Source organism: Taudactylus pleione, unplaced genomic scaffold (genome assembly GCF_031769625.1).
Source record: "Taudactylus pleione unplaced genomic scaffold, aTauple2 ptg000097l, whole genome shotgun sequence".
Taxonomy (NCBI): Eukaryota; Metazoa; Chordata; class Amphibia; order Anura; family Myobatrachidae; genus Taudactylus; species Taudactylus pleione.
Genome location: NW_028284499.1, coordinates 572,129 through 644,217, shown reverse-complemented (window position 1 = coordinate 644,217; position 72,089 = coordinate 572,129). Strand labels below are relative to the sequence as shown.

Sequence of the window (72,089 nt, the reverse complement as noted above, 5' to 3'; positions counted from 1 at the left end):
TATCCTTGTCATGTGGCCACATTGTCTAGTCTGTTAGTTGCCTGCTGGAGCCTGGCTTAAAAGTGTGACTTTCAGCTGTTAGTAGATCCTGTTCTATATAACTACACAGACAGTTCTGTGTCCTGTGTCTTCCATTCAGCCTGATCTTCCTTGCTTTACAGTTTGGAAATTATTTGAACTAGCTGATCTCAGATATTTTACGAACTTTGCCTGTTCTCTGCCGACAATATGGGGAATACCGGTCAGACGGCGGCCGCAGCAAAACTGGAGCATTGTGTGCGCTCTTCTACCCCACAGCCACCTACAGGAGGTAATGCTCCTGACCCACCATTGCCTGCTTCATCTGCCTCTACCCACCCGCCAGCCACTGAGGTCATGCTGCAACAGGTATTGGAAGCTGTTACAGGCTGTGAAACCAAACTATCTGATAAGATAGGGAAAGTGCACTCTGATTTGTCCCTGTTAAGGCAGGATCTCCAAAAACTTAGAGAACAAGTGGGAGAGGTTGAAACTAGGATATCCACACTGGAGGACTCGTAAGCACCTTTGAAGACTCAGGTGGATTCTCTGGTTGCCCAGATGTCTACAATGCAGAATAAAATATTGGATATGGAGGGCCTTCTTAGACGCAATAACATACGCTGTGTGGGCCTGCCAGAGAAGGAAGAAGGCTCTAACCCTGAGTCATTCTTAGAGACATAGCTCATAGACACCATTGGTCATGACTCCTTTAATCTTCAATTTGCAGTAGAGCAAGCGCATCATATTCCTATTAGGGCTTTACCGCCTGGAGCTCCACCACTTACTTTTATTGCCAAATTCCTTCACTATTAGGATAAGGATGCAGTACTCCGCCTGGTTCGTACTAAAGGACAATTGGAAAGGACTGGAGTCCGGATATCTGCGTTTTCAGATTTCGCTGTGAATGTGCAGAAGGACAGGGCTCAGTTCTTACCGATTAAACGCCGTCTGAGGGAATTGAATCTGGCCTATGGCCTATGCTATGCTTTTCCCTTCCAGGCTACGGGTCGAGGTGGACGGGGCTACGAAATTCTTTGCTACACCACGTGAGGCTGCAACCTGGCTGGACTTGCGTGCACCTGGACACAGACAAATGGCTGCGGACTGATTGTTACATGGGTCTAATGCCTTGTCTTAATACACCTGACACGTAACTATACTACATGCTGAAATTTCTGTTCAAATGTTACTGGTTGGGGAGTTTTTTTCTCTGGTACAATGGCACACAGGTTATATACCAATGTGATAGAGTATGATTATACTGATTATGGTCTATTGATTTAACTGTTTGCAGTAAATCTTTTGATATTGTATATTACTGGTATTCTGATATTTGGTTAATGCAACAAGTATTATGTTACAGTGGGTTCAGTTGTAGTGTGTTGTAGTTGCTCAGCTACTTATAGCCGGAGTACACCCCTGCTTGAGTGGCTATTACTATTCATTGTCTCTCCTATTCAGTAGGGTTTAGTTAGTTAGTTAAGGCCTGTTAGGCCTATAGCTTCTAGTTGAAGTTCGGGTTATCAGGTATGCCAAAAGTTCGGGTGGCATACAGGGAGGATGGGGACTGGGTTATTTTTATGTATTTTTTTGTGTTTAGTTTCTAAATTTTATTTTCTATTTTATTTGAAAGACAGCAGAATACAGTACCAAAGTGTATATAAATGTTACTTTTCTAAGTTTTTCACCTCATGTTTTTTTAAAGAAGTAGGCTCTGGATATAAAATACTGCAGATGATATTAATTATCAAGAGTTATGACTAATTTTTTTTTACTTGGAATGTCAGAGGGTTGAATGACAAGATCAAGTGCTCTTTAGTACTTAACCACCTGACACACCATGACCCTGATGTTGTGTGTCTTACAGAGACACATTTGATGGGGGCAAATTACTTTCCCTTAGGAGGCCATGGGTGGGTTGGGCATATCATGTCTCTTCCACAACGGCTTCCAGAGGGTTGTATGTACCGATTAAAAAAATGGTCTCTTTTGTTTTAATTGCTGTATCTACTGATCCGGGGGGACTCTATGTATTCTTAGAGTGTAAGATAAATGCAACTCCCTTATTTACTTTAGCTGTCTATGTTCCTCCTCCTTTCTCTTATGAGGTACTACAAAAGTCTGCAGAATTTATAGAGCACTCTCCTACCACTCCAGTTATTTGCTTAGGGGACTTTAAAAACGTGCTAGATGCAACTCTTGATAGATGGCGGGAAACGGCTGGATCACAGTTGCAGGGCGGTGGCGGGTTTTCTTGAACTTTGTAGCAGACCTGGGCTGGATTGATGTGTGGAGAACTAAGCATCCTAATGCTCATCAATATTCTTGTTTTTCGTATACTTCCCACTCTATTTCAAGAATTGATCTAGCCCTGGTCTCTCATAACCTGACTCCCAAGATTTCTAATATATAGTATATGAAAACAGAGGTTTATCGGATCAGTCTCCACTTAGCATGGTAGTTTATATTGTGTACCCTCGAGGACAATCCTTTTTGGAAGTTAAATCCATGCTAGTTACAACAGATGGGGCAGGTTTAGAATTGGAGGCACTTTGGTCCAGCTATTTTTCTGATAAGAGCTCAGCTTCAGTTGCTATTATATGGGATACTTTTAAAGCTTTTTTAAGAGGTACATTAATAAAGAGAGTGGCTGACCTTAAGTTGTTCTATAGACGAAAGGAAGAGGAACTTGAGAGCACATGCAAAAATAATGAATTAGTTTATATTTGGAGGATAGGCTTGAAACCTCTAGGCTTCTCTGGCTGACCTCCCAGGCTGCTTGGACTGCACATTTACAAGATAATGCTAATCATAGACTGTTATATGCCTCACATTCACAATATACTTACAGGATGGGGAGCTACTTGGTAAATGCGGACTGCCCATCTAATATAGTAGCTAAATTAAGCAATGATATTGGTTCAGTGGTATCTACTACCCCTGATATAGCTGAAGTGTTCCTGTCTTATTTTCAGTCTGTATATTCCTCGAAGTTGTCCTGTGGCCACTATGAACTAGTGTCATATGTTGAAACTGTGGGCCTTCCTTCTCTGTCAGTGGAGGATGTAGAATTTTTGGATACTCCCCTCACAGCAGAAGAGATAGATCTGGCAATTAAATCCTTTCCGGGTGGAAAGGCTCCAGGTCTAGATGGTATTCCCATAGAACTTTATAAAAAGCATGATTCACTCTTTATCCCTCAGCTATTGGGATTATACAATAAACTATTTGAAGAAAGTTTATTCCCTGCTTCTATGTCAGAAGTTTTGATAATAGTCCTGCTAAAACCCAGGAAGGATACTAAATTGCCAGACTCTTATCATCCTATTCCCACAGATGCCAAAATTCTTGCAAACATATCCCTCAGTTTGAATAAGGTGGTAACCACTATTGTCCACCCAGACCAGACTGGATTTATGCCCGGGCAGTCTACTGCAGTGAGTATCAAGCAACTGCTCATTCATATTCAGGCCTCCCATGGGGATGAGTCCTCCTCGGTTATTGTATCCCTTGTTATTGTGGCCCTTTCTGTGGGAAGTTATGAAGTGTTTTGGAATAGGCCCTGTCTTCTTAAAATGGGTTCAATTATTATATAATGCTCAGAGTGCTAGAATATCCATTAATGGTTATATATCCCCCTCATTTGATTTGGCCAGGAGCACAAGGCAGGGTTGTCCCGTCTCTTGCTCTATCTGCATTAGCCCCTGGCTTGTATACTACGTGCACACCCGTGAGTTGGGGGACTTAGATTAGGGGGCAGAGAGGATAAAGTGGCATATGCTGTTGACCTTCGTCTCTGTCAGATTATTCTGTATCTATGCCCACTGTGCTTCAGTAATGTCCAAGTTTGCTACCTTGTCAGGCCTGTCAAAGATTTGGGAGAAATCACATATCCTTCCTCTTCGAGGTTCCTGTCCAGATTACCCATTGGCATCTCTCCCCCTCTGCTGGGTAGATAAATTCAAATATTTAGGGATTTGGATAAGTAACTCCTAAATGGATTACATTTCTTTGAATGTTCAGCCACAACTAGTAATTCTGAAGGCCAAAACCCGCTAACGTAGCAAATTGTCTCTTACTCTTACCGGTAGAGTAAATCTGGTCGAGATGATAATTCAACCAAAACTTCTTTATATTTTTCACCATTCACCTATTTATTTTCCAATTACGTTATTCCGCAAAGTGGAGGGACTGGTCTCTTCTCTGGTAGAGGGGGCCTGCCAGACTTATAACAGATGGGGATTTAACACTACCTCATGTTCGTATCTATTATTATGCTGCTCAATTATCCTATTTGAGGTGTTGGCTACAGGCTAATTTGGTGGATGCTCTATATACGCTATTGGTGGCACAGGCCTTATCAGGACACACACCTTTGCAGGTCGAGAATACCGCCAAGGTCCCCAGTTGATCACTCAGGCTGTTAAAATATGGAGTTCTGGTCACAAGCTTCTAGGGTTTGAGAACATTGACCCTGACACTCCATCATGGAATGCCAAATCATTGTCAGAACTATCTTCTGGAGTGCAGATGTATAACCACACTGGGACATATTTGTGAGAGTTATGTATTGAAATAATTTTCGCAGTTATGTAATGTGTACTTACTTCCCCATACGATATTTTACAGTTATTTACAGCTTAGGCACGCGTTTACAGCTCAATTTTTAGAGACGCCACCTAACATACAGGATTCCACTTAAATTACTTTTATCCTCTATTACTTCAAAAAGAACTCATCTATATATTCATATATAATGGCGGCTTATCACTCTTCTAATCTTCCTCACCTTAAAACACAACTGGAAGAAGATGTGGGTCCAATGTGTGACAACTATTGGTCATTAGCCTTGGGAAGTCCATGGGAATCCATTAGGTTCCAACAGATCCAACTGTTTATAATTCATAGTACTTCTCACCCCTGAACCTCTCCTAAAATTTTGGGGTCAAACTGATGCTAAATGTCCCAAGTGTGGGCATGCTCCGGGTACCTTTTGGCAACTTTTATAAACATGTCCACAGGTTAGGAGTTTTTGGGATCAGGTGATTTGTGTGGTAGCTTCAACCAGTATTTCTCAGTCAGTTCTCTCTTCGGTAGCATGTATATTAAGTACGCTGGACGAAGAAACCATTGATCGATCCACTAAACAATATTGTCTCAATTTGTGTCCCTTGGCCAAAGTTTGCATAGCACGGACATGGATGGCTATCACAGGTCCTGTATCTCAAGAATGAGTTTCACTAGTTAAGGCCACAGTGTCCCATGAACGATAATTATATATTGCTCCCAAGGCTGAATCTAAATTTAACCGTATTTGGCAGAGATGGCTAGAGTCCAGGTATGCTACAGTGTCAGATGACAGGCCTGACGTTCACACAATATGATTACCAATGTGTAAAGATGAATAGGCTACAGCAATATCTGGGGAGTTTAATCTTATTTCTAGTGATTTTATATTTACCTTTTTTGGAGGTATTTTAGGGTTATATTTTGTGCTTTAGCACTTCTGTGTTTACAAATTTTCTATATATGATTGTATGTTTATGAGTAATGTTATATTGTTTTGCTGGTATAAAAATTATGTGCTGGTATTTCTGCTCAACTGTAATCTGCTCAAATTGTTAATTTAATGATTACTTTAACTATATACAGTATATATAAATTTATATTTTTCCTTTTTTTGTATTATGATTTTTTTTTGTGGTAGGTTTGTGTTTGAATAAAAATAAAATAATCCAAAATTTAAAAAAAGAATTGGAAGGGAGACGTTCTATTTGTATGTAATTAATAGAGACACAGATATAAGGAAATATAAAATTCTATCATGAGTGATAAACGCTTATCTGCTGCTATACAATCAAGAATTTGATCTTATTCCATACTTGCTGTTACCCACTTTTCTACTTCTTTACAACAATGTTATAATATGTTGAATGGAAAAATCTCTAAAGAGGATCCAGTGACATTTTGCAACTGTAAAGAAAAAAAATCTGACCAAAAATAAGAAGTAAGCAAAATGGAAACAAAAATGTTATGTTAATTCCATGACATTCACAAATCGTTAAAAACATTGTATTCAGAATTACATTAAATATTTGTATGAAGCCGACGCGTACTACTGACACCTCCGGAGGGATGTCATAACTTTGGGCTGTGGTTAGTGTCCCAATGACAAACACTTTGTTTATGTGCAATTAGGGACAAACTTTTAATGGACTCCTACTATGGCCCGTATTCAATTACAAGCAAAAACCCATTTACTACATAATTTTCGCCTATTGTAATTATCCCCATATTCAATTACAAAGACTTTTCGCTGGTGCGAAAAAGTGTTTGTAATAAAACGAGGATGTATTCTCCAGCCTTTAACTGGTGAAGAAAAAAAAAAGGTGCAGAATTGGAGTTTAGGGGTGCAGGCTTAAAAAAAAAAAAAAAAAATAGCCTGCACCCCTGGGAATACCCCCTAAAAAATAATGTCAAAAAATAAAAAAAAAATCAATTCATCCCAAAAAAATCAACTTGAATTTTGTGGTTAAAAAAAAAAAAAAAAAAAATTGGGAACCAAATCCTAAAGTAGAGAAATAGATTCCAGAGGGGTTCCAAAGTGTGCGGCGGGTGTTTTCTTCATTAGGGGTAATAGCAGCAGGTACATATTTGAAGAATTTTTAAAAATGATTTTAGGGACTTAAAAATATGCTTGCACCCATTTTCATTTACCCCAAATTTAATGGGCAGTCCCCCCCCCCCCCCCCCCCAAAAAAAATCCTAAATGCTATTCTTCGTCACCTGCCGCGGCTATTTAAAAACCTAACTTCCCTTCAGCAGGTAAAAACGAGGGTACCCATAGTGATCCCTCAGGTCTGGACATCTTTAGGGAGTGGGGTTTTTGTCGCTTCAAGTTGCGCTGGGTCCAGTTTTCGCGTACATAGGAATTGAATACGGAGATAAATCGGCCACGCGCACGATACTTTTCCACCTGGAAAACAGCCGAAGGAGGCAAAAAGTCCAGGAGACGAAGTCTGGCCTTTTCGTCTGAGATTGAATACGGGCCTATGTATTAGTTTTCTCATATTATTAGTAAAGAATAATTGTATTCAAATAATCCTAACATAGAACTTTATGCAATTTCTATGATGGTACTACTAAGGCTGCTTACTTGAGCTCATCATTTGCTAAACTTCCATTATTCTGCTAACTTTCACCCAGAATCTCTTTGATGCCTCCCAGAGCTATCCTGCACATATAATTAAGATTTGATCATCTTCTCACTATATACTAGCTTAGGGGTGTGGCCTAATGGTAATGTGTTGGATATAGAGGTGGTATATGTCGTCATTAAGGCTGTGGTCAAGTCTAGAAAGGTCACAAAAAATTAAAAGAGGAGGTGCAATATAAATGACATAAAATGTTATCTAACATATCTACTGTATTGTGCTAGACAAAAAGCAAAGAAAATTTGGATGGTTACATTCCCATTAAATTGCAACTATTAAGAATGGATTTCAAGGCTTTCCTTTGAGAGGTTGGTTGCCCTGTCCAATTGCATTATTTAATAATATCATCCTGGAGGACCGGAAGCAGTGGGGTGCACCTGCAGAAGAACCCATGAGGGAGTGGATTCAAAGCACACAATTAGCTGAAATCCACTCAAGAGGTGCCTCATTTAGTCTGCCAAGCCTCCCAGGCAATTGCTCAAGAATTATAATCGAGCGCTATTGACGCAATTACAAGAAAACCAACTGTACAGGATCCCCTGGTCACAATGTCACACAGTCCCAGCCTCTTCCTAGGAAAAAACAGCCCTATGTTGAAAGCATCGACACCATTTCTGGCGAGTGTTGCGGTAATAAATTATTAGAATTTCACAAATCAACATTTTTCAGTGGCACTGCCCATGAAGGAGTTCCGGATGAAGAGGCAGCGGCCAAGGACCTGCTCTGAGAAGCAGTTTTAGGTCTGAGAACTCTGAGAATTTAAGGTTACCAGAATGATTCTGACCTTCTCCTGCTTGAGAACTTGAGGCAGAAGGGGAAAAGGTGGTAACAGATAAACAAACTGGAACAACGACGGAGCTGTCAGCACATCTACCGCCAACGCCTCCAGATCCTGGGTGTGGCAGCAATAGTGAGGGAGCTGATGGTTTTGTCTGGACGCCTGTTACAAGTCGAGTTCACGACTTGTCTCCCTCTGGTAGGTTACCTTCTCATGATGATGTTGTTCTGGTTCCCTCATTTGCTAGGCGATCTGCACAACTCAGGAGGTCACGTGTTACCCACAGCATGACATGATTATTTTTTCCTATTTATGCACGCTGGCCTTTTGCCGCTTCACCGACTATAGCGTTCCTGTAAGTTCTCTCGGCTCAGCTGCATGGTCAGCAGTCTATCACCTCGTGGTAGTGTATCCTGGTACTCCAGCGGAATTACCTTGCTACCGGCTCTCAGCCTCTCCAACAGCTCCCTAGCCGCAACCGCAGCTTCCGTGCAGCCACTAGCTCTCAACCTCTCCAAACGGCTCCCTAGCCGCACCAGCAGCTTCCGTGCTGCCACTGGTTCAGCAGCCTCTCCATCGGCACCCTAGCCGTACTAGCAGCTTTCGTGCTGCCACCGGCTCAACAGCCTTTCCAACGGCTCTCTAGCCACACTAGCACCTTTCGTGCTGCCACTGTCTCTCAAAGGCGCAGCACACAAACTAGTACACAAACTTGTGTACCGGCTCTCAATGTCGCAATACAGTAATTGTTACACCAACTAGTACACAAACTTGTGTACTGGCTCTCAAAATTCACCCCATCGGCTCTCAGTCACATCATTTGGGTACCAACCTCTGCCACAGCATCGGCACCCAAGCTGCACTATCAGCTCTCAAAGCCACATAACTGGTTTACCAATTTCTACCACCATCAGCTCTTGCCGCACCATTGGCACACAAGACACACCGTCGGCTCCCAAGCCGTACCCGTTTCTGTCCTGTTGTCCCACTCACCACTGGATTCCATTGTACCTTCGTGTGAACCACTACTACCCAGGAGTAGTAAGACAAGGCGGCCACCTATGTACCGGGGAACGTGTCTAATTCTAAGGGAACAACGGGCGGTTGTTAGTGGCAGTAGACCTCGCTAGCCGGGTTCAAGGGGGTTCACACGGAGCAGGCTTTGGCATTCATAACATTATAGTCGGCCCAAAATTAGAGAGTAATCATGGAACAGGCACAGAATCCTGCTCAGGAGCTTGCTGCACAAATCCTCACTCAGAAAGTCCAAGAACTCTCCCTGTGTGTCGAAGAGAGCCGGGCTCCTGCTACTTCAGCGCCTCTCAAGGAGCCTAAGATGAACTTGCCGAAACGGTTATCTGAGTATCATCGACAGTTCAACTTTCGCAAGAGCTGTAAGCTATACTTCAGGCTTCGTACCGTCTCCTCAGGGACAGAATCGCAGCGAGCTGGACTGGTAATTTCCCTTCTTCAGGGGGGATCCACAAACTTGGGCCTTTGGGTTACCCTCAACCCATGCAGCGCTGCAGTCAGTCAATGCCTTTTTTACTGCCAAGGGCTTATTGTACGACGACCCTAATAAGCCTTCTTTGGCTGAATCCAAATCCCTCAAACAGGATCAGAAAGCGGCGGAAGATTACTCCTCTGAGCTCCGCAGATGGGCTACTGACTCTGGCTGGAATGACCCGGCCCTACGCAGCCAATATCAGCTTGGACTCTGAGGCAATCAAGGACATCCTCGTCCAACAACCTCGCGCCGAGTCCTAGGATGACCTCATGCAGAAGGCTATCAGAATTGACCAACATCTCCAGGAACGAAGATGGGAACAAAATCTTTCCAAGTCACCCCGCAATCCCATTTGGACTAAATCCTCTGACCCAGAAGAACCAATGCCAATTGGTGCATCTCGATTGTCACCCAAAGAGAGACGCAGGAGAAGTTCCCTTGGTCTCTGCATGTATTGCGGAGACATGGGTCATACCGTGAACAACTGTCCGCTCAGACCGGTAAAAGGCAAGGCCTAAATGTTCAGGAGGAATTGCATTTAGGCCTGGCTCCTATTTCCTCCAAGAACCCACTATTGGCTCCAGAGGCCATCCCACTTCACTACAGAGATTTTGCTGATATCTTCTCTAAGCAGCTGGTGGATGTCCTTCCTCCGCATCGATCTTACAACCGTGCCATCAAGTTAATTCCAGGTGCCAAATTACCTAAAGGCCGGTTGTATTCTCTTTCTGTGCCAGAAGACAAGGTGATGAGGGATTACATCAAGGACACGTTGGCGAAGGGATTCATCCGCCCCTCAAACACCGGTTGGAGCTGCCTTTTCTTTGTAGAGAAGGATGGGTCCCTCTGTCCCTGTATTGACTATAGAGGCCATAACATCACAGTTAAGGATTCCTACACGCTACCTTATCTCTGTGCTTTTTGATCAGCTACGTCAGGCCAACATATTTGCCAAGATTGAACTCCGGGGAGCATACAACCTGATACTCTGGCGGTTTTCCAGGATCTCATCAACTACACCCTTCGAGAATTCCTGGGAAAGTTTGTCATATCTGGACGACAATTAATTTTTTTTCTCAGGCACTGGACAAACATCAGCACGTACATCTAGTTCTACAGAAGCTACGAGAGAACCACCTCTTCGCCAAGCTGGAGAAATGGGATTTCGATGTCACCCAGATTTCTTTCCTAGGCTACGTCATTTCTTCTCAAGGGTTTGCCGCGGATCCTAGTAAAGTCGAAGCTATACTAAAATGGGTCCAGCCAATTTCCCTCAAAGCGGTCCAGCGTTTCCTCGGCTTCTCTAATTATTACCGCAGATTTATTCAACCTCAACTTTGTGGGAACTCTAAGGAGCTAAAAGAAGTTTCAGAATAAGGCCTTCTTGGTAACTGGACTGACGAGGAAGAGGACGGTAGAAAAGTGGATTTGCCTCCTGTGGCCTGAGAGATCCACTTATCCAACTCAAGTCCAAAAAGAATATTCCCGGTGAAAGGTAATGCTTCCACCGCCCTCTTAGATTCGGCATCAGCTTGCCATGAACGAAAGCCAGAGAGCTCTACAAGCCGCTATTGCCGAGACTGAAATCCGGGACTCAAGTAAATCTATATCCCTGGAAGCGTCACCAAGACAGATGGCTGGCTCTCTAATATGTTCCGCTAAAATAAGTTCTGATCTTGATGTTCCGGAATGCAAACCTCTTGCCAACTCTTCAACCCATTGTTTAATAGCCGTATTGACCCAGGATCCTACCAAGGCCGGACGAAGGAGAACCCACGCTACGGTGTAAATGGATTTTAAAGTTGTTTCCAACTTACGGTCAGCAGGCTTCTTTAAATGACTCCAGGAACTGGGAGGGTAGTCTTCTTGGAGAGAAGGGACACAGAGGAGGCCACTGGACTGGAGGAGATTCCCATCGAGTCCTATTATCTGTAGGAAAAGGTTAGGATGAAAGACGACTCTTATACATCAGGAATTTCTAGTCCGGATATTTCCACACCACTGCCAACTGATCATTAAGTTCCTGTGAGATAGGAAATGTGATAGCAGATCTCTGCTGTTTAGCGAAGAGATATATGTCGGAGGCAGAGACTCCTCATCTGACAATGTAAGTACCTGGCATACAGCCAAAATGAGAGCGTCTAGCTCCTGAGGGCTAACACCTGTGGATCCTCCTCCGGAAGCATCTCTTCCTCTCAATCCTGGAGGAGAACACTCTCCTCTACTGGAACCCTCGGTCGTCCTCAAACTCATCCGACTGCAGTATCGCCAATACGGCTCTCTTCCTGACTGGAGGTTGTGGCAGCGAGGCCTGGACATGTGAACCAGAACCCACCACCTGAACTAAACTTTCCATAGAACGCGCTAAGGCCTGAGCCCATGCCGGCTCAGCAATTTCTCGAGAAGCCTCCTTTTCTTTGCGGGACTCTGCTAATTCCGCAGATAGATTCACCATGACCCCAGCTAGCGTGGACCAAGGAGGGGAGGGTCCCCTGTGGTGTGGGTTCCCCAGGGTCGCATGACTCTCATAAAAGAGCCCCTTCTGAACGAGCCTGTGTGAATTTAGAATTACACTTTTTACAGGCGTACAACTTCTGAGATGCCTTAGAGGCAGCCCCTCTGCCCGTCATACTTACAGTGACAGATAGCAGTATTCCCTTACACTCGGACACACAGTGAAAGAGACGGGGATTATATATATATTGGTCTCTGAGGAAAATCCAGATTAAAATGAGATTGAAATGTTACCCATAAACTGACCTAGGTGTTTCCATTATTTCGAGTCTCTGCACCCATCTATACCCCACAGTCTTGACTCCTGTGTCCCCTGTGGATGAAGGAGAAAAATACTGTTAAGAAAAAAAACCCAACACTATGATAAAATATTTAATTGAAGTAAACGCTTCCCAAAACCCTCTTTAACCAATTTACTGTACTTGGCCTACACTTACAAAACAAGCATGCAGCGAATCTAACCGGCAACACTTGAGTGATAATCACAATGTATTTGGTTGTTTAAATCCTGCATCCAGTAGAAAGTGGAACTTCACAAAGAGTTCCTGTGGTTATATTAGGAGAGAGGGTGATTCTCTAGTGCTGGAATGTAAGACCACAATAAACTCTATATTACTTGATTTATGGATTTACATTCCAGTATCAGAGATTATCCCACTTTCCTACACTTACATGCCCCTTCCCTCACCATTCTGCCTCTCCAGACTCAAGAATGCGCAAGTCAGGGATACACAAAATGCATAAAAAGGGAAGTGGGGTTACCCATTTTTCATGTGCATGAGTGGTCTAAAAAAGTACATTTTACACTCTACAAAAGGGCCTTGCATCCAACTCTAAATGACCCCCCAGAGTGCATACTGAGTACAGCAGGTCAATTTGGTATAATGGTCAAAGCTTAATATGGAAAAATTGCATACTGGCATCACAAGACTGATCTGGTATTTAGTTGTTTTCTAAGTTACATGCATTAACTATTTATGTTACAGACAGCGCTTCATTTTTTCTACAATACTTTATCTGGAGAATTATTGGTAAGAACGGTAACTCCTATCCAGAGTTTGAAAGCGGCAGTCTTAAATTTTATTACAGCAGTGCTTTTATTCAGCGCCAGACAACCTTTTTTTTCTCTCTTGCTGTTTCTACCAGTTAAAAAAAAAAAAAAAAGTAGATTTTACTTGTGGCAAAATCTTTTAATAAAATAGATTTTGCTTGATGTGATCTTTGCTTTATGAATAGAGGCCCTCAGAAGGTGAGGAGTCTGAGATCTAGCAAGGTCAGTGAGACTAGAGTGCTTAATAAGATGTAATACAGTAGAAGACAAAAGATGATAGTTATTCTATATACAGTACAGAGCATGGGTATAGGTCTACAAATGAATGTTGCTAAAAATTAGGAAATCTATGAAAAAATCCTGAAAATGGATGGATGCATCTGAGATGTGAAACATTCTATTTGTATGTGATTAAGAGATACACAAACGGCAATACAAGTGATAAAAGCTTATATCTGCTGCCATACAATCAAGAATACGGTCTTATTCCATACTTGCAGTTAGCCACTTTTCTACTCATTTACAACAAAGTTATAATAAGTTGAATGGCAAATCTCTAAATAGGATCCAGTGATAAAATGCAGTTATGAGTGAATAAAAAAATAATCACAATTGGAGAATGGAGGTTTTTACAAACATCTGGGGTGTTCTGACATCACTGTCCCTGTGCATGAATCAACTAATTCACAAGGTGCCAGCCTCTAAACTTTAAAGCAAGCCTGCTCGTCCGTCCCTGCATGCTTGGTAGCTAGAGAAGTCACACATTCCTAACATGGCAGCTCGCTATAAAGAACAGGGTCGCCATATTTAATTAGGCATAGGACACACCAGTAACCATGTATAGTAGTCAACACAATAATACACAACCTTTGATATGTATTAAAAGTAAGCTGAATGAGCCTTTAGATTTATCATTTTCATTTCGGTCAAACACCCAGCAGTGATCCTGTTCCATATAGGTGGAAATAATAAAATTAAAACTGATTCAGTTAGGAACAAGTTCATCGCTCAGGGTTACATAGAACAGCAGCCTCTTCCTTTCCCCACATGTACTGCCATATATACAATCTAAAAAGAGTATTGTAATCAAGGTTAGCGATTTTACTTACAGTGCTACTTACATTTTTGTACACAAAAAAAAAACATTTCTCCGAAACATTCCAGTTGCTAAACAGATGGATTGTAGCAGTGACCTGGAAATTACCAACAATTCCTCAATGTTGCTCAGTAAACTTAATGACACACTGAAACTAATCTGCCTAAACTACATTATATATGAAATAAACTTAATCGCTTCAGGAAATTTAACAAAAAAAAATAAAATATTCCCTTTCTATACAGATTAATTCCCTCTTTTACAGCAAGTACACTGCTTGCAGCAAGACTGATCTGGTCATTGTGGATGCATACTGACTCACCAGAATAGTCTCTTGGCACAATTGCAAAGACGCTAAAGCACAAGGAAGGATTGGAGTGCAGAAGAAATTAAGTTTATAAAACTCAGTACATTTGCTAGCACATTGAATATACAAAAATGGAAATACTTCAAATCAAATTTGTGGTGATCACTTATCTTTCAAATGACGTTTAATCCAGTAAAACAAGTTAACAAATCAAATGTTCATTACAAGGCTCCTGACTGCCTGAGTCCTTTCAAGTGCTGTTTTATAAATTAGATGACCCATCACCTATAGACACACAAAGAGGAAGACATTTTGTGGCGTAACCAATGATCATGAGAATGCAACCTATCTATGCATTAGTGACTTCGCTGAGGCAGGAGACACAAACTGAAAGGATAGGCTGTATTCTGGTTTGCGCTATAAATGGCCATCTTCAATGTATTTGGGTGGCAGGTGTAATTTAAAACAGTTGTTACCCATTGACAAATTGAGGACAGTTGTCTATACAGTAGAAATCAAAGCAACCATCCTAAAGCTGGACTATGTCTCCTAATTATTACAATTATATACTTTCCGTTGTGTGCAAAACAACTGTTTGCATGGGTTTTATCATGGAGCCCAAGACCCATTCTATTTTTGAATAATTATAAACATGGCGATGCTCAAAGAGACTGTAGTAAATAAGAAGGTCATTTCACAACTCTCTATAGGCTCATGTTGGTTGGACATGTAACACATGCTCTAAGGATGGTCTGTGTGGTCTAATAAAAGATTAATATCCATTTTTATTAGGATATAAAATTTACTGATATAATTATTTCAGTTCGTCATAAAATACCACGTGTCATATCTAAAACTTTACGACAACTTAAGAAAACAAAAAAAAAAGAAAAATAACGTGAACATTATTCGACATTGGGAATTAATCTACTATCCACAACAGGACAATCCTTTGGAACCCGTATGCTGGAATGGGACAAGAAGAGGATATAGCTGTAGCCAAAGCCACGTCATCTCAAAAAGGTATGGTAGCAAAAAAAAAAGGGGGGGGGGGGGGGTCTACCTTTCAGAAGTTTATTTTAAAATAAAATAGAAAAACCAGGCAAACAAAAAAGAAATAAGGGTCACCAATGTTCATGTATTAAAGTAAATAGAGATGGAGCCACCCTGTAATGGCCAATTCAAATGACCAGAGACTGCAGGTTTTGTTTTTCTTTTAGGTTTGTGTGTCTGCACATCATGGAAAATATGCAACCGCTTATTTCAATGTTCTTAAAGAAAAAAAAATATATATATATATTAAACCCATGAGCAAACTGATATATCACTTTGCACAAGTGTAGCACAAATAGTAGTAACTTGAGCATGGTGCAGAGTCCAACTCCTTCTAGCAGTCCATTTGCTCTTTTCGACTAGTTTGGTCTCCAAATCTTCTTGGCGCATTTGTCAGGCCCCTCACTCCTGAGCTATGCTTCTTAGTACATATTTAACTGTGTAGGCGAAGGCGGCAAAGCCCACTATGACAAAGACATTGGCCAATGCCCCTCCCAGGAGTCCATGGTTACGATTTGGCTGTTGTAGACCCGGGTGATTTGCTGCTGCTAAAGGGACATGACCATTTAAAAGTGCAGCTCCATTCTGACCAATGTGAGCTTCTGAATCTGGTACCACATCTGGGAGAGGAAGAGATTGTGGCCTGCTGGTTAGTTCCTCTTGCGCCCGTTGTTTCTGCTTCATTTCCTGTTCAAATGAATTGCAATAATAAGCAAAGGGCACAAAAAAATAAAAAAGGAAATTAAAAGCTTAAAATATATACACACACATATATGTATGTTCCACATTAAGAAGGAAGGGGATTGCCCAAGTTTATAAAAAATCTTTTTTATATATATATATATATATATATATATATATATATATACATACATATATACATACATACATATACATACACATATATATATACATACACACACACATATATATACACACACACACACATATATATATATACATACACACACACACATATGCATGCATATATATATTATGCACTAGTAAGCTTCCCATACACACAACTTTTTAATAAGATTAGACCAACTAAACAATTATGAAGTTGCCCTAATGCAGTGACAGATTTATCATCGGATATTCTATATCATGCAATCATTTGTCACAAATCTTTTCTCCCCATAAATTAATCAGATTAGCATTTGACCCTAACACAGATTTAAATAAAGTACTGGACAACAGCAACTTGCAAAAAAGCAAGCTCCACACTCTGAAAAAAAAAAAATGCGTGGGGATACTTTCTAATTTCTAACCAGCACTAACGCTTTCGGCCCAGTATTCCAATGTTGGTTACCACAAAATCAGCGGGAAAACCCAATGTGGCTCCTCGTCCTAAATTTAGGCTAACTAGCACTATGCTTTACCATTTGGCACCAGGGCTGTCTTCCCCAGGGGAGTCCATGGGGAAGTCAGAAGGGGGATCTGCACTTTTACTGTGTGCCCAAGCCACCCTGTGGAATCCACTGGCTGGTAGAACTATAGAGGACCGACTCATCATCGTTCCAACCAGACCTAGGGCCAGTTAGCACCAGTGCTAGTTTCCCCAGGGCAGTCGGGAGCATACAAAAAACAGCGTGGGTCCCCCTTCCCCATGGACTCCCCTGGGGAAGCTGTCCCTGGAGCCAAATGGATTTTGGCTTTTAAAGGCCTCCACACACTGGACGATTTGCAAATGATCCGATGTGGTTTGCAATCTCCCTTGAACTCTCCCCGGCAGCTGAAGGGAATGATGTGCAGCGAAAGCTGCACGATGTTTCCCTTATCCATCGTTCACGATAGATTGTGTGCGATATGACAGATGCATGTAGCACGGACCAGGGAGATCTGTGCTACATGCAAGGAAAGAAACGGCGTGCCACCCCCTCAAAGAGCAGCCAGCCCTGGGCTTTTAGCGACCCAGTGCTGGTTGTGCAAAATACATGGGACAAACGACATAGGTGTCCCCTGTATTTAAGCATAACCAGCCCTGGTTGCCAAAATACGAGTGACAAATGACGTAGGGGACCCTCGTATTTTGTGCAACCAGCACTGGGCTCTGATCCAGTCCTGGTTTTGGAAATACAAGGGGAAAAAAAAAAAAAAAAATGGAGTAGGGTCCCCCTGTATTACCCAGAACCAGCACCGGACTTTTTCTAGCGGGGGTCTAATGCCACAGCCAGGGGAGCCCTTTCACCGGGTCCCCCAGCCGAAGCATTAACCCTGACCACTAGTAAGCCCAGGCGGGGATTCCCTGGGGAGCTGGGGACCCCTCCAATAAAGGGGTCCCCCTCTGCAGGGCACCCCGGCACCCCTGGGCGGTGGGTGATGGGTTGATTTTGTAGTGTAGTGCATTTGAAAGTGTTGAAAATATTGTCTTTTGCTGTGGAACTGCAGGTCCCAGCAAGCCTCCCCCGCATGCTGGTACTTGGAGAAACACAAGGTTACTTTCATGGTTCTCACCACTGAAGTCAATGGTGGGAACCGATCATTGGTTGAGAGGCGGAAGGCTCGACTTTTTTAGCCAATGAGCGCTCAGTGGTGGGGTTTCCATAGTGAAATCCCGCCGCTAAGCTCTCATTCGGGAAGTACCGTCCTTACAGGACAGTACGGTGTTCTTCAATTTTTTTTATTTTGCCAAGCCCGGGGATTGCCTACTTTGGAACGAAGAGGACCGGAACTTCGCATACGAGAAGGGGAGTATGGATCATTTATTTTTTTTACAGGTACTCTATAGATTATCTACATGGACCGGTGGCTACAGGGATACATAGGCGAGTATGTGTACATGTGTGCGCGTGCATGTATGTTTAATAAACGTATACTTTCTACGGTGTGTGTCCTGTGTTTATTTTAATATTGCTTTTGCTGTGGAACTACAGGTACCAGCGGGCCCGTAATGTCCCGCATGCCGATACTTGTGGTTCTCCAAATACCAGCATTTTCAAATACACTACATCATCAACCCGGCACCCACCACCCAGGGGTGGTGGGGATTGCCACGGGCTATCAACCTAGGTCTGGGGTGCCCTGGAGAGGTGGACCCCTTTACTGGGGTGGTCCCATGCTCCCCAGGGATCCCTGGTCTGGGCTGACTAGCGGTCACGGTTAATGCTTTGACTGGGGGACCCGGTGAAAGGGCTCCCCTGGCTGTGGCAAACAACCACTATGCAGCTCCCAATGAGGTTTCCGGAGACACTCAAAAATAAACAAATAAATAACAAACAATTAGGAGTGCAAGGATAAAGTATTACAGATTCATGTAATAAGGTATAATTTCAAGAACATACAAGTTAACCTAATAGATTGTTTAATACCACAAAAAAAGGGCCAAAAAATTATTAACCCTTATAAACTATGGAAAAGGGAAATATATATTCTCATATAGTGCAAATATAAAGTCCACCAAAGTCTTAAAAGATCCAGTGTGATTAGCAAATCCGCTTAGGTCTGGGACATGGATAAATAAATGCAGTTGATAGCCCAAATGCAGATGTAAAAGCCAACCTTACTACCGTGAGTGCACCTCACTACCGCTGTGGGTCTTGATCACCAGTGCTAATCCCGGAGTAGAGGCAGTGGGAGGGCAGAACCTCGGTGGATTACGCTCCCCTAGAGGTGTTGAAATCATCCACCTGATGATGTCGTGGAGCGGAGACAGCGGGAGCAACAAGTCATTGGCCGGTAAGTAGAGGGAATGCACGGCTTGTGCTGAAGATCAAATATAGCATCTTTATATCCACAGAGTACCAATTATTGTAGCACGTACCACCGGATAGCTTTAGCAGTAGTGGACCAGCCTGCAAATAAATCCTTAACGCGTCGTTTGTCCACTGTATTTTGGCAACCAGGGCAGGTTCTGATTAGCCCGATGCTGGTTGTGCTAAATACATGGGACCCCTACCTCGTTGGTCCCCTGTATTTTGCACAACCAGCACTGGGTCACTAAAAGCCCAACCTGGTTACTCTTTGGAGGTGGGGGGAGACTCAATTTTTTTCCTTTTAAAAAAAAAAAAAACACAAAAACCACAGCAGCACAGATGGGTCTCAGGGATCCCATCCGTGCTTCTGTGTCAATGACACAGATGCATGAGGCACGGATCTCCCTGGTCCATGCTACATGCATCTGTATCGTGCATGACATCGTTCTGTGTGCGCACACACGGAACGATTTATTTAAAATCCTGCAAGATCAGTCGAAATCTTGCTGCATGTTCACTTGTAAACAAAATATATGTTAGTTGCTCAAATCAGCTTAATGACATACCACAGGTGCTTGTAAAGGGCGGGGTTAACACTGAACACAGAAAAAAGGGATTTGCCCTCCAGCACACTGTAGCAAAATCAAAAATACTTAAATCCTACATGATAATAGAGATTCAGGAGGTATTAGTTATATACCTTTGCAAATATATGAATAAGCGCCAGGCCAATCGTCAAGGCTCCTCTATACTGGCGTCCCTAACATTAAGGGGTTCACGTCCGAGAAGCAAGGCACCCCAAAAAATTCCAGCCAAGGACCATCAACAGGGTATCACACGAAAAGGGGAAAAAAAGGTGATAGTGAAGTGTAAAGGATAGTAAAAATAAATCACATGTATAAGCTCTCAGCTTATACATATGCTGTTATCAAGCAGTACATTCATTGTAATTATATCACCCAGAGTGGGTGCTACTATTTTGTAGCAATAATTATTTTGGGGTGAGCGTTTGGGCGTGGGGCCCCCGGAGTGGCTCTGGCTGGGCCTTTTTCAGGACATCACCACTTAATTCACATAGATATTTTTTCATCACCTTTCCATTTGTTTGTATTTATTTATGTAATTTTAATTCTCTCTTATTATATTAACACTTATTGATTATCTTGACACATCTATACTTTACACTTCACTATCACCTTTCTTCCATTTTTCGTGTGATGCCCTGGGAGTGGTCCTTGGCTGGGTTCTTTTGGGCTGCTCTGCGCCTTGGACGTGAACCCCTTAATGTTAGGGATGCCGGTATAGAGGAGCCTTGACGCTGGCCCGGCGCTTAATCATATATTTGCAAATGTATGCAACCAATACCTCTTAATTTCTATTATGTAGGATTCGAGTATTTTTGCTAATATTGCTGCAGTGTGCTGGAGGGAATCTTTTTTCTGTGCATGTTCACTTGATCTACGATGATACACGGCGTCGAGGACACGCATCGGCATCGCGATCATGGGCACATACTGCACTTTTTACACGATTGGAATGACCAATCGATTAAAAATGCCCAAATCGTGTAAAAAAAAAAAAAATATATATATAAAAAAATAAAAAAAATCGCACAGTGTATGGGGGCCTTTAGAACTATGGTGGGAGGACCTCACACTGCAGGTCTCCAGGCTATGTTTCCTGGCTGGTAAAGTCTAGTGCTGGTTATCCTGAAATCAGGTGGGACCCCACTTTGTATTTTCCTTTGACGATAGGGTAACCTGCAATAGGCTGAAAGAGTTACTGCTGGTTAAGAATTTGGGGTGATCCACATGCATTTTCCTCCCAATTATAAACTCCTATACTTCTGGTACGCACACATTTTACATATGCCCACCTACATGATGGTGACAGTTTTATCAGGTGAATAATGGTTTACAAATATTTTTCTGTACCTATGCACCTGAACAATTTGAACGAATCTGCTGGATCAAGAAGATCTGACAAATCAAACATGTTGGTGAAAGCAATCCAAAAACTTGAATGACCTTTTTGTGGGGGGCTTGGCCAATTGTTTGTGCACATACACTGACCGATAACGATTATTGGATAGTGTATAACAGCTGTAAATGGACAAAAAAAAAAAAAGCAAAATCGCAAGACAACTTGCTGTCATTCTACCAATTCACATTATCTGGATGGATCATTACAGTAAATGATCCTGGTTTTATTGCTAAAAGAATTGTAACAAATCGGAAAAAACAAGTAAAAAGAAAAAAAAAGAAAAAGAAAAAAAGAATTTCCTCCGCTTGCAGTTTTGCAATTTATTAAACATGTTTAAATGGGAAGGGGGCCACACACACACACACACACACACACACAATATATGCAGCCCTAGTACAAGGAAATGGGGAGCTTATGGAGAGATTATGAGGTAGGCAATCTACTTATTGCTGAGTGTAACACCACAACAGGGATCAGTCACAGTCTAACACACAGATGCAATAAGCTGGTTCACATGAAGTATCAGCAGCATTGCTAAATGAACCTAGGCCCTCATTCAGAGGCGGTCGCAAGAAGCGATCGTTCTCTCTGAATGAGGGCGGGCGCTTCTTTTTTTTTTTTTTTGTGCGGCCTCCTGGTCGCAAGCTAAGCTGAGGGTAACCACCCACAGCTTAGCTAGTGACCAGGGCGATGGTCGAGACCATCGCGACCATCGGGGCTTGCAACGAGACCCTAAGGTTGGGTCTCATCAACCGCAAGCCCCAGGGTGCTTCCTGCTCTGATAGAGCAGGAAGCTCCCCACTGACATCACTGATGTCAATGCGGCTGTCCACAAACGGTTTGTTCAGCCCTCCCCGGTCCACCTACCAAACGGGGCGAGCATCGGAGCGAGAGTGTTTGTTTCTCGCTCCGGGTCTTGCGCATTCGCTGCGCGTGCACAGGGCTAACCATCGACCCGGTTGCGAACGCATCGGGGCTTGCGACTGGGTCTGAATGAGACCCCTAGTGTGGCTGCTCTACCTAAATATATGCGAGTTGCCGTGAGATCGATGTTTTCAATATACTAAAACACAGAGTAAACATATACTAGTTGAGGTGGTTGAATGTCCTGTTTGCTAAATTAATTATGATTTCAAGAGATGTGCAAAGCTTAGAGAAAAGAACGGCTATATAGGAAATTATGATGTACAGTATTTTTTTGATTATTATTATACATATTCCTTACCTCTCCTACTTCTGGAAACAGCTCACAGAAAACTTTATCCTTTAAGTTAAATGCTAAGCTTTGTGCTGCAAGTTGCCGTTTCTGTAAAGGGGAAAAAAAAAACAAAAACAAAAAAAAACACCACAACTTAATGTTGTGACCAAAAAAACAGATCAAGTATTTTAAATTCATTTATGTACAGTAGTACATCATAACTTGAAAATGTTATAAGATTTTTATAAGATAAATGCAAAAAGTGTGAATTATTTTACTAGCTCATTTTACTGTAGTTTTGTATGATTGTTGTGCAGTTTAGAGCTCTGTTCTCTCTCCCCAAATATGACAAAAACCAATGACCGGCGGACATTGATTATCGGTGATTCGACGGGGAATCAGTGAAAATATTCATGTTAAAAATCCCCAATTTGCTGATCATGATCATATTTTGGTCAGAATCGGAAAATCATGGAATTTCACCGATACACAGACTCTGGTGTCTGGGGATCAGGAAAGTAACCTAATTCATCGCAGATGTATGCGGGCTAGAGTGCTTCTGTGCCCAATTTAGGAGTTTAGGTCTTATAGCAGTCATATATTTATGGTAACCTGTACATTACAGAGATAGTGGTGCACTGAAAAAAAAAATAATCTACCTTTGTTTATAATGTATTATTTTTTGGTGTCTTGTTTGAAGCTACAGGTATGTCAAACATATTCTGGCCTTTACAGACAAAATTAAAAGGGTACAAAGATATGTTTTCCCAGTTTTGCTAGTTCCATTAAATGTCAGAAGATGGGTGGCAATACAGCCTTTAAGTGTAAAGATAAAGAATATAGATACTGAATTAACGCAGATTTCTCTTTGCACCCTCTGAAATCTGCGTTATGTGCACCCTCTGGGATTACTGTGTACAATATTTGAATAGCTCCGGGTTCTAAACCCAGGAGCCAAAAACCTGCGGTAAGTCCCACAGCTAGTTGAATTTACCTGACAACTGTGCACAGGACTTATGTCTTAGGGGTTTCTGAAAATTGTCAATGCACACCAAGTGCCACTGTGGTAAACAACCATTGATTGTTATTTTTAGAATGTTATGCTTAGTGTATACTTCCTTTAATTACATGCATTATAACAAGAAACACTTCCATCATTAAAAAATAATCAGTCACACAGTATGGAGTAGTCAGTTTATAGAGTGCATACAAATGACAGCATTTTGGGAAGCCATCAACCAAGCAAGCTCTCTTACTAAGCCCGATACCTTTGCGTTCTGTCAGAGCCTTGACATAGGCTGAATGAGTGTGGTTGGCATGACTGACCGCTTTAACATAGAAATACCTAAACAAATGATTCTATGGAGTGTTTATTAAGCTAGGTACACAGTGGAGCGATGTGTAACCGGATGATATGGCGGCCGACATGTTGTATCCGCGGTACACATCAGAACAATGTAACGAAGGACGGAACGATCCCTCATTCCGTCATTACCTTGTACGACGCTGCATGCGATATCGGCCAAGTTGGCCTTGCTCTACGGCCGACCGGAAGATATCGCTAACAACCGTAGGAGTGCGCAAATAGGCCACACACACACTGAACGATCCGGCAGGTATGCCGTTCCGATCGGAAATGACATATTGGGCAGATATTGCTCTCCAGTGTGTGCCCAGCTTAAGTTTGCTGACATACAATGCCCATGTGGGGTATCAGCAAGAATTCCTGAGAAGGATGAGGAGTAATACAAGGAGTTAGAGCTGGACAAATCCCAGGGCATGATCACATCACACAATATCTCACCCACTAATCTGGATGGAATACTCATCCAGATGGAGGGTCTTTAGCTGTTGGTTTGATGCATCAGTAAGGATGAAATACTCAAAGATTTCCTGTGCACATGCTTCCTTTTTGACTGTGCATATCTTAGACAATGTTTGCTTCAAATCATGTGTCTTTCCCTGTGCCCTCCTGCCTACTAGTAACACAGGCAAGCACTTCAGTCATCCGTTTAAATGGGGAACCTACCGTGAAGTCTGAGGTTTCTATACTGCCCAATGTGGGCCCTTTCTCCACCATGAAGCTGAGCAGACCTGTGAGGATTGTGGATACTGACCATGCTGGATTCCATGTGTCTGGGTGGAAGTCTGTGATTGAAAGGCAGAGGCTATAAGGAGGGAAGAGAAAACATTTTTAAATGAACCCTTTCAAGGTTTCTTACTGAAACTTGATCAATTAAACAGTTTTGCTCGCATGCCAATAATCTAGCACTGTAAATAAACGTAGGACCCCCCCCCCAAAAACAAAAAGAAACAAAAACTAAACTATTATTCTAATCGTATAACCCCAGAGACCTATGAGCCAGTGATAAGAGCTGTAAGAGGTGGTCTTACCGTGTGTTACATTTAAACCGCCCGTTAGGAGTAATCATATAAATACTAGGTGGTTTAAATGGGAATTCTCTGGGAAATATTAGTTTTCCATGGTAGTAGCCACCTGAATGAAATAGACAAAAAATGTAAACAATATTAGACAATGTTTGCGCTATATAGGAAAGTAAAACTAGATTTAGGGACTGACTTTAAAAAGAATCACAAAAGGTTTCAAAGCTGCACCACCTACTAGGAAAATATTCTCCCCAACGAGCCCCCTCCCTTTAGCTGTAGGGGTGATGGGCGAGCGTTACTGTAACAAAAGGACTACATTTGGAACCTATTTTCAGAGCAATAGTGCAGCTGGAACATATGTACACATCATTCAGAAACTGAGGAGATGAGGGACTGCGTGGAGAAAATAGGTTTCTGATAGCGTTCGTCAAGATCGCAACTGAGCCTCTGTGTGTACACTCAGTATGACACATGCATAGTATGTACTTGGGGATTTTCACACACAATAGCAAAAGAAACCAAAATAAGAACGCTCAACTCTGATCAGCATTGTGTGCAGCTCAGAATTAGGCCCTGGTGACATTTATTTATTATCATTCAATGCAAATAATAGAGCTGAAGCCATTACATATGCCTTAAGGTGACAAATATCACTATTTAAAATACTTTGGATTTTAGGTCTGTTTATTTATTTTCTTTATAAGAGGTAGTTACACGACTGCAAGTTTGACTTAAGGTGCATACACAAGGATTTTTTTGAACGATTATCGATAATGATATCATTTAAAAAATTTCTTAGTTAAAACGATGAATGATTATCGTTCATGCGCGTTCACATTTGTAGTTCAGTCAGACTGACCAACAACAATATTCAGTAAGGGAATATGCAAAAATCGTTTATAGTTTACTAAAATCGTTCATTTACTAAATGTAATGAACGATTTTACTAAAATTGTTCATTTACTAAATCGTTGTGGGTGTATGCAGCTTTAGAAGTAATGTCTGTGCTCACTTTAAATTAAGACAATATAAAAAAATAAAATAAAAATCGCACAACAAACCCCACCCTCACAAACAAAGTGTCTTCAGCTTACCTTCATAAGGGGTCATCTCGGGCCCTCGGACTACGTAGTGCCTAAGCAACAGATAAAGAAAAAATACACAGCTCACAATTTTTATTCCATCACAAAACGGCAACAGATGAATGCAAGATGAGTCATTTTAACATGTTAAAACACGATCAATTTAAACCAAATATTTTAAGACCTTTACTCCTAAAAAGTGATATTGAGGGTTAAAGTCCTTATGGATCAATTGTGCCTAATACAACAATATGTAGGGTTATATGGATTGGAGAGCTGTCCCACTAGTATCTGTGCTACTATAAAGTTCTATCTATATAACCAACCCCTGTAAGAGATGAATAAGTAACCGCACAATAATACATACACCACAGTTTCTCAACCTTTGTACCAGTGTATAGAATAGCAAGTGTCTACGGAGTACCTCTAAGCAGTCACACAGATACACTTCACAGTCAGTGCATTATATAATCTCAGTAATAAGAATCCATTTAATCAAGACAGATGACGCTCTGTCATTAGGTACCAGCATGCATTGTAATGTAGGACTAATAAGTGTTACAAGTTATAAACATTTAAATCTGACAATTCAATGCGATGTACAAGAAGGCGCTAAATGAAAGAGCTGGGGGTAGGGGGTGCAGATGAAGGATCAGAAGGCAACCTGTTGCACATAACTGCCCTAAAGTATGTAATCACTAAGGGGCCCATTTATCATTAACTATTTGCAGTATATTTCATAAAAACACCAGTTTTCGGGGGATAGCCGTAAGTATTAAGTATCCCCCAGATGTATTATGAAGGGACTGCAGCAGGCATCAGAGATATCTGCTGTGGTTCCTCCATTTCCAACAACAGCTGCATCCCCCATAGGTATTTCTAGGGATGTGATGTGGTCAGAGTTACCATGGTGTTATGCTGCTGTAGCTTATGGACTACACATTGCAAAACCAGCCGGGAGAGGGTTCCGGAGGAGCACACCCTGGCAATGGCACCGCGCTTGTAATGGTCTGTACACCACGCATGTGCAGGAGTGCCGGCAGAGGACTCAGTCACTTCACTCCCGGCACATTGCAGGGACGGCTCCCTGTTCCTGCGGGTGCCCTTTAATACATCCGGGCAGTATGATCGCATATTGCAATGCGATCGTATCGCACCCATATCGTATCGAGTATACGATTATTGATAAATGCCCCCCTAACAGTTGTAAGTGTAGACCGGACGTCTCTATATGGCTGGGAGGCTGCAACCACATGGGAATCTTATTAGTTTTAAGCAAATCGCTATGTTTTAATGTAAGACATGTGCGGACTGTAATGGCCTGCAAAGATGTAACAAGTACAGTTTACTGGTGGTTTTCTGTATCTAACAGAGAAAGAAACCACCAGAAACTACCATTCATATAATTCCCTGGCTTAATACTTGTTTCCTCAAACAAAAACCACATAACCCACCTGTGATTTCCTCTGAAAAACCACATAACCACCTGTGACTTACTCAGAAACCTAATGAGTTAATAGCCAGACAGCCAATGAGTGGCTTTGTCACATCTCCACAATAAGGAACAGCTAAGCCTCCCAAGTAAAAAAGGTGGAAAAACCCAGTTTACATCTTTATTATTATTTATTTATAGTTACTTATATAGTGGAAGCGTATTCTGTTGCGCTTAAAATAGGGAACAAAATAGTAATAAAACAAGACTGGATAATAACAGACAGACATACAGGTAAGAAGGCCCTGCTCACAAGCTTACATAGACATTTATACACAGGGATAAGTGCTACATATTACATATCGGCCCAGGTTCTTGGTGGGCTGTATAATGCATTCAGACAGGAATGTTGGCCTAGGGTCAGGAGGATGTGAAAGCGAAGAAAGAAAGTGTGTAACGTTATGTGTGGACTGTATAAAGGGGAAGGAATTAAGTAGGATAGTTCATGGAGGTTTTGTGGGTGGTTCTGGAATTTGATAGGCTTATCTGAAGAGGTGAGTCTTCAGGGAACATCTATAAAGAAGAAAAACAGCGCTACTACATTATTAATAATCAGAGACGGAATAGTTGTAGTATCTAAAAAAAAACCAACATTTTAAACAAGATTTTAATGCAATTTGTGTAAGTTAGACATAGCAGCAATGAACAACACAATAACAAGTGAAATGGTAGTCAGTTAAAATAATTAGAAATGAGTATGTCCCACTATCCTCTGGTACCAGGTTGTGTCCAATCCACAAGGCAATATAAAAGAAGGTAGTCCCTGGTAGTCCTCCCAAATAGGTTTAGACGGATATAAAGTTACTTAGCAAGCATGAAGATCCAGCAGTGCATAATAACCACAGCCAATTGCAGGGGTTCCTTAATTAGCGGACGTGATTCATGCAGGTGTAAAAGTCCCTTGGCTTTGAATTGTGGCAAGTACTGTTGTTCTTGATATCCTTAAGAAGTTGGCAAACCCCAGGCACTGTTTAATTGTTTGCAAAATCCAGGGGCTTGGTCCAGGTTTAATCCAGAAAGTAGAGGGAAGTCATATGATGTGAGAGGACCAGTGGGGGGGGGTTCTTCAGCTAACGTGTTTCGCTGTAGGTCCAACAGTTTTTTTCTAAGGGAACACTTAAAGGTTTGGAGACTAGAGGAAAATCTTGTCTTATAAATTTTATTGTGAAGGGGAAGGCATGCCACAGAGTGGGTACAGCCGAAAAAAAGTCTTGTAACCATTCATGGGTGCAGGTAATGCCTGTGGATGAGACACACAGATCTTGTGCTGATCAGAGAGGTGCACCTGAGAAATAAACTAGTACACATAGGGGCATATTCAATTGGGCGCAAGGTAAAAACCTTGTGTCCAATTTTGGATTACCACGGGTATGCATGCTCCCGCGGTATCCAATTAAAAAAAAAAAAATAGTTGCTGGGTTTTCAGAGCTAAAAACCCAGCGGCGAGTGAAAAGACAAAAAGTATACTTACATGTCTGGGAGTCTCTGTGGCTCCCAGTGGCCTCCCCTCCATCTTGTCACTGGGGAGGTGTCTGCTGGGAGGCTCAAGTCAATAAATACAAATTTAAGAAGCGTTGCTTACTGGATAATTTATCACACCATCAATATAATAAAACAGTTAATTTATTAAAAACAAACAAAACACACACGGCCATATAATAAAAAAAAACATAAGACATAAATCACTGACTATCCACTTATTGCTCAATAGGTTAAATGCTGCACACCCCACAGTTGTTAATAATTTGATCTCCAAACTAGCAGTTAGTAGTTTATGTGTTAGTAGTGCAGTCTTTATGTTAGTAAGTGGATAATCAGTGAATGTTTAATATATTTTTTTATTATATGCCATGTGTGTTTGAATCACTAAACTAATGAACTGTTTTACTATATTGATGGTGTGATAAATTATCCAGTAAGCAGTGCTTCTTAAATTTGTATTTATTGATGTTTAGCAATTGCCTCTCATTGTTGAAGCAGCAGCTTAAACTGAATGCGTTGCCAATAGGTTAGGCACCAAATTAATCTGTTTTATAATTTTGGGAGGAGCAACGCACAAGCACTGGCATACTCACTCTGCTGAAGGAGACTGGTTCCGACACTGGAGGAAGAAGACACTGTTTCGGAAGGTTAATTAAGGACTAATTAAGTTAATTGGAAACTTCCAGTTGCTTAATTTGTCTTCAGGGGGGGTGCCGCTCGGGGTACCAGAGCAAGTCCTGCTGATTTTTCCTACAATTAACGATTTTAGGAAAAAAAAATTAGACTTGCTCTGGAGGTGGTCAAAAAATAAAATTTAAAAAACAAAAACAAAAATAAAAACTTCCCGGCGCTCAAAATAGCACATACCCTGCACCTAATAGCAAAAGTCCCGCACCTGCAGGTAAAAACCCCGCAGGTGCGGTAATTTTTGCTATTCGCACATCTAATTGAATATGCCCCATAGCAACACAATACTAAACTGCTCATACGAAGTGAGTCAAAGACTCTTATTTCAAAAGTAGAACAATGTGTTAACTTAAAATTTTTAGCTTAATTGAACAAAATGCCCCCCAAATCTTTCCGTATGCTAACAGAGGCTTATGGGGCAGATTGTCATTAACACTTGTGTTTTCGTGGCACAAAAGATTTAATGACGGCCGTGAAAATGTTGAACGTCCTGAAAAAAAATAAAAATAAAAATCTTGTTCGTTAATAGCCACACCTTGTAACTGGAAAAGCCACAGTGAATCATCTCTCCGTGCATACATCACCAGCCTGACCAATAGTTCAGTCCATACGTTTCATGCAGTCTGAAGAAACCAGCTCAGTTTATGGAAGCTCTTTACCAGAAAGCTCTATGGGATCTATATTAGTACCCATCCTTCCCGAAACTTCCCCTTCAGGTTCCCCTATCCACAAGAACAAAGAAAATCTAGAAACAATATCCCGGGATGACTATAAAACTCAAAAATGTCTAGAGTATCTGTTTTTGGATGAGAATACTTGTGTGTATAAATATGTATATGCTACCTGCTAAGAAAAACAACCACCACCACACACACCTCTGACAATAAGGTAACAAGTTGGTATTCATCATGCTGGTGTGAATGCATGGCCATGTGAGATTTTTATATATATATATATATATATATATATATATATATATTTATTTTTTATTAAAAATATGAGATATGGTAAGAACTTACCCTTGTTATCTCTATTTCTACGAAGTCCATAGGGTTCCACAGGATACCTTGGGGTATAGGTGTGACGTCAGTCACCGGGCACCATAGAGTTAAGCTTTCAGCCTCCCAGGATGCACTAGGGTCCCCCTCCTATACCCCGCCCCCGAGCCAAGGCACCTCAGTTAGTTACCAAGCCATAGGCCGGAGGAGGAGAAGGAAGAGAGAAAAAAAAAAAGATCTGGACACACAAGAATCACATTCTCACCAGAGGGAGACTGAAAAACCGGTGACCAGAGCAAAGCCCATCTGCAGCACAGGTGCGACAGGGCGGGAGTCCTGTGGAACCCTATGGACTTCGTAGAAAGAGAGATAACAAGGGTAAGTTCTTACCATATCTCATATTTTCTACTTCAGGATCCATAGGGTATCCACAGGATACCTTGGGGATGTCCCAAAGCAGTATCCTTTAAGGGTGGGGACGCTCCTGTGCAGAAAGGAGAATCCACCGCCCGAAGGAAGCATCCTGAGAGGCGAAGGTGTCAAACCTGTAATACCTCACGAAGGTATGGACAGAGGACCACGTAGCAGCCTTGCAGATCTGGACTGCAGAGGCACCACGTCGAGCTGCCCACGAAGGACCCACAGACCTAGTGGAATGAGCCGGCAGGCCTTCATGAAGATAAGCTTCAGAAATAGCCATACGGATCCAGGCTGCCAAAGTTTGCTTTGAAGCAGGCCAACCCTTTTTATGGAAGCCATAGAGGACAAACAAGGCGTCCGACTTCCTAAACGAAGAAGTGCGGTCAACATAAGTCCTTAAGGCCCGCACAACATCCAAAGTGGCCTCACCCACTGAAAGACAAAGGTGAGTTAAAGGCCGGAACAACGATTTCCTCGTTAACATGAAACAGGGAAACAACTTTGGGAAGAAACTCGGGCCGAGTGCGGAGCACTGCCCTGTTCCCATGAAAAACCAAGAAAGGGGATCTACAAGAAAGAGCCCCTAAATCAGAAACATGTCTGGCCGAAGCAATAGCCAGAAGGAAAACAGTCTTAGCTATCAGCCATTTAAGATCCACTGAGCCCAGTGGTTCAAACGGCGGTCCTTGGAAAGCCCTCAGGACCACAGCCAAATCCCAAGGCGCCACAGGTGGAACAAAGGGCGGATGAATGCGGAGAACACCTTGCATAAAGGTGCGCACATCTGGGATTGTAGCAATCCTACGGTGAAACCAGACAGACAGGGCCGAAACCTGTACCTTCAAAGAAGCAAGGCGAAGCCCATGATCTAGTCCCGCTTGCAGGAAGGCGAGAATCCGAGACAGACGAAACTCCCGCGGTGCATAACCTCTCGGTCGACACCACTGGAAGAACATATGCCACACACGATGGTATAACCTCGCGGAAGACGGTTTCCGAGCTCGCAACATGGTACGCACTACAGAGCTGGAAAACCCCCGGGACCTCAGCATGGCCGTCTCAACAGCCACGCCGTCAAGGACAGCAGAGTCAGGTCCGGAGACCGGAGGGAACAGGTATGCGAACCGGAACGTCCACCGGACGGACAGAGCATCCACCAGAGACGCCCCTTCGTCTCTTGTGCGAGACCCGTACACCGGCAGCTTGTTGTTGTGCCGGGACGCCATGAGGTCGATCTCTGGAAGACCCCATCTGTCCACCAGCAGTTGAAAAACGTCCGGGTGCAGGGACCATTCCCCCGGATGAACGTCCTGGCGACTTAGAAAGTCCGCCTCCCAATTTAGCACTCCCGGGATGAAGAGCGCTGGTATGGCCGGAAGATTGCGCTCCGCCCATACCAGGATCCGAGAGACCTCCACGAGAGCCGCCCGACTTCGGGTTCCTCCTTGCGTGTTTCTCCTTGCCTGTTTATGTAGGCCACGGTGGTAGCGTTGTCCGACTGGACCTGTACCGGGCGACCCTGGAGAATCCGATGTGCCTGCTGGAGAGCATTGAAGACCGCACGGAGTTCCAAGATATTGATTGGAAGCTCCGCTTCTGTCGGCGTCCACCTGCCCTGGAACAAGTGTGGACCCGAAACTGCTCCCCAGCCCCGAAGACTGGCGTCCGTTGGCAACAGGACCCAATTTGGAACCCAGAACGGACGTCCCCCGCTGAGATGGGTCGTCTGTTACGACCAGGCGAACCTCCGGGGTGAGCACAATTGTCTGGTAGTTCAGAGACTGTGGCAGCCCGTTCCACTTGGACAGAATCAGGTGCTGCAGAGGTCTGGAGTGAAACTGGGCATATTCCACCATGTCGAACACCGACACCATGGAGCCCAGTAACCTCATTGCCGAGTGTAGAGACACCCGGCGACTGAGCAGACAACTGCGCACCCTCGACTGTAAAGCAGAGATCTTTTCCTCCGTCACAAAGATCCTTTGCTGTCCCGAGTCCAATAAGGCTCCGAGGTGCAGAATCCTCCGAGACGGGATTAGAGTGGACTTCTGCCAGTTGATTATCCAGCCGTGCCGTTGCAGTAGCACAATGGTCAGGCCCAAGTGGCGTAGAAGGAGCTCTGGAGATCCTGCCATCAATAAAAGGTCGTCCAAGTACGGCAACATGCCGACTCCCTGCAGCCGCAGAGAAGCCGCCATGACCGCCATCACCTTGGTGAACACACGTGGTGCTGTCGCCAGGCCAAAAGGTAATGCCCGAAACTGGAAGTGGTCGCTGCGGATTGCAAACCTGAGGAACTGTTGATGGCGCAAAAGAATAGGGACATGCAGGTAAGCGTCCTGTATGTCCAATGACACCATGTAGTCCCCAGGTTCCAGCGCCAGAATGATGGACCGTAGGGTCTCCATCCGAAACTTCGGTACCCGCAAAGACCTGTTGAGAGCATTGAGGTTGAGAATCGGACGATACGACCCATTGGGTTTCTGTACCAAAAAAAGATTTGAATAGAAACCCTGGCCCCTCTGGGAGAATGGAACAGGCACTATAACTCCAGCCTGGAGCATAGTGTGCAATACCTTCCGCAGCTCCGTAGCCTTGTTCCGGTCTGATGGTAGACCCGTGGTGAAGAATCGAGCCGGGGGTCTGTGCCGGAAGGAGAGGGCGTACCCGTGGGAGACCACCTCGAGAACCCAAGTGTCTGTCGTAGTGACCGACCAACATTGGGCGAACTGCAGCAGGCGGCCTCCCCCCCTGGGATCCCCCAAAGGGAGGCCCGGACCGTCAGGCCGCAGGCTTGTCATCTGGCTTGGGGGCCGGACGTCTGGTACTCCATGCCCGCTTCCGGGGCTTGGCTGATTTCTTAGGGCCAGCCCGTCGAGGAAAAGACTGTGGTTTGGGCCTGCCCTGGGCCCTAGATGACCGAAAGGACGATGGTCCAGAACCAGAAGGGGCAGCGGCCGACGGGAGACAAGCCGATTGGCTGCCGCCAGCGTGGCCACAATCTTATCCAGATCCGGACCGAAGAGAACTTCTCCGGTAAATGGCAACGCCTCCAGACCCCTTTTGGAATCTGCGTCTGCCTTCCAGGATCGCAGCCACAAGGTGCGACGAGCAGCCACCGCTGCTGAAGAAATTCTAGACACCAGAGTACTAATGTCTAAGGCCGCCTCGTTGATATAAGTGGCCGAATCACGGAGATTACCAATCAACTCCGCCTGTTCGGCCGGACAGTCGGAATCAAAAGATGCCTCTAATGAATCCGCCCAGCGCTCCATCGCTCTGGCAACCCAGCAAATGGCCATAGCCGGTCGTGCTGCCCCCCCCGCAAGGGAATAAGCGGACTTCAGGCAGATCTCCACCTTGCGGTCCTTAAGGGAGGACATGGATGGCATCGGCAATGTGGCACTACGGACAAGACGGGTCACGTGAGAATCCACCTGTGGAGGGGATTCCCACTTTGCAAAATAATTATCCGCGAGCGGGTAAGCCACCGCCAGGCGCCTCTGCGGCTGGTATCTTTTGCCAGGCTATTTCCACGCCTCCTCTAAATGGTCCACTAACTGACCTGAAAGAGGAAAGACTGTGGCATCGCCTTTCACATCTTTAAAAAAGGCGTACTTGATTTAGCCGCTTGGGGAACTTCGTCCTCAATCACAAAGGCTGTGCGGACTGCCCGAATAAGTCCAGGAATATATACCTTGGACTTAGCGTCAGCGTCCTTAGTATGGAGAGGTTCCTGATCGTAAGGATCCAGAATCTCCCCATCATCAGACGTCCCCTCGTCATCCTCATAAGGAGCCGACAGAGACGCCACCGGCCGTTTATGTGGCCGGATCACAGACTCCCCTTGCAACACATCCGACAAGTGCTGTACAGAACTCGTCAGGGAGCTAACCCACGCCGGCTCCTGAGAAACCGGGAGCGGGGAAATAGGGAGACTGTGGGGTACCACCAATTGTCGTGGGAAACCCTGCATGGGTGACGACACCACTGACTGCTGGGACAAACCCATCGGAGTAAACGCGGGTTGCGGCGCTAACTGGCCCACTAAGGTTGTAAGCGCCTGAGCGAAACAAGCCCAGGGCGGCTCCTGTACCGGTGCTGTAACCGTAAGAGGCCGCGCCATGGACAAACACTGCCGGTAGAGGCCCTCCGCTAACGGTACTTTACACGTAGTACACTGTAGCCGGAGAGGAAAATCACTTTCAGACATGATGGCACCAAGTATGTGACCCCTCTCACCAATTATATATCAAATAGGCGAGAGACCACCCTGCAGCACCGCCCCGCAAGGGCTTAGCAGAAAGAACAGGGATAGTAATAAAGCTGACAGTTTAGAAGAAAAGTTACAGGCAGCAGCGCTAGCACAGTCACATACAATGCAAAGAAATATCAATTCCTGCACTAACAGCGCTGATCAATCAACTACGCAGACACAGGGCCTGGTAGGACACAGCGCAGCATACACAGACCTGACCCAAATCGGAGGAGAGGTATGCGGGGGGACCCAGACCGCGATGCTTCCGTCCAGGCTTCCAGCGTTCACCATGCGTTCAGAGGAAGATGGCCGCCGAGGAGCAGAGAGGAGGCTGGCCTGGGGGAGGAGCGCTGCCGCAGGACCAGTCGGCAGCGTGCAGAGAGGGCTGTGTGCAGCGGGGGAGGCGCCGGCTGTGAGACAGGGAAGGCGCGCTCCCCTGGCATGCATTTAACCCCTGGGACGCCGCAGCGCTACCGCTCAAGCGGTCCGCTGTCCCAGGGGGTAGTGGAAGCGTAGGTTGGTCGCCTGGCTCCACGCTGCAGCCAGTCCCCAGGGAGCCCCCTGCCTGGGGACTCAGGACCATGTGATCAGCGGGGACCCACCGCGGGACCCCGCTGCATACCTTTGTCCCCCTTGAATCCGGCCATGGTCCGGAACATCTGGGGTCACCGCTAGCTGTGACCCCAGATGCTCACCAGCATCCCCGGATCGGTACCGGCGGGGGTGTAGGGAAGACAGCATGGACGTCAGGACTGACTGTCCATGCTGTACATCCAGATGTGCAGCCACAGCTGCATAGAAGAAAGCTTCAGGGGCTCTTCTAGCCCCCACTCCGACAGGTGCACCCGACTCCGGCAAGGCACCAAACTAAACTGAGGTGCCTTGGCTCGGGGGCGGGGTATAGGAGGGGGACCCTAGTGCATCCTGGGAGGCTGAAAGCTTAACTCTATGGTGCCCGATGACTGACGTCACACCTATACCCCAAGGTATCCTGTGGATACCCTATGGACCCTGAAGTACATAGAGAATTCGCACTCATATGTGCTTGCTGAACACCTCATTCCAAAACCATGCACATTAAGGGCCATATTCAATTGCCGGCGAAAAGCCGTTATCAGCAATGCTTTTTCGCAGATTACATCATTTTCACCAATCTGGACTTATCCCCATATTCAATTCTTCCGACTTTTCGCCGGTGCGGAAAGTCAATGGTTTGAACCCTGCGAAAAAGTATCACCTATGAATAGGTGTTGGAAAAAAGTTCAGAATTGGGGTTTTTGGGTACATACTTCCAGAAACCACCCATCACCCCATGTACGGTGCCCCCAAAGGTAAACTGTAAATTTTTGTTAAAAAAAAAAGTTTCCCAGGACACCCCCCAAAAAATACTTTCGTTTTGAGAGAGAAAAAAAAAAAAGTTGGGGGACAAACTTCTAAAAAGCCCCTACAGCAGGGCTATTTGGGAATACCCATAGTGGACCCCCATGTCACAGCATCTTTAGGGGGGTGTCAGGCTGATTTCCCCAAAAATGACAGCACTTTTCACTCACTTCGTTTTTGCCGATTTGGAATTGATACTCTTTCGCAACCAAAACTTCTGATGTTTGCGAAAAGTCAGGCAACAGACTTTTCACATCTAATTGAATATGGCCCTAATATGGAGCTGGAGCCCTCCTACACTGCCCTAAAGCTGGGGACACACAGACGATGTCAGCACAATATGTCGTTTCCGGACAAATCGGAACAACATATCGGCCTCGTCGCTCAGTGTGTATGGCCGTGGTCGCATGCTGTATCGTCCCATTGGCCAGCGCTGCACGTCCAACAAAAGGATATCGCATGCCGCTACAACATGTTGGCCTATTGCAGGTAATGAAGGACGCCCTTCGTTTATTACCTCGTTCTAATATGTACCCAAGGTAAAACATGTCGGCCTGTCATATCGTACCTGTACACATCGCTCCGTGTGTACCCGTCTGTACACCCTCCATTCTTCTGGGAGGGCTTTCCACTAGATTTTGGAACATGTCAGCAGGTATTTGCACCCATTCAGCCACAGGAGCATTAGTGAGGTCAGGACTCTTCCCAGGCCAGTCAAGTTTTTCCACACCAAACTCTAATCATTTTTCACTGAACCGCACTTTGTGCATGGGGGCATTGTTATGCTGAAACAGGAAAGGGCGCAGTGGGTAGGCCCATAACCATGGCCATGATTATGCCAAAACCTCTTATTTGCAAAATTCTGTTGCTATATGTATTATTAATATATAATGAATAATGTTGGAGTTGTGCATCTGTAATTCCTTATTGTATGTTTGCCACTATAAATAAGCACATTTTCAAAACAACTCAAAAGTAGAACAAATATTACATTTTTTTCTTTTTTACAGGCAATGTTGTAGGATTAAAGGCGTGAACCTTCGGGAGCAAAACAAAACAGACAGGACCAACAGTGACAAATCTGCATGGACACAATAGATACAACAGTCACAATAATGAACACAGACAAATGTGGTTTGTGTTTAGTAAACAACCCTCTATAAACCCACATGCCCTGTGGGACTGTTTACTCCTCATACGAGTTTGTGTACATGTCACTTTTCTCTGACCTTGATGCAGTTTTAGTTTTTTCGTTTCTCATTAATGTACTGTAAAACATAACTGACATTACACTGCTGCGCCAATGCAACATTTATATCCAAACGGATGTTAATGTCAATATCGGAGCACAGATTTATACATTACACAATCATCCCAGTACTTCTCGGAATGAGCCTCAGCTCTGTGGAACTCTCACACACTGCCTGGGTCAGCCAGCAATTATGGGGAAGTGAGACATCACGTGACTGACAGATCTGTGTGACACAGAGCACAGGAACAATTCCAGGTTCCAGAAACTGTAGACTTAGCAAGTAGTGGAGCAGTCATTACAGGACACCCCAAATCACACACACAAATCTGTAAACACATTACTGCACAAATGATCCTGTGTCAACATTATTTGGTCTTTATACACGTTCCAACTTATTGTTTAACAAATGACTAGGGATGCAGAGATAAAGGTCATCTGTCCAGGAAAGACTAGAAAAGAGATCGAAGCCACAACATAATGGGAAAAAAAAATACACAAACTCACAAAGTGTAGATAGCAACAGCCTCCTAACATAATCCGGGTACTTCATCCGGAACATCAGCTGCCTGATATATACTGTAAAGCAGGCATGTCAAACTCAAAATACCAACCAAGCCGAATATTCAAGGTCTAAGGGCTCGATTCTATTTAGCGCAATGTAAATAGCTCCGGGAGTGAGCTCCCGGAGCTACTCAATACACCGCACTGGCAAGTACGACTAATGATTTCTTCTCTCATCCCTCCGGGGATGAGAGAAGAAATCCGACAAAAGTCCCGGCGCGAGGCTGTTTTCTGCCCTTAGCGCCGGGGAAACAGCCTCGCGCCGGGAAGTTAGGTCGGGGAATGCCCGTTATTGCGCCTAAACACCCTGTTTAAGGTGCGATAACGAGCCTTCCCCCGACCTAACAGCGCGATGAATTGAATAGCTCCGGGAGCTATCTCCCGGCGCTATTTACATCGCGCTGAATTGAATCGTGCCCTAAGAGTATGTGGGCCACAAGAAAAAAAAAAAAAAAAAAGTCTTATATGCAATTTTGAAAGGGTTATTAATAAAAACCAATGCAGTGCTCCCGGTAGTAGTGCCCCTTATGCAATACCACTGTAGTTGTGCCCCTTATGCAATGCTCCCTGTATTAGAACCCCTTATGCAGTGCCCCCTACGCAGTGCCCCAAGTAGTGCCACTTAAGCAGTGCCCCCTGTATTAGAGCCCCTTACGCAGTGCCCCAGTAATGCCCCTTATGCTGTGTCCCTTCCCAGTATAGAACAGGCTCCCACTCCCCTGTGCAGTACTTACCTCTCTCTTACTTACCTCTCTTCACACTGGCCACCGCTCCCGTAAAGACGCTGCTGCTGACTGGATCTAAGTAGACGTCACCCGCGAACTGCATCACTGGGATCACTGGCCTCTGAAGTGATCAGAGGCTTCTTTGGTCTCTGAACTCTTCAGAGACCAGCGTTCCAAATTTTAAATAGAGTAAACACAAATATTGTGGCCCCGTTACCCCTGCCGCGATCTGAGCTCAGATAGCGGCAGGCGTGACTGGGCCGCATAATATATGTATTTGGGCTCACACTCTTGGGCCGCATAAAATGTTTCTTTGGGCTGCATACGGCCCGTAGGGGCGAGTTTGACATGCCTGCTGTAAAGTATCACTCACAGTGGCACAATGGTTAGCATTGCTGCATCAGAGCACTGGAGTTTTCAGACTGATTCCCACCAAGACCTTATGGGGTTGATTCAATTCAGTGTGAATTGAATAGTGCCAGGAGGGAGCTCCCGGATCTATTCGATTCACTGCGAGGTTTACTCAGACGGGAAGTAGTTAAGTCGGAGAATGCCGGTTCAAGCAACTTAACCTGGGGGTTTAGACGCGAGAACCGCGACTAAAGTGCAAGCCGCGTGGCTGTTAGCGCCGCGCTAAGCCGGAAATCAGCCTTGTGGCTGGCACTTTAGACATATTTCACCTCGCACCCATAGGACAGTGCGAGGAGAAATCATTAGTCCGACTAAACAGCACAGTGAATTGAACAGCTCTGCGAGCTCCCTCCCGGCGCTATTCAATTCACGCTGTTTTGAATCACCCACAACGTGTGAAGTTTGTATGTTTTATCCATGTGGTGTCCATAAACATATTGGTCATTCAAAAGGCTTACGTCAAAAAAATGGGCCCTAGTGTGTCCGAAATTATCAAGTTAGACTGTGAGCACCAATGGGGTAAGAAACTGATGTGAACTGTTACTTAGAATAGCGACTGAGAATGTCCAAAATGGCTTCCTCATGCTCTACTATAACAAAAACGCTTTCAGTACTACATGCAACTAAAGGTGCTATATAAAATTATCAGTTTGACATAAACAAGGGAGGGAGTATGGAGAAGGTCATGCTTCATACAATTTAGAACAGTTTTAAAAAGGACAAGCCAAGTCCATTATTTTAACAACCCATTTTAATATAACCTGGCCAAATAGGTTACAAAAACAGCATCTCAACATATTCTCCTTACATTCGCTACAGCATAAAACCAAGTATTACAATCAATCCAGTACTCTATGTTAAAGAGAGCTGGAGAGACTGCTTCATCCAGTGCTGCAGTGCGAGCATGCTTCCAGCTTCAGGTAAGGGGTGAACTTCAGATAAGTCAAGGAATGCTATATGTAAACATGGGCAATTTCTATTAAGGTTTGAGTGAACAAATTTAACATACACCTTTTACACAACACCCTGCTACCATACTTACTCTTTCGTAATTATAAAGGGATAGACAAAATCTATTATTATTATTAACTTGGGGTGTCCCTGGCATCTTGGAGATACATTTTTTTCCATCACTAAAGTACACAATGTAAAGTAAATAATGAGTTTCTTATCTTAGGGTATGATTCAGATTTACCTGGGTACTCACTGAGACGATGTTGATACGATATCATGTTCACTCTAGCTTCGGCGGCAGGCAGGGTGCCGGAGCTAGAGAGGGCACTTCCATGCGTGCGCCAGTAAAGGGGGCGTGTCTATAAGACGCGTCCCCTTTTTGTCACTCCTGGGGGCGTGCCCGGCACTTACGGACATGCCGGTCAGCTCCCAAGCGCTGCCGACAGGGAGAATAGATGTCGGGCGCATGCGCCCAGCGTCTATTCTCCAGCGGTGACCGGGTCACCGCACATTTCCCCACCCGCAGGACACAGCAACCCACGGGTGAAGACGGCACCCGCAGTCTATGAGGGCAGGGAGCTTTTTGCCCTCCAGAAGGAGGACAGGGCGCAGCGCCCTGCTAAAACAGCCTAGCGAGAAACGCTGGATATGTTTCCAGCTGCATCGGAACGACATAGCCACATCGCTCAGTGTGTACGGCCAATATGTGCACTCCCGCGGTCACGAGATGCTGCACTTCCAACAGGACAATATCGCATGCAGCCCCGTTGCAAGTAATAAGAGACAGATTGTTCCGTCGTTCATTACGTCATTCTGATGTGTACCCAGGATCCGATGTCGGCCCGTCAGGCAGACATGTCGGCTGGGTACACATCGCTCAGTGTGTACCCAAGCTTATGACAGACCAAGTAACTCTACACCTGGACAAACCATGTTGCAATGCAAGGGGTGCAAATACATACATTATTTTGCATGTGGGGTAAATAATGGCTGCTTTTGCATGTAACCCACAAATGCTGGACAGCTTTATTACTACACACCAATTTCAGTTTGGACACACCCCTCCCAAATTTAAATCTCTCTGCACATTTTAGATCTGCCCATCTGCAGTGCAGCATGGTGTTACCAAGATGCACAGTTACTTGCTCTTTCTTACTCTATTCCCAAATCTGATTCAGGCTCTTAGATCCAATTAACATGGATCACGATTCAGAGCTGCACGCAGCAGCTGTGCAATAATATGCTAATGCCACAGGAGGTGTCTTATGTAAATAGACGCCTCCTGTCAAATTCTGTGATCGCTGCTGCGTCCGTAGCCTCGGATTACTGTGCGTGGAACATTTGTCATCTAAGTAACCTTCAGGTTACTCAGGATGGCCTGTATTTTTACATAGCTGAAGGCAGTGAAGCTGGGTACAAAGAAGCAGCCACTAGCTTCAGCAGGTATAGAAAACTGTGCTGACGCCCCGTTTTCTGGGACACCACCCCCCCTCCGCCACAAAGTGGCTACAGCCTGTTAATCAGGCAGCGGCATCTGGTCACACAAATTTGCCATAGACAGACCTCAAGGCAATGGATGTCCTTATGAAATCACAGGACAAAAAAGCAGCCCACAAATTCATTTAATGACTGTGCACCATTAAGCATCCTCCAATCCACCATTTTCTGTTAGTAGGCACTCTGCAAGTGGTTAACTGTTAGGGGAGAATTCAATTGTTTTTTTCGCACCCGATCTCCCGTCTAAAGTGACAGGAGATCGAGAGGTGATATTCAATTGTTTTGGGCTCCCCTGAATTTTCGAGCAGGTAGCGCTCAAATAGACCAGGTTTAGGCAGGTAAAGCGGTCTAAAATTAGTGTGCTCAAACATCAGTTTGGGTACCCAAAACCAGGACTTTTTGCAGATTTCTGCTCGCCACCTCAGGAAGCAGCAAGCAGAAACCATGCTATTGCGCCCATCAGTAGAAACAATTGCGTCTCTCATCCCCATGCATTACTTGCTCCCATTCACGGTTACAGGACTTTCTTCGGGCTGCACCAACTCTATGGAATGCCTTACCACACACAATAAGATTTACCTCTAGTCTTCAATCCTTCAAGCGTTCCCTGAAAACTCATCTCTCAAGCTTATCAGATTCCAGAACCGACCACATAACCTTCATAGCTTCCATGTCTTATTACATCCCCTCTCACAGTCTACACATAACCTCACACATTGTCTTTCTTTCACATCATCCTGACATTTGGCCGACATTCCTGTGTGACTGGATCATTCAGCCTACCAAGAAACTCTGCATTCTGGCTGGACCAAATTGCAATATATAGCACCTATACTTGTGTATCAATGCTCATTTCCCTATAGATTATAAGCTTGCAAGCAGGGCCCTCTTACCTCTATGTCTGTCTGTTACTACCCTGTTTTGTTTTATAAAGGTTTCCAATTGTAAAGCGCAACGAAATATGCTGCGCTATATAAGAAACGTAGTAAATAAAAGCTGCCATCGGGTGCGCAATACTGCTGCGGACGGTAAAAACAATTAAATTCTCACCAAAATGTATTTATATGAATACGTTTTTGTTTCTTAAAGGATTTTCTAACATCAGGTAACTTTAATTTATTGGTTTGTAAATCCCTTTTCGAAAATTTTGTTAAATATAGATTTGCTGTTCATTTAGCTTCCATTTGTGCTTTTAAGCCATGTGCGATTATGGTCATTGCCATAGGTAACACCAGAGCAGTTTTGTTGCATCTCTGGTAACACATATAAAACATAGGTGCCTGACTGCATAAATTTACTGCTAAACAGACACCACAGGAGTCAGAAAGACAAGATAATGTTTATAGTAAAATCTGCAAGATAATAAAATAGTATAATATGATGGTATAAAAACTCTTTCATTTCTAATGTGTGTGTTAACATATCCTAAGTAGGGCTACAATGCTATTTATGCTACCCTTGGAAAGGTGATTTGTAAATCATTGGATAAATTATGGATACCACCTTAATGCCACACCCTTATGTAAACAGTACAGCGTGGTACCCAGCAGACCAAATGGATGCAATCATTTTCCATAAACTCAAAACAGAAAATTAAACTATCCACTACAATAGGGCAAACATTGGAATATTTTATTATGGCAGAAAACCCAGGAAAACTAATCAGTAAATGCACAGACCATACCTGATTTTGGAATTAACAATTATTATATGACAATGATGGATTTTAGCAATGCAGTATATAATACTACAAACGTAGTATTGTCAATATTTTACAAACATATCCTGGGATGCTGCAGGTAACTGTAACTGGGGACGTGGTTACTCACCATTCCAAAATGTTTGATGGAAGGGGTTCAGCGCAGATATAAGGCACTGGGTCTTTCTTGATCCGCAGGTAGTCTTGCTTTAACCTTTGTGTTGCAGTTGTTGGTGCTCTCTTATTACTGTTGCTGCTCATCTATAGAAGAACAACAGTAGTTTAATATAACCAATACTGCAAATGGTAGATACTATAAAACATTTACATTACACAAAGTTAAGTTGCTAACATGGGTAATTTTTAAACAACTATACAAGAAAAAAAAAAAGTGCAAAAGACATACAGTACAAAACATTAGATCATATAATACAAACTATATAAATCTTGCTGCATATACAAAAGAACTGAGCTGGCTGTACCCAAACGTTCAGTGTCGCTGCTGACAATGAGGAAATGATATAAGTGAGGGAAGGAAAAGAACGAGTAAGAGGTGCTGCTCGTGAGAGCCCACAATCTAAAGAGTTATTTACTATAGCGCAGGTTCACCTTTTTATTTTGAGGTTTCTTAATTGTGGGGCTCTCGCACCCTTTATGGACTGTATCGCTTGTATATTGTTTGCCCATTAGATTGACATTCAACACTAATGTTTTTGGAAACTTCAGTGCCTAAATTCTCTTTGTTGGATTTCAGTATGGGCCATTCTCACAAACACACTGTGCAATGCAATTAGATAAAAGTCATAACCAAAATTAATGAATCCAGCTGTGAATGAATGGACCAAATCTTTTAAAATATGAAAGTTAGTAATGAATACAATTAAGCATCAGCTAGTAAGCAATATCCTATTTGTAACGCTCCGACAGACAGCACGGTCCATGTGAGGGAAAACATTCTATAACACATAAGGAGATTATAAAGTAATGTCACCTTTAGTGATAACAAGAAACATATAAAGTGTGCGGGACATGTTATCTGTAACCTGCGGCTTTCCAGCTGCTGGGACACTGTACGATCCAGCTCTCACCTTATTACAGGCAGGTCACGCTGTGACTTGTAGTGTCACACCATGGGAGGATCCTGAGTCTGTAGTAAGTGACAGAAATACATAATAAAGCACCTAGATATCAGTCAGATGGGGATGCTCATATAACCCCTATTTTCTTGGGGTAAATGTAATGGTAGTCCTAAAAATATAATTCACATATACTGATCTTCCCCCTTGGTAACTGATAATACAGAACAAATAAAAACCCCTCTACCATCCTGAGGGACAGTTACCCCCATAGTAGCCCCCCCTTCCAGGATCTGGCGAGACGTGGGCCTAGCGGGCCGTTGTCCCCACTTCCTCTCATCCGCTGCCCCCTCCACACAAGTATTTACATTCGCCATCTTCGTAATCATCCCTCGCGGCACATAACGCCCTACCCAGGCGTCCCCTCACCTCTCAGCCCGGGTCAGCTCGTCTCTGTCTTCCCTTTCTCCTCCTCGCTGTCCTGTCTTTTTTTTCCTCCCCCGCTTCCAATATGGCCACTCCGGGCTCTGATACTTCCGCTTCCGGTTTCCTGCTGGTTATGGTTTCAGCTGCGAAGCTCTGGTTTCCATGGAGACAATCGACGTGTACAACTTCGTTGCCCTCAGTTTGGTAATGACGTGACCAGAGCCCATGCAGCAGCAGCAGTGTCTCCTCCCGCAGCGGTCGGCGCAGCGCAGTAACATCTTGCTGTCCTCCTCGCAGAGCTGAGTCTCAGGGAGAACACACTACACTACCTGTATAAATCAAATCATGAAGTGTATTAAACGTCAGTGTGTTGACTTTATACAATGATTATTCCTCAATGTCTGGAAGAGTAAACTAGAGAGCAGACATTGGGGCTGATGCTGAGACAGACGGTTCTCTATGCAAATAGCGAGTTTCAGCACATACTGTAGGGCATACGCAGAAGTGAATTTACACCAATTTGCAACATGCCTACCCTCCCAAAATAGCAGGGATGCTCCCGAAAATTGGGTGGCGCTCCTGGCCACCCGGAAAGGTGGAACTGCGGCAAAATCTCCCGGGAGCTGGGGTCACCCAGTCATAGCCGCCCACTTCACCGATGACGCAATTCACGTTAATCATGTCATCGTAGCTTCTCCCTAGGGATGGACATCGGAAGCCCATCATCAAATGATGGCAGTGTTTCTGTAAGAGGGGCAAGGGGTGGGCTGGTGTGTGCGCCTGCTGCCGTGCAGGTGTGGCGAAGCACTTACCTCTCGCACCCCATGGCTCTCACCTTCAGGCCGCCTTGGTTACTCCGACCGACGGTCCTAGGTCTCTCCGGTTCGGCACAGCCAGGGACAGTCTAACCTGTGGTCTCGGCCTAGCACCGCACGGTGGTGGTACAGTGGGTACACAATCACCTAACACAGATGCAGTGGTCTCGGCCTAGCGCCGCACAGTGGTGGTACAGTGGGTACACAATCACCTAACATAAAGATGAGCAAAAAGGGGCCTCACTGAGGGCTTACCTGATCCGCTGAACCGCGTCCTAGATCCTCTCCGGTGGCGATCCTGCAGCGCTGGTAACTCCCGCACGACTCTCCCTCCCGGGCCGCACGCCGGGGTTTAAATATCCCGCGGCACGTCATCCTCGGATTGATGACGCGGTGGGTCCTCATTGGCCCTCCGTGTCGCTTGGTGGTGGCGCGCCACACCACGTGGGCGTGCCCGGTGACGCGGGGTCCGGTTCTGGTCAGCGTCCTTGTGGGAGGCGGGGCACTCTGCCCTGGACCTCCCACACACTCCCCCTCTTTTCCTTTTGTGGTCCCCACAAAGACCGAGTCGCATTACCACTCGAAGTTGGGGTCCGCGAACCGTGGTGGCGGCACTCCCAGGGTTGATCTTGTGGACCTCCGGGCTGGAGCATCGGGGGCCGTGTCACCTGGGGGTGTGTTGTCTGGGCTGGGGCGGGCCTACCTGTGCTTCTAGTAGGGGATTTCGGCCTCTGATGGCCCCTCTGCGGCGGCTGAGGCGTCAGGGGCACTGGGAGGGGGTGGGGGAACCCACCATGTGAATGGGGTAACCCTCGGGGCCCCCAGTACGGCTGGCGGGATGGGTATTTCTCCTGCGGCCCCTGGATGTGTGGGTCCTCAGCCTCCCATCGTCGCAACAGGTTTCGGTGCAGGATGCGGGTGTGACCGCTGCCGTCCTCGGCCCGTACCTCGTAGACCGCGTTATCGGGGGAGACTTGTCGCTGCACAATGTAGGGCAGCACTTCCCACCTCGGACTTAGCTTGCTCCTAGGGCGTTTGTCGTGGACCAGGACTCGCTGCCCAACCGGGAAGAGGTCCTCCATGGCCCCTCACGGTTGGGGGTGCCTGGCGGACGCGATGTTCCATTCTGCCATTTCTCCTGCGGTCCTCAGCCGTCGTCTTTGTTCTTCAATGCACCTGCTATGGGTCCACTCATCTTCTCCCGTGGGTAAAGATAGGTCGAGGTCCTGCAGTTCCCTTCCGGGTCGACCGAACAGCAGGAGGTAGGGTGAAGTGCCCGTGGTCCGGTGTACTCTGTTGTTGTACACCCACACCAACTCCTGAACGAATTCCGGCCAGCGGCGTTGTTTCTCGGCCTCCAGGGTCCGCAACATCTGCAGCAGAGTCCGATTGAATCGTTCACAGGCCCCGTTCCCCTGGGGATGGTAGGGCGTGGTACTGGACTTTTGCATGCCATAGGTCTGGCAGAGTCGTTCCATCACGCGGCCCTGAAGCACGCCCCCTGGTCCGAATGGATGCGTACGGGACAGCCATACCGTCGGATGAAGTGTTCCACGATGGCCTTGGTGGCTGTCTCCACTGTTTGGTCCCTGGTGGGCACCACTGCTGTAAACTTGGTGAAGTGATCCGTCATCACCAGGGCGTACTGATACCCACTCGTCGATTTCCCGATCAGCACGTAGTCCACCATCAACAGCTCCAGGGGTCGCTTTGTGTGGATGGTTTGCACTGGGGCTCTCTGTTCGGTGGGCTTGGTGACCCCGCACACTGGGCATGGCCGACACACGTCCTCCACCAACCCTTGCAGCCCTGGGAAGAAATACTGGCGGCGGATCCACTGCAGCGTCTTGGCCACCCCAAGGTGGGCCCCCTCCTCGTGCGACTCCACCACTAACCCTCGGGTTAGGCCTTCCGGGAGTACCACCTGCCATACTTCACGAAGCTCTTGCTCCAGGTAGGTGCGCCAGCACAGCACTCCCTCGTGGACAGTCAGCCGATCCCACTGGTGCAGCACCCTCTGGCCTATTCCCCCGAGCTGGCCCCTCTCGCTGGCGGAGGCCAATGGCTTTGTTTCTTCCCGGCGCGAATGGCTCTCAGATCGGGGTCTTGCATCTGTTGCAGGACCCACTCGGGGGTAGTCCTTCGTAGATGGAGGCCGCAGCTGGTGGTTTCTAGGGGTTGGGGAGGTGGCCTCACCCTGGCCAGGTCGGGGATTTCCAGCCCCTCCTTGTCTTCATCAGATGGGCCTCTAGGTGTTTCGACGGGGAAGTGGGACAGGGCATCGGCGTTGGCGTTGTCCTTCCCCGGGCGGTATCTGATTTTGTATTGAAATTTTGCCAGCCGGGCGACCCAGCGCTGCTCCAGGGCCCCCAACTTGGCTGTACCCAAGTGTGCCAGGGGGTTGTTATCCGTGACGACCTCAAACTCGGCCGCTGTCAGGTACTCTGCAAACTTCTCAGTCACGGCCCATACCAAGGCCAGCAACTCGAGCTTGAAAGAGCTGTAGTTTTCAGGGTTCCTTTCAGAGTCCCGCAGCCCCCGGCTCCCATAGGCGATCACCCGTTCTTGCCCATCCTGGACGGGAGAGAACCGCCCCAGCCCCTTGTGACTGCCATCGGTGTAGATTAAGAAAGGCTTGTCAAAGTCTGCGTAGGCGAGTACTGGCGCCTGGGTGAGGGCCTCCTTCAGCTGGTTGAAGGGATCGTCCGCCGCACGGCCCCATGCCACATTCCTTTTTCTTGCGTCCATCGCCACTCCTCTCAGCAGCTCGTGCAGGGGTCCGGCTATTTTGGCAAAGCCCCGAATGAACCGACGGTAGTAGCCGACTAGCCCCAGGAAGGCCCGTACTTCTGTCACGGTGGTGGTGGGCGTCTTCCATCCCTGAATTGCTGCCAGCTTGCCGGATGTGGGTTCCACCCCGTCTCGGGAGACGATGTGTCCCAAGTACTCCAGGCTGGGTTGGAGGAGGTGGCACTTCCTTGGCTTCATTTAACCTTATCAGCATTTTTCTTTTTATTTATTCCTTATTTTTATGTGTTATTTCTATACAATATTAATTGTTGTTTTTTATCTGTGATGTTTTTCTATTGCGCAATATAATGTGCACGGAATATATATATATGTAATTTTTAATATATATCCTTATTACAATAAATTGATATTTTCAATCAAGCCGTATAGATATCAGCTCTCAATATAATACACTGAGATCTTATAGATCTAATTCACTTTTTTTTTTCATTTGCAATATATACCTTTTTGATATATTCATTGTTTACATTGGCATGTCATTCATGTTATAATATTTAATCCTTAGCGCTGTTCATACAATTTTCCACTTCCTTGGCTTCAGCTTGAGCCCATATTGTTCCAGCCTCTGCAGTACCTGATCCAACCTCCGGAAATGCTCATGCAGTGTCGGGGCGAACACAATATCGTCCAGATAGATCAAGATGGAGTCAAAGTTCAGGTCCCCTAGACAACGTTCCATGAGCCGCTGGAAGGTAGCTGGCGCATTGGACAGTCCAAAGGGCATCCGGCAGAAGTCGAATAGGCCCATGGGTGTGATAAAGGCGGTCTAGGCTTGATCTCCTTCAGCCACTGGCACTTGCCAGTAGCCTCTGGCCAGGTCCAATGTCGAGAAGAAACGAGACTTCCCAAGGGCCGCCAATGACTCCTCGATGCGGGGCAGAGGGTATGCGTCCCGTACAGTGCAGTTGTTCAACCGCCGGTAGTCCACGCAGAAGAGCAGTGCCCCATCCTTCTTTTTAACCAGGACTATAAGAGCTGCCCACTGGCTCTTGCTTTTCTTGATGACGTGGTTATCCAGCACCTGGCGGATCATGGTCTTCACCTCCTGGTACAGCTTTGGTGGGATGGGTCTGTAGCGCTCCCGGATGGGTGGCTGGTCCCCAGTGTTGATCTCATGTTCCAGCTCCCGTGTGTAGCTGAAGTCCTCTTCGCTGCGAGAGAACGCCTTTGGCCTCCTCCACAGTAGTCGCTCGAGCTTCTTGACATCGGCCGGGCTGAACTCGTCCAGAGGGGCGTCCACTTGTTCCAGTATGACTCATCCATTCCAGTCCTCTGTGGGCTCTTCCCGCTCTTCTACCCTCATGGCCAGCTTCCATGGCCGACGCACGTCGGGATCTAGGAGAATGGTTTGTCCTGACTGGACACCGCCCTCGGGCACAGCCTCTACTTGGGCCAGGATGGTCCTGGGTGAAATCCTGGCAGGGGAGTCCCCCAGGTTACAGATTCGGACAGGCACCACCCCATGCCTGACCACTGCCAAGGTCCGAGCCATGATCAATCCGGCTTCAGTCTGGCCAAACCAGCAGGGTTCTATCAGGACTTCCCTTCCCTCCAGTCGCTGTTGTGCCCATACGGCCAGGTCCAGGACCACCTCCTGCCTGGCAGGGATCTTTATCCTTTGGTTGTGGCCGGTTTTGATACGCCCCAGAGGGGATGCGTTGGAGGCTGGGGATGTTTTCTCGCACAGGCGCACCACCCTCTGCAAGGCCTGTTACACAGGCTTCTGGACCCCCAGGTGTCTCCAATAGCTGGGGCCTCTCTCTTGGACCAGGGCTTGGTCCAAGCAATGTAGTATATTCATCCCTAGGATGACAGGTCCATGCTTCAACTCTTCTCTGGCGACAACCATGATGCCTTTTTTCCCTAGGGGTTGGTCGTATAGTCCCACCTCGATCCACACCACGCCCAGGATGGGAATGGGGAGGTTGTTTGCAGCCATGAGGGTTACCCAATCCCCGACGTTGGTTTTCTGCAGGTGGGAGTAGTTTTCTCTGAAGCATCGCTCGGACATGGTAGACACTTGGGAACCTGTATCCAGGAGGCAGCGCTGACTTTTTCCCGCTAGCTGGGCTACTACCGTGGGGCACTCTCCAATGAGATCCGACGAGTGGGTCAGGTCCACTTGTTCATCTCTCCTCCTCGCAGTTTGGCCTGCAACCGCGAGGGACGTTAGTTTAAAGGTCTCCGGCGATTGTCCCGGCTGGGCCGCGCCTCCGGACACTTGCGGGCGAAATGCCCAGGTCGATCGCACTCCCAGCAGATCGGAACCCGGGTGTCCAGCCGGCGGGGGCCCGTGGTCTCCCAGCGCTAGGGTGGGTCCCGATCAACCAGCTGACGACGTGCGGTCTCGGCCCTCTTTCCTTTGGCTCTGTCCTCCGACTCGGCCCGACAGTCCTCTGTCCGCTCCACCTGCTGTTTCAACTGAGCCATCTCTTGCTGAACCAGGAGGAGTGCTTTGGTCAACTCCTTGACGCAGCTCTCCAGTGGGCTGAGGTGTGGTTTGGGGATGCGGTCATCGGGGTGTGCCGGCTTAAGGGACACAGCAGGAACCAATCTCTTCGTCCTGCTCTTTCGCCAATGCCTTTTCCAGCACTTCGTGGAACATAAGGCGGGGGTCCTCCTCAATCCAGTCTTGGAGTTGGTGGCGTAGAGGCCTGCTCTTCAGCCCTGCCACGAATAAGTCCCGTAGGACAGCTTCTGGGTTGCCCGCCAGCCAGTCCGCGTCCTGATGGGCCCGTATCTGTTCTGCGCAACGTTGGAGGGTGTCGGCAAATTGGGAGATTGATTCGTCCTCGCGCTGGATCCGGGCAAACAGACGTTTCCGGAGATTGGTGGTTGTGGACCGGTTCCCGTACGTGGCCTTCAAGATTTTGAACAGCCCTTGGAGGTCCCTCCTATGGTCGGGGGGCCGATTGGTGACGGCTCGTTTGGCTGGCCCCAGAAGGCCTTGCAGTGCCAGTTCCACCTGTACCGTCCCGGGGAGACTATACAGGCAGATTGCCGACTCCACCTGGTCCATCCAGTCATCCAGCTCCATGTTCCGTCCGTCAAACTTCTGTAGGATTTGTACGGCGGCACCGATGGCGGGGCGACCTGAGGGTCGAAGGTCGGGACCGGCCTACCTGCCGACTGGCTCTCGGTCGGGGAACCGGCGGCTGGGTCCGTCATCCTTCCATGAAGGTACTCCGCTCGCGTCCGATCCAGCCGGCCACGCCAAATGTAAATGTGCCGTGCAGGTGTGGCGGAGCACTTACCTCTCGCACCCCGTGGCTCTCACCTTCAGGCCGCCTTGGTTACTCTGACCGACGGTCCTGGGTCTCTCCGGTTTGACACAGCCAGGGACAGTCTAACCTGTAAGATAGGTCGGACACGCTGAGCCTATGGGCTGGACCTTGGTGCCCCAGGACTGACTGACAGACAGGTGTTACGGGGACTAGAAGATGGTCATCATTGGCACTTTTGGCCTCAGACTGGTTTACACCCGTGTGCCAGGCACATGGGTGCAACCCGAATGTAAACGCCCGAAAAGGGGGAAGGGAAGAGGGGATGACACACGACAATGATACGACACACGAACACAGAATGCGCTCACCGGGTATACCCCTTGTCCCTTTGCTGGGCGAGTAGTCCTGATCGCTGCTCCTGTAAGAGAGCACAGACGCCTTGCGCCGTGCAAGGGCAATACCTGCGGCCTAGCGCCGCACAGTGATGGTACAGTTGATACACAATAACCCAACACAGATACAGTGGTCTCGGCCTAGTGCCGCACGGTGGTGGTACAGTGGGTACACAGTGACCTAACACAGATGCAGTGGTCTCGGCCTAGCGCCGCATGGTGGTGGTACAGTGGGTACACAATAACCTAACACAGATACAATGGTCTCGGCCTAGCGCCGCACGGTGGTGGTACAGTGGGTACACAATAACCTAACACAGATGCAGTGGTCTCGGCCTAGCGCCGCACGGTGGTGGTACAGTGGGTACACAATGGCCTAACTCAGATGCAGTGGTCTCGGCCTAGCGCCGCACGGTGGTGGTACAGTGGGTACACAATAACCTAACACAGATGCAGTGGTCTCGGCCTAGCGCTGCACGGTGGTGGTACAGTGGGTACACAATAACCTAACACAGATATGGTGGTCTCGGCCTAGCGCCGCACGGTGGTGGTGCAGTGGGTACACAATCACCTAACACAGATGCAGTGGTCTCGGCCTAGCGCCGCACGGTGGTGGTACAGTGGGTACACAATCACCTAACACAGATGCAGTGGTCTCGGCCTAGCGCCGCACGGTGGTGGTACAGTGGGTACACAATCGCCTAACACAGATGCAGTGGTCTCGGCCTAGCGCCGCACGGTGGTGGTACAATGGGTACACAATCACCTAACACAGATGTAGTGGTCTCGGCCTAGCGCCGCACGGTGGTGGTACAGTGGGTACACAATCACCTAACACAGATACAGATGAGGGCTTACCTGTACCGCGTCCTAGATCCTGCAGCGCTGGTAACTCCCGCACGACTCTCCTTCCCGGGCCACACGCCAGGGTTTAAATATTCCACGGCGCGTCATCCTCGGGTTGATGACGCGGTGGGTCCTCATTGGCCCTCCGCGTCGCTTGGTGGTGGCGCGCCATACCACGTGGGCGCGCACGGCGACGCGGGGTCCGGTTCTGGTCGGCGTCTTTGTGGGAGGCGGGGAGCTCTGCCCTGGACCTCCCACACTTCCACCTTTGAATCTTTAGATGCAATGGTAAATAACCATAGCATCAAAAGAATTCGATGGTAAAAACTATTTACATGAATAGTTAAGGGGCGGGGCTTAGGGACGGGGCACTATCACCCCCCTGTGTCGTCTCAGCACACCATCGCCTCCCTCCCGTGTCGTCTCTCAGCCACACAATCTCCTCCCCCTTGCGTTGTCTCTCAGCACACCATCACAACCCCACTGCGTCGTCTCTCAGTACACCATCGCCTCCCCCACCGACACATATAAAGTGAATCTTTATCAAGGTATAGGGAAAAATACCCCTCCTAATTATCCTTGATTGCCATTCATTTAGTGGGCCCCCTGTATATATAGGCAGCCTGGAGCACAAGGTGTTGCTGGGCCTTGTAGTACACTGGACATGGTAGTGACTAATACACTGGTGGATAGTAGCGGTGATGCCCTGTACCATAATGGTGTGGTATAGTATACTTGCGGTCCAAAACCTATGAATCCCGGTGCCAATGAATAAGGTCAAATTTACTAATGATCAATAATACTGAAATAATTGAAAACAAATGATAACACCTCCGTAAAGGTGAAACTAGTCAGAGGACTATTCCCAACTAATTTGAAGGTGTACCATCTCCGTGTTCAGGGCCGCCATCAGCGGTGGACTGCTGGAGTCACAGGCCCAGATAGAGAGGGGGAACTGTATGGCAGTGGTGGGTATTAGCCCTGGGCCGCCAGGAGGTTGCAGCTGCTGCACCAGTAGGCAGCCATGGAGAGACAATGCCGGTGGCGTTTTGAATTTTACACAGGTCACGAGCCAATCGGAGCTCGTGGACCAGCAGCAAATCAGGTGCGGCCTGCCGCCTCCCTGCTACTACCACCTCTGCCTAAGAGAAGAAGGAATGCTTTGACGTGGAGCTAGAACAGCCAGACAACCAGTCAGAGCCCTGCATTACTGCCAGGCCAGCCAAGGGGGTTCTGCAGGGACACACAGCAGATTACAAGAGCCTGATGACTGAAGCTGGATTTGACCATGCGATGGGACAGCACAGGGATGGGTAGGGACAGTTTCTTTCTTTTAAGTCACCGGCAGGTGGTCACTGGCAACTTCACAAACGGAGGCGTTCCCATGCGAACGCCTGCCGTTTGTGGGCGGCCCCATTGATATCACCAGCGATGTCAGAGGGAGAGCTTCTGGCTCACCTCCTACCGACCCTTACCCCCTGCCCATGGGTGCTACACCCCCAGCCACCCAAGGATAGCGACATAACATACATGAAGGGAGAGTGGGCCTGATTCAGACCCGGTCGCAAGCGCTGAGCACTCGCAACTGGGTCGATGGTGGCCCAGAACGCATGCGCACGACGGAGCTGGCATGCGCGAGACCCGGATAGTGACGAGCCAAAGGGGGTGTGCTGTCGATGTTGAGTTACAGCACGCCCCCTTTGGTGGGTGGGCCGGGGGGGTGGCTGCCCAGACGGAGGCGTTCCCATGAGAACGCCTACCGTCTGGGGGCGGCCCCACTGACATATGTCAGTGGGAGAGCTTTCGGCTCTGTTTGAGCCGAAAGCTCTCTGGGGCTTGCGGCTACGAGACCCTACCACAAGGGTCTCGTCGCAAGCCCGATGGTCGTGATGGTCTTGACCATTGCAACCATCATCCTGGCCGCTCGCAATAGCTGTGAGTGGTCACCCACAGCTATGCGAGTGGCCAGGAGGCCGCTCCAAAAAAACCCCCAAAACGCCCTGATTCAGAGCGAGCGCTCTTTCAGAGCGTCCGGCTCTGAATCAGGGCCACAGTGCATACATAGGGCCTGATTCAGACCCGCTCGCGAGCGCTGAGCGCTCGCAAGCGGGTCGATGTTGCCCAAGTGCGCATGCGCGAGCCCTGAATAAAGACGGCCAAGCCGTCGTTATGGGTCTCGCGCCAAAGGGGGCGTGCTGTCGATGGTGATTGACAGCACGCCCCCTTTGGTGGGCGTGCCGGGGGCGTGGCTGTCCAGACGGAGGCGTTCCTATGGGAACGCCTACCATCTGGCGCCGGCCCCACTGACATCACTAGTGATGTCAGTGGGAGTGATTTTGGCTCTGATAGAGCAAAAAGCACACCAGTGCTTGCGGCAAAGAGACCCTACCACAAGGGTCTCGTCGCAAGCCCAATGGTCGCGATGGTCTTGACCATCGTGACCATCATTTTGGCCGCTCGCTGTAGCTGTGGGTGGCCACCCACAGCTATGCGAGCGGCCAGGAGGCCGCTCCAAATAGTAAGAGGGCCGGCCCTGATTCAGAGCGCGCGCTCTGTCAGAGCGTCCGGCTCTGAATCAGGGCCATAGTGCATAGATACATTATCTACATGTTATATACAAACTAAGGGCCTGATTCACTATGGATCGCTATTCTGCTTATGTGCTCGTAACTGCGTTGCTAATATCAGCTGTGATACTTTAATGTTTGTATTCGCATTGCGAACGCATCCTGGCATAAAGACGCCCACTTACCCTTACTCACATCCGTATACTTGTCCAACATAGTGAAACAATTGGCAATATCGAGTAACATCGTCGGATAGTTAGAGAAGCCCAGACGCTACTCAGGAATTACTTACTTATGCGCACGCTATGACTCCTCAGGCAATATCTGGTATCACATTGGATAATTTATGCACGCCCTTGCAACGGCATTGAAACGCACTGGCACGCCTGCGTTCGGCCGACCACCCTCCCCGTCACCACCCACAAACAGCACTTCCTGTCAATCACTCTACCATAGGTCTGCGTAGTCACTGTGTTCTCAGGGCCTGATTCAGACCCGCATGCGTATGCATTGCAGTGCGCATGCGTGAACTAGTCCATGCGATTGGAAAGCGTTCGCTCGCTGCGCATAGATAGCTTGCTAGAATGAGTGAAAGGAGAAGCCGTTTGTGGGTGGTGATGGGATGGTCGACGGAAACGGGGGAGTGGTGGTGCGAACGCAGACGTGCCTGAGCGTTTTAACGCTGTTTCAGAGGCGTGCATAATTAAGACGCAGCTTCATAGTAAACGTCACATGGTTGAATTTCCCACTGAAGCACTCGCAGTGCTTGTGGTAGGGTATGGTCAACCACAAGTGCTGCGTTCGGTTCCGATGTTACTTGATGTTACCGATGGTTGCATACACTTCCTGGAGATGACGTGTATAAGTGGGCATCTTAAGACAGGCTGGTGGGCGTCTTCATACACACTGCAATTGCATGCCAAGACATAGTGGGCGTGCTAATGCCTTTCCGTGCGATCGCGGATTTGCATACTTTCGCTGCGTGCGAATGCATCTAGCGAGCGGGTCTGAATCGAGCCCTCAATTCCTAACGCAGCGCCTACTTCATGCACGCGCACTGTGATGCAAATGCATGCGCAGTGTGAATTAATCAACCAATTGCGTGTGTATGAGCAACTGCATTCCTTGCTGAATCAGGCCCTAAGCACTTTAATTTCTTATCAATTGTTATGACAATTCTGTATTGAGACTGAGGCCATCATTCAGAGGCGGTCGTAAGAAGCGATCTCTTGCTCTGAATGAGGGCGGCCGCTTCATTTTTGAAGTGCGGCCTCCTGGTCGTTAGTTAAGCTGTGGGTTACCACCCACAGCTTAACAACCGACCAGGTTGATGGTCGCGATGGTGATCACCATCGCGACCATCGGGGCTTACGACCAGACCCTAAGGTTGGGTCTGGGCACTCATAAGCCTCAGGGAGCTTTCTACTCTGATGGAGAAGGAAGCTCCCCACTGACATCACTGATGATGTCAGTGCGGCCGCCCACAAAACGGTAGGCGTTCGTTAAGGAACCACCCCCCAGCCCGCCTACCAAACAGGGCCTCCATTTTGGAAACCACCCCCCAGCCCGCCTACCAAACAGGGCTAGCTGTCGATCAACATCGACAGCCGCCCCTTTGGTAACGAGCTCCGGAGCGACAGAGTTTCTCTGTCGCTCTGGAGCTTGCGCACGCGCAGTGCGGCCACTGCGTGTGCGCAGGACTAACCATCGAGTCGGTTACGAGCGCATCTGCGCTTGCGACCGACTCTAAATGAGGTCCTGAGACCAGCTAAAACAGTGAGGTGAGAACTTGAAAATTCTTTATTATAGTCCTCCTGTTGTCCGCTCCCAACTCTCCTTTATTCTACTTCTCCCCCTGCTCCCTGCCGTATATAGACCTGCTGTACTCACTGCTTGCACAGTAAATAGAGGCACAGAAGTTTCATACTGTATGTGTGCCTCTACCCCTATCACTCCCCAAGTGTGCATCTGCCGCCCCCTCCCTGACCAAATGTGCCTCTGCCCTACTCAAGAATGCCTCTGCCACCATCATTCCCCCAAGTGTGCCACCTCCCCAAGTGTGCCTTTGACACAATGACTCGCAAAGTGTACCTTTGCCACCATCCCTCCTCAAATGTGCTGCTGACCCCCCCCTCACCAAGTGTGTTTCTTTCCTTCCTCCTCCCCAAGTTTGCCTCTTTCCTTCCCCCTCCCAAAGTGTGTCTCTGCCACTATCCATTCCCAAGTGTGCCTCTGCACATTACAAGTACAGCAGCACTCTATTACTTACATGCTTGAGGTCCAGCTATGTGGCTCTAGGTGGCTCTGTACTGTGCAAGTATCCTGGGTCCGTAGATCCTCATGGAACGCTAGGGAGTAACGTTGCCTGGAGATGCCGCACATGCGCAGTAGCACATGTCAGAGGTCGGGCCTGTCTGACTGAGCTCCAGTTCCCAGTGACCACTGGCTTAGTCCTACCTGTCAGATGCTGGAGGGAGGCAGAGCAGGAGCGCACTCCTTCCAACAATATTGACTGCAAGAGAATATGCTCGAAGAAATACTCCCTCTTCTCTATGCTTTTTTGGTTCTGAACATGAAAGAGGGATAATTATCTCCTGTGTTAAGCAACTGACTGAAGTAGGGGCCTATTCATTAAACCTAAAAATTAGATGGAGATAATTAGGTTCAGAACTCGCATGGAGTGCTACCTAATTATAGGTGGAATTCATCATTCCACCTCTCCATAAGTATCTATTCCGAAAAGCTGTCATTTTTGCGATGACAGCTTTTCGGGAAATAGATACTTTTCCCTGCCTACACTACCTTATCACATCTGTAAAACCAGGCATGCGCAGCACTGCCTACAGATGCGTTAAGTTTGTGTTTCCCAATTATGGGAAATGCAATCTGCTTTACTAAAAATAAGTGATACTAGGGGTTGGAGTACAATTTTACTAATTCTACTCCAATTACCCTGTAATAACTACAGGTGAAACTAAAATAATGTGAAAAGGGTGTGAAAACACCCTTTTTCACTTTATTTTAGTAAAAATAATGGCCCTCATTCAGAGCCGCACGTTACCAACAGTACGCTCGTTGCGTTCCGATGTGGACTAACCGCGCATGCGTCGGTGTTACACAGCGCATGTGCGTACGGCAGATTGCGAGCTTTTTTTCTCTCGTTCCTAAAATAGCGTACAGGAAGTGACATGTCAAATGTGATTGACAGAACAGGGCGTGGCGAGGCGTTTTTGGGGCGTACATACATTAGCAGATGCGAACGTCAAATGTGTTCGGACCGTCACATACGTCACTGGACATCCTCTTTCCCTTCAAAATGCTCGCACAGTTTAGGGTCTGGATTACTCGACCACATTGGCGATGGCCTTCTCCTCCGTCCTGGGACTCCATGATGTTGCAGCGATTAATCGCGGGTGGTCACAAAAGCAATTAGTGTTGTATTGAAAACCGGCTTGGTATGTGTTTGGAAAGCAGTTTATTGGGATATCACAAAACCGTACGCAGGTGGAAATCATACCTGCTAATGTCAGGATTACACGATCAATTGGCGTACATTTTTGGGGGTTTTTTTTGGCCTCAATTTGTTGTTTATGGCCTATTGTGACAATAATGTCATCATGTTTTAATTAGCTCCCCCTTTTTTTTTTAATGTGGAATTTGCATCGTTATGTGATTTTTTAAACGTTCCTTCAAGAGGCCTTTTTTTTAAAAAAATGAAATGGTTTTTTGTGTCCTTTTTTGCCTTTAGGGCCAGGATTAAATGTAACCCATTTGTACAATAATGTCACAATACAATGTCAGATTTGTATCATAAATTTATTGTTTAATCACAAACCAATTGGCATAATATTTTGTTTTCTTTTTTTCTGGCAAAGATACTTTTTATCAAAAATAAATAATCAATAACTGCTAACATAAACGTACAAAAATAAATTAAAAACAATTCACAAGAAAGGAGAGGGAAGTTTTGACCAGAAAGGAATATGAGCCAAGCACAGAAGGAGTGTGGGAAAAGTCGCCATTGCTGTCACCGTTTTTTCGCCCGTTTGGATGGGGGAGGGTGGGCGCCAGACCGGGTCCGGGATGCCATCGGGCTGGCCTGTCCAGAGGCAGATGTTGTGGCCTCTGGACTAGGCACAGGGCTAGGCACATTTGGAGGATTGGCTGATGTTGTGCCAGAGGTGGAGGATCCTGATGTTCCGGCAGGAAGGGAGGTCGGCTCCACCATGTGCTGGCGAACGAGCTGCTCCAGGGCATCGGCGATGCGGATGTTGGCCCTGGTATTTTCCGCCAGGGCCTGACCAATGGTCACGTTGGCCGCAGCATTTTGCTCCAGGGCCTCAGCCACCCGTATCAGACTGGCGTCCATCCTCTGCAGAATCTCCGTATGGAAATCCGATTTTAAATTGAGTTCTGTGAGGAGGCCCACTGCCTGCGAGGGGGCACGCCCTCTACTGGCTTCTGCAGGGTCCTCAGCCGGATGTACTGGTTCCTCCCCTGCAGAGCTAGCAGAAATTCTGCGGCCAAGGCTTCCCTCTGGAGCAGACTCATCCGCCTGTGTCTCTGTTGGAAAAATGAGAAAAGAGTCACATTAGAATCTACATATTGGCACAATAGCATTTCAGAGTTGGTGACATCACAATACTTACCTGGGCCAACATGAGGAGCCGCAAAGTCTGGCATGTCCGTATCCATGTTGGACACGCCAAACACCTCCACAGGCTGCACACACCCCTGTGCCAGCTCTTCTAAATCCGTCAACTCCAATGACACAGGGGTGGGACCCCCACCTGTCCCCCTTGCATGCCTAGCCCTGTCCGCGAGTTTTTGCTTTAGGCGATATTTGAAGTCGCCCCATCTGTGGGGAAAAATGGAAGCCATTATCCTTTGGTTTAAAATGGGGTTTGTTTTTAGGGGGGGCAAGGGTTTACTTACCGCCGTTTGACATCCCGGGCTAGACGGACATAATCACCCACCCTATTGACAGCAACGGCTACCTCTTCCCACATTCTCCACTTCTGGCTTAGACTCATATTCCTGTCTGCCTGTGGCAGGATGTCCACACACTTCTGGATCAAAACCTCAATCTCCTTTCTTGTGAAATGTGGCTGCCTTTTTTTTTTGGCCGCTTAGCCGGAATACTGGGCCCAGCAGCCTCTTCCATGTCATCCTCCTCACCTATTTGTGTAAATTTACAGAATTCACCAAATCACAACTTGCCTAATCTTATGTTTCAAATTAATCATTGATAGAAAATGCATGAAAGACTTACCGCCTGACTCTTGGGCATTTTTTCCCTGGTCTGTCGCCATGTCTGAGGTCCAAACAAGAAATACACCAGAATTTGAATGTGTTTTCGTGACGTATTTATACATGCGTCCTTATTTTGCGTCCGCATCATTGATTGTGCGGCCCTATGATCCCTCCTTAATTTGTGCAGGAAACGAAACACTATTTATGGCTTGGTGTGTCTCAAGTCGAGGTGGCGTTTTTGGATTGTTGGAGGTTATCTTGGCTGGAGTTTATTGATTGCGTAGAAAGGAGTTGGCGGTTGGAGATTCGTTTGTTGGTTAGATTTGCGTTTTTTTTCCGTTATCTTTGTTGGTTTATATTTTTGGGACCTCGTTTCTTGATTTGGTAAGTTTTGTGAAGTCTAACTTTTGTTCAATTGTTGTTTCATTGTTTCGTATATTTTGTAATTTTTGGATCCCTAATTTCTTCTATTTTAGATTTTGTTTATTTTCGACCCCAAAGACCTTTTGATTTTGCATCTTAGATATTTGCTCTTGGTAAGTCCATTTTTTATCTTGTATTTGCAAACTAATTAGCGCATTTTTAGTAGTTACTCTTGTGACTTGTATTAGCGAACTAATTAGCGCATTTTTAGTAGTTACTCTTGTGACTTGTATTAGCGAACTAATTAGCGCATTTTTAGTAGTTACTCTTGTGACTTGTATTAGCGAACTAATTAGCGCATTTTTAGTAGTTACTCTTGTGACTTGTATTAGCGAACTAATTAGCGCATTTTAAACAGCTTAATAATCATTCTAACTTTTTGGTGGTTTATCTTTCGCTTTTTGAGCCAACATTTCGACCCGTTTTGATGTACTGTGTTAAATGTCGCTTTGCGGTTTTGCTAAATGGGTGTTTGGCATATTTTAACTTTGGTCTAGCACAAAATTTATAAACAAAAATGCACAGAGTGAAATGTGTCAAGTAATTTTGGTGTTTATTTTCAGTTTGGACGTATCATGACAATACCCGGCATGTAAGCAGCAATGGATGGTATCATCAAGCTAAGTTGTTTTAATATAGTTTGGGGGTGGGTCAAAAGCCTTACTTTGAAATCTTTGAATTTCAGGTTGATCTGGGGCGGATTGTTCTGGCCATGCTCCCGGAAGCCGACCAACCTCAATCTCATCCCAGGCGTAGGCATCATAGGCATGCAAGGCCCCAGATATTTCAAACACGTGTCACCCTTTTTGGAATGCCCGATGATGAGGTTTTAAGACGCTACCGTCTACCTCCCAAAATCATCATAGACACTCTCTCATTAATAGAAAGTGATCTTGAGCGGCAAATTGACAGTCCAACAGCAATACCACCACTGACGCAATTTATGGCGGTGTTACATTTCTGTGCCTCAGGATCGTTTCAAACAACGGTGGGAATAGTGGCGGGCATCTCCCAATCCTCCTTTTCCCGGATCCTGAGGGCAGTGATGGAGGCACTTTTCAAGCACCTCCATCATTTTATTCAAATGCCTTTGGATATGGGTGCCCTTAGTGTGGCCAAGGCCAATTTTTACCAAATAGCTGGCTTCCCACACATCATAGGGGTTGTGGATGGTACTCACATACCACTTCAGCCTCCAGCACGGCTGGAGGCAATATTTAGAAACAGGAAACACTATCACTCCCTGAATGTAATGGTGGTATGTGATGCCTCCCTCCAGATCCTGTCCCTGAATGCTAAATTACCAGGAAGTGCACATGACTCCTTCGTCATCCGGCAATCAGGGATATGGCAGAAATTAACCAACCTACAAGCTGGTGATGCGTGGCTTCTGGGTAAGTGGAGACCTTTAGTACATAACAATGTTAAGCTTGATACACAGTGTTCCTGATGTTGTCTCTTATTTTTCACAGGAGACAGTGGATACCCTTGCATGTCCTGGCTGCTCACTCCTTATTTGGCTCCCACACCAGGCCCACAAAGTGAGTATAATTCCGCACTTACAGCCACCAGGCAAGTGATGGAGCACTGTATCAGCCTTTTAAAAGGCCGATTCAGATGCCTCCACCGCTCTGGTGGCGAGCTCATGTATTTGCCGGATATGGTGTCGAAAATTGTGGTCCTGTGTGGGATATTTCACAACATCGCCATAAGGAGTGGTGTCCCAATGCAGCCAGAGGATGCCTTACCTGAGGATGGCCCCCCCGAGGTTGGTCGGAGGTCAGTATGTGGGGGGGCCATACGCGATGATGTGGTGGCCAGATTTTTTAGGTAAGTTTGACCCAAACTACAGTGTTTATACCTAATGTGTTTGTGTTTGTTTGCGAACATCTAATTTATTTGTATTTTTTTCACCATCTTCTGTTTGTTCACATAATCTTTGGCACTCCAACGCTCACTACTTCCTGCTACCCTTACCAAACCTGGATCTGGTGATCTGGGGCATATATTCTGGAACCCATATCGCAACGCCATGTTTGTGGAATCATGTTGGCATGGTCCTTCGTCAACCAGTTCTTGATTGTTTTTTTAATTTAAATATTTTAATTGTATGTGTTGTATTTGAGTTTATCACTGTGTTTTTTTTTGAGGGAGTGACCACTTTGATTTCTCATTTATGTTGTGAATAAATGTTTGGAGAGTGAAATGGTCTTCCTTTTTTTGGACGTTAACAGCAAGTGTAACCAGGTTAACACACCTTACATTTGACTAAGGGGTAATCCAGTACTGACACCAGTTGATGTAAACTGAAATATGTTTTCAGGTTCCCAACCCACACCAAAAGGAAGCCTGTCCAAACCTTTGGATTTGGAAGATTGGCCTAAGCAGCTTGCACACCAACTAGGAACCTGTAAAATGTAGAAATATCTAATTGACACTACACCCAAAAAGGGAAATGACATTGTTACTGTTCTGTGTTTCTTGTGGCTGATTTACATACAAATACAAAACACAATCTAACTTTTAAAAAAGGGAAATCCTTGCAGGAACAGTCAACTTATGTCAGGGTTTTTTTTTTTGGTTTTGGAAAAAAAGAATGAGCCAGAACGTATATTCGAAATCAACAATTTATTTAGAAAACTAAAAAAAACAAAAAAAACTACTGGCGAAGGATGCCAGACAGCTGGTCAAGGCCCACAAGAACGCCAATGACATGTTGGCGCATCTGGCCAACACATTCGACCACCTCTTGCCGACGCCTCTGTTCCTCTGTGGGTGAGAAAAGTGTGTGGATTAATAAAACAATAGGGAAGCCACATTATCAAAACAAAAACACAACGAAATCACTCCTAAACCTAAAAAAAAGAAACCAAAACAAAAAGGGGGTGCTGCCAAAAATACCAGGCCTATGTACAAATTCCCACAGGTGTGATATGTGTATGTTGAATCCAGCAGGAAGAGGTAAAGGCAAACTGCTAAATCACCAAAAGTAAACCCAAAAAGCACGAATAAAGGTACGACACATGATTACATACAAACAGTTTGTGCTTAAAAAAAATGCGAAAGAAAAACATACCGGGAGCCAAAACGGGAGCTCCGGAAGTCCCTCCATGTTCTTCCTCGGAGGAGCCTTCATTCCCCAAAGAACGGGGAGGGGTAATGACGGACTCCGGGGAGGGGGTAATTGGAAGAGGGGTGGGTGGAGGAGAGGGGGAAGTGGGACGGAGGGGAATGAGGCCCGACAGTTCCGGGAGAGGGTCTGGGAAGGCTGGGGAGGAGTGGGGTATAGGGGAAATATTTGGGGTGGAGTGTTGGCTGGGGGTTGGGGATAGTGGCCGGGAACGCCGTCTGGCCGGACGGTGACGGCGTAGTCTTGGCTGTCCACCTAAAATATGTCAAACAAATTGAGGTTAGTTTCTGGCCAAATCCGGGGCCCAAATAAAAAAAAAAAAACCACCAACAAAAAACATGCAAATAGGAGTAGAATGAAAAAAACAGAAATAGAGGGAAAACATGCACACGCAGATATGAGGACAAATAATAAATAGGACAGACAGGAAAACATGCACACGCAGATATGAGGACAAATAATAAATAGGACAGACAGGAAAACATGCACACGCAGTTTGCCCCACAAACACAAACATGAAAACCACAATACATAATACTTACTTTCCAGTATCTGCATGCGAAAGCATGCCAGCAAGCGGGGCGTTCGCCGTTGCAGGTCTGACCACCTGCGCTCCAGCTGCCCGATGTTGCGGCGTGAACCTAAGGACCGCAGGCGGGACCGTGCCTCCGCATACGCGGAGCGCTTCTGCCGGTTGGTGATGGGTGGAGGCTGGCTGGTGATACGGCGATCCATCACCTCCGTAAGCACCAGCAGCTCGCGCCTGGTGAATGCGGAGGCTCTCATGATGGCAATGGAGTTTTTCATACAAAACATTTTTGATAAAGTGTGCAAAAAATTTCTGATTGGCTAATGTATTTTGGAAATTAACAGGAGCAATTTTATTGGTTAGTGTATGAGTCATGTGTTCAACAGGGCCAGAAATCTCTGGAGAGTTATGATAGGCTTGATGCAGTGACATGCGTTTGCAAATTTAAATAAAGAAATGAACCCCGGAAAATATGCGGGGATCCACAGCAATAGAACAATTGTTTAATTGTGGTTCACATGTTTTTGAACAATAAAAGCGAATGTTCCATCCGTACGTATTCTGCGGGTAAACACAAACACGGACAAGAGTAAAGTTTCTTGCATTGTGTTGAAAAAAAAAAAACAATTAAGCTAATTGATACATTGATTGGCATGATACGATTGAGGGAGGTAGGCAGAATAAAGGAGCAGGTAATCGACATCTGACAAGGCCACTTCCGGTTTCACTTGTGCGTGCGTTCCCTTCAAGCCATTTCGGGGATGTACGCTCGCTATTTCGCACGCTCGTTACTTAGAGGAGGGGTCGCCTGAGTTTAGGGAGGAATTTTAGAAGCGAACGAAAATAGGAGCGAGCCATTAAATTTAAATAATTTTGTACGTACGCCTAACGTACGTGCGCCCGCTTGCGAGTGGGTCTGAATGAGGGCCAATGTTAATAAATACTAAATAGAGCCCTTGGAGTGTTGTGTATTGTAAATAATACAAGTGGATTAAATCAATGAAGGTTATCATCGCCATAGTGCAAACACACAATGGCCCTCATTCAGAGGAGCTCGCAAAATGCGAGCGCTCGTTCTGAATGTGGGCGGCCTCTTCTCTCTTGAAGTGCGGCCTCCTGGTCACTAGCTAAGCTGTGGGTTACCACCCACAGCTTTAGCGACCAACCAGGTTGATGGTCGCGATGGTCAAGACCATCACGACCTTCGGGGCTTGCGACGAGACCCTAAGGTTGGGTCTCGGCAACCGCAAGACCCAGGGAACTTCCTGCTCTGATCGAGCAGGAAGCTCCCCACTGACATCACTGCTGATGTCAGTGCGGCCACCCACAAAACGGCATGCGTTCCTTAAAGAACGCCTCCGTCTGTGAAACCACCTCCGAGCACGAGTACAAAATGGGGTGAGCTGTCGATCACCATCGACAGCCGCCCCTTTTGTAGTGAGCTCCGGAGTGACAGAATTTTTCTCTCGCTTTGGGGCTTGCGCACGCGCAGTGCGGCCGCTGCTCGTGTGCAGGGCCTAAACATCGATCCACTTACGAGTACTCAGCGCTTGTGAGCGGGTCTGAATGAGGTCCAATGTGTGTGTCAGGACTGCGACTATTTCAGTACATAAAGATAGACTACTTTTGCCAAAGTTCCATTGTGGTCGTTGGAGGAGCTATCCTGCTTGCTGGCATGCTTCTCATTCAGGGGATAGAGGGGGTCATTCAGACCCGCTCGCGAGCGCAGGACGCTCGCAAGCGGGTCGGTGTTGCCCCACTGCGCATGCGCACGATGGAGGGAGCTCCGTCGTGCGCATGCGCGAGACCCGGATAGAGACGGGCTCTCCGTCGCTCTGGGTCTCACACCAAAGGGGGCGTGCTGTCGATGTTGATTGACAGCACGCCCCCTTTGGTGGGCGTGCCGGGGGCGTGACTTCCCATGTTAGCGCCTACCGTCTGAAGCCGGCCCCACTGACATCACTAGTGATGTCAGTGGGAGTGATTTTGGCTCTGATAGAGCCAAAATCGCTCCAGGGCTTGCGGCAGTGAGACCTTACCACAGGGTCTCCGTCGCAAGCCCGATGGTCGCGATGGTCTTGACCATCGCGACCATCATCATGGACGCTTGCTATAGCTGTGGGTGGTCACCCACAGCTCTGGCCGCTCTAAAAATTAAGAGGGATGACCCTGATTCAGAGCGAGCGCTCTGTCAGAGCGGCCGGCTCTGAATCAGGGCCTGTGTCTCAGTGTCTGTGCAACGTTGCTTTCAGGTCTTTTCTTGGACTCCTGACAGATCCCCGCTGTGCCTGTGGATTGCTGTGGACTTTATTATATTCCAGATGAACTTCACCCACCACACACTTTATTATATTCCAGATGTCAGTCACCCGCTGCACTACAGGGCCAAGCATTCCTATTGCCTAAGTATTGCTTATTGCTCCATCACTGCAGTTTCACCATTTTGCTGCACTATTTACTTTGCCTGTTGTCTTTTCGTTCCTGTGGATATTGAACTCATCCTTGTTACAGTTGTCAACTGCACTGTTACAGTGTCATCTCTGCATCATGGGGCTCAACCCCGCTCCGAACCCTAGCCACACCACAGGGCCCAACCCTGCTACAATCTTCTCTGCATCACGGGGCTCAACCCCGCTCCGAACCCTAGCCACACCACAGGGCCCAACCCTGCTACAATCTTCTCTATAAATTCTATTTTACTTTTATCCTGTGCTACTGAGTTTTATGGCAAGGTCACTCCCTCCAGGAGTCTCAAGTGTCGGCAGCCGTGACAGTGTGATGAAGGCACATGTAGTTTGGAGGTTGATTCCCTGGAAGGATATGCTGTAATGTGTGAATTTTAATTTAATTTGTATAGTAAGAGTATAGTCCAGTGGTTGCTAAATTCAATCCTCCAGGCATCAACAAAGTTCAGGTTTTCAGTATATTAATGGCTTAGCACAGATGGTTAAATTAAATTGACTGAGATGCTACTTAAGTCACCTGTTCTTAAGCATGGGAACCTTTGGTATGGAATAAAAATTAGGAGGAGTCATGAAAAGAAAAGGAAGGGGTTTATATTAATTAATAAAATGCCCCTCCTAAAAGAAAAGTTTTGATTGGCCCCTGATCAACAGTAAGAAGCTGTGCCATTCAGAGGGCTGATCAAGTGGATTTGCCTCCTGGCTCTGTACTTGATGGGATGGATGTAAGGCATGACGTGATGACAGGACGTCATGTCGTGCAAACTGGGGGATGCTGGGATACACTGGAGGAGGGAATATGACAGGAGGTAAGTCCCAGTCAGGTTCTGATTAAACAGTCCCTTGATCATCTTCATATCGCTAAGGTTCACTTTTACTGCATTAAGCCATTCAATCAATCAGCTCTACACTGATATAAAAGGGACGTGTCTTAAGGGCAAGGCTCCTTTTGAGTGGCTACGCCCTCTTCTCCGGTGCGTGCGTGCCTCAGGTATGCACATAACTACAACCTTAGATTTTCCATACAACGCACTTCAAAATTCGCACTTCGACCACTGGTAATTGTTTTTTTTTTTTTAACAGTATTTTTTTTCCCTGTGGCACTATAGGCCCCAGAGGTCACTTGAGATTCCAGAGAGGGACTTGGATGGTTTCTACAATCTCCAGCATGTGTTTTCAGACATGGGTATACAGGCACTTGAGCATATGCCTGGGATGCTTGGCAGAAAAAATTATCCACTCCTAACAATTTCTTCTTCTGCAGGTGCACCCCACTGCTTCCAGGCCTCCAGGATGAAAGCATTAAATAATGCAATTGGACAGGGCAACCAACCTTTCCAAGGAAAGCATTGAAATCAATTCTCAATAGTTACAATTTAGTGGAAATGTAACCATCCAAATTTTCTTTGCTTTTTTTTGTCTAGCACAATAGAGTAGATATGTTAGTTAACATTTTATATTATTTATATTGCACCTCCTCTTTTTATTTTTTGTGACCTTTCTGGACTTGACCACAGCCCCAATGTTATCATATACCACCTCTATATCCCACACATTACCATTAGGCCACACCCCTATCGAAGCTGGTTTAGTGGCTGAGACAGAATCAGTGTAAAATTAGCTTGGAGCGACGCCATCTTGCGAATGGAAACCAGACTCCATCTTAAAAATAAGAATCTGCACGACGCCATTTTAAGTTACAACTCACGAGCTAAGTACAGATGGCAATGTTTTTGGTAATCCCTTTAGAAGCCATGACAGGCCCATTCTGGGGACAACCTTGCATAGAAATATACCAAAACAAACACAGTATCAGTTAGCAACTAGAAAAACAGCTTCCTGAGAAAAGGAATTAGAAAAAAACAATACACCAGGAACTGTGGGTGTTTTTGCATGTAAAGGGAGAGACCCCACATTTGGACAGGTGTAGCTGTGGAAATTGTAATATAGCCCAGACACTTGAATTTGACTGAATGAACAATGGTAAAAAATCTGCTCTTTTAAACTCACTGTCAGACAGGCTGGCACCAGCACGGTTGGGGGTCTCCACCCTGTTTGAGAGTGAAGCCCATAACACATTTGCATTGCAGTTGAAAAAAATGTTAGTAAGAAATTATATATATATATATATTAAATCCATCATAAATAAAATCACATGCATAAACACCACACATTACGCACAGTTGCACTGTTAACATGACGCACATTAGCGAATGCACAATATCCTGCATGCGAACGGTGTTTATTAGCTGCATGCATGCACATCTGCCCCAAATCAGATAAACCTAACTACCGTCTTTTCCCAAGCCCCTAATACTTACATAAAGCACACTCACATAAAAGGTTCTATAGCTTTAAAGTATAAGATCTAAGTTTTATTCATTTATTACAAATGCTGTGAAATAAAGGCTATTTTGGTATCTAAGGTTTAATACGTGATAAGTAAGCCATGTTTGGTATTATACTGATCTGCACTTTCTCAACAGCTTTCCGGTAACATCGGTGTGAAGATCGCAACATGCATTCTCAACTTATGGACCGTAGAGATATAAAGCACCAAAATGTATTTTGTGAAACCAACAGCCTAGATTTGCATGCAGGGCGAATAGAGGAGGCAACTAGCTGTTAGAGGCTGTTCTGTGTCCATTTGAATCAATCTGTTAAATGTCCTGTAACAAACGCACCGTGATGGGGAATCAATGGGATCAGCAACAAACCTCTCTATTGTGTTGTCTGTTTCTGTATGGGTATAAATGTATGTGTTGTGACCCCAGTCTGGAGTCTTCTTGCTGATTGCTGATTGACGGAGGTTTCTTGCTGATGCCGGTATCTGGTACAGAGCGCGTGCGTATGTATAACTATCTTGGGTCTGTATAATTCTTTGCACTAAATTGTACTTAGATCACAGCATGTAACTGACTGTACTTTACTTGAATAATATTTTGTGCTTTGGAAACACATGTTCAAGGTCTAAAGTCTTTATTTTACAGTATGACTGCGTACGCAAATAGCGTCAATTTTAGAGGTTTATAGGCAGGTTTTAGAAGGTATAGATAGGAGCGTATAGAGGTTCAAATTCAATATTCTCACCCCTAAGCTAGTATATAGTGATCAAGTAGTAAGATGATAGTAAGATGATCAAATCTTAACTATATTTGCAGAATACCTCTGGGAGGTGTCAAAGAGATTCTGGGTGAAAGTTAGCAGAACAATGGAAGTCTAGCGAATGATCAAATGATGAGCTCGGTAAGCAGCCTTAGTAGTACCATCATGGAAATTGCATAAAGTTCTATATTAGGATTGTTTGAATACAATTATTCCTTAATATTAATAAGAGAAAAAAAATACACAGTAGGAGTCCATTAAAAGTTTGACCCTAGTTGCACATAAACAAAGTGTTTGTCATTGGGACACTAACCACAGCCCAAAGTTATGACATCACTCCTTCATACAATTATTTTATGTAATTATGCAGACAATGCCTTTAATTATTTGTGTGTGTCCCGGAATTAACATAACATTTTTGTTTCCATTTTGCTTTCTTCTTATTTTTTGGTCAGATTTTGTTTCTTTATAAACAGTTGCAAAATGTCACTGGATCCTCTTTTGAGATTTTCCATTATAACATTATTGTAAAGGTGTAGAAAAGTGGGTAACAGCAAGTATGAAAAAAGACCATATTCTTGAAATATATACAGTCAGGTCCATAAATATTGGGACATTGACAGAATTTTCAGATTTTGGCCTCTATTCACCACCACAATGGTTTTGAAATTAAACAAACAAGATGTGCTTTAACTGCAGACTTTCAGATTTAATTTGAGGGTAATTACATCCAAATCGGGTGAACGGTGTAGGAATTACAACAGTTTCAATATGTGCCTCCCACTTTTTAAGGGGCCAAAAGTAATGGGACTATCAACTCAAAAGCTATTTCATGGACAGGTGTGGGCTATTCCCTCGTTATTTCATTATCAATTAAGCAGGTAAAAGGTCTGGAGTTCTAGGTGTGACATTTGCATTTGGAATCAGTTGCTGTCAACTCTCAATATGAGATCCAAAGAGCTGTCAGTATCAGTGAAGCAAGCCATCATTAGGCTGAAAAATCAAAACAAACCCATCAGAGAGATAGCAAAAACATTAGGTGTGGCCAAATCAACTGTTTGGAACATTCTTAAAAAGAAAGAATGCACCGGAGAGCTCAGCAACACAAAAAGACCCGGAAGACCACGGAAAACAACTGTGGTGGATGACAAAATAATTATTTCCCTGGTGAAGAAAAACCCCTTCACAACAGTTGGCCAAATCAAGAACACTCTCCAGGAGGTAGATGTATATGTGTCAAAGTCAACAATCAAGAGAAGACTTCACAAGAGTGAATATAGAGGGTTCACCACAAGATGTAAACCATTGGTGAGCCACAAAAACAGGA

The 72,089-nt window shown here is 46.0% G+C and overlaps 1 protein-coding gene across 3 annotated transcripts; it reads right to left on the bottom strand.

Moving 5' to 3' along the window:
• Positions 1-14,640: 14,640 nt before the first annotated feature.
• On the bottom strand, positions 14,641-45,339 carry UBE2J2 (ubiquitin conjugating enzyme E2 J2). Of its 3 annotated transcripts, none has more exons than XM_088470320.1 (8): positions 45,209-45,339; positions 44,792-44,850; positions 43,834-43,964; positions 25,900-25,940; positions 24,812-24,914; positions 24,447-24,585; positions 22,445-22,525; positions 14,641-16,228 (listed from the first exon to the last, which is right to left on the bottom strand). In XM_088470320.1, exons 3-8 carry the CDS (start codon positions 43,962-43,964, stop codon positions 15,944-15,946), a joined length of 780 nt encoding a protein of 259 aa, XP_088326446.1. In that variant the 5' UTR covers positions 44,792-44,850; positions 45,209-45,339; the 3' UTR covers positions 14,641-15,943. The 3 variants fall into 3 exon arrangements, with proteins under 3 accessions (XP_088326446.1, XP_088326447.1, XP_088326445.1); XM_088470321.1 differs by lacking the exon at positions 45,209-45,339 and adding an exon at positions 45,148-45,165; XM_088470319.1 differs by lacking the exon at positions 44,792-44,850 and having other exon boundaries at positions 45,209-45,337.
• Between the last annotated feature and the right edge of the window lie 26,750 nt (positions 45,340-72,089).

Coding starts and splice junctions, on each gene's coding strand:
- UBE2J2 (XM_088470320.1), bottom strand. CDS start 43,964: ATGAGCAGCAACAGTAATAAGAGAGCACCAACAACTGCAACACAAAGG. Junction 22,526..24,446: donor TAGAAACCTCAGACTTCACG/GTAGGTTCCCCA, acceptor TCCCCTTTACAG/AAACGGCAACTTGCAGCACA. Junction 16,229..22,444: donor TGTTTCCAGAAGTAGGAGAG/GTAAGGAATATG, acceptor TCATTTGAACAG/GAAATGAAGCAGAAACAACG.